We start from the raw sequence: 64297 nt of genomic DNA, 5'->3' as shown, positions 1-64297 counted from the left end.
CATCCTGGCTAAAACCAGGACAATTAGAAATCATCTTACTTTTTGAAAATAGGAATCATGGTGTGTCTGCATTCATTGAATTCTGTTTTGGTCAGCACCTGGACACAGTATGGAGAGGTTTTTTTTAACTCCCTTGCAGTCATGTGGCATATTTCTTTTTTAATTGTCTTGATTGCCTCAATTCAACAAGTATGATCTTAAATGCAAAAATGACTGAGGTATTGAATTTAACATCAGTAGAAAAGCTGGCAATGCTGGTGATCTTGGTGAAATATCAGGACTAAATATTGATCTCTAAAATGATAATATTTTCTTTGAAACAATAACATCTTTACAACTTTTTTTTCAAAAGTTGATCTTTTCAAATTCATGAAGTGCTCAATAAGACTGCAATATTTTAATATTACCTAAGCCTTTGATCTTTCTTTGTGAATGAAAGTGAGAAGTCTACAATATTTCAGACTTGTTTTTTGTTGGTTTTTTTTGTGTTTTGGGGGTTTATGTGTGTATGTGTGTGTGGGTTCATTATAAATACTGTTCCAGTAGAAAGTAATATGACAGTGCTATAACATTTTACACACAAATTGCAAAAGGCCTTTACTTGGTGAGCTCTAAATTGGGCTCAGTTTGAACCCATGGGCTCCAAATCCCATTGCTAAACTTGTAATCCATGTGATTCTCTTCAGTGTATGCTGGCTGGGACTTTTTTCCCACTTTAGTTCTTTTCCTAAATGGCTTATATTTTATTGCAAAAAAATGGTTAGACCAAAGATATATTAAAATCCCATTCTTACTTCACTAGCACAGTTGCAATTACTTCCTTTTTCAAAAGTCATTCTCTGCCAGAATGTTTTCCATTATTTTGTACTTTTTTCAGACTTAGAACTGCTATTTTAAGAGATATCTTGGAATACAAAGAAAAAACCTCACGGAAACCTTCAATGTTGCTCTGATTTTTTCTTTAATTTAATAATGAGCTTGACTGAATTAGAATGCAAAGGCACAACTACCTCATAATTTTTGGACTTTTTTTTAATACACAATAACAGAGGATAGTTTGATCGACATATCAAGCAGCAGTTCCTTTAAAGAGATGCTGTCTCTGTTTTTGTAAAAATAATGCAAGGCCTGAAAGGTTATTGACATTTCAGCAGAAGAAATAGATTTTGAGTTGCTGGCTAGCAACATGTCCTTTAGAATTATTTTTTTTACACTTCATCAAAGACAGTGTAATTAACCTTAGAGCAATGGATAAACCCCACCATCATCAACTGATGAATAACTTTTTCTTGTACTGGCTACCGGTCATACAGTGTTTGTTCAATAACATTTTCCTTCAGGTAAAAACTGTATCAGAACACTTGACTACCACCTCAGATAGAATTCTTCCCCTTCCCCCTCTTTTTGCTTAAGAAAAGTGGCACATGCATTGAAGTTAAAGTATTAACATAGTAAAATGAAAGACAACAAAAATAGCTCTGTGACGTGAGCAAAGTAGCACCAGTGCCAGAGGCCTGTGAGTTTTGTGTAGTAAATGAATAGCGGCAAGTTTTTATTTTTCTAATCAGCTTAAAAACTTGGAAGAGGAGAAGAAAAGGAAAATTCTTTTCTGGTTTAAATATTTGGTGATCTAGTGTATCATCCTTATAAATTAAAAATATGTTTTTCTATGCTGCATGATTTATGTCTGCAAAGATTTACTGATGTCAAAAGGAAAGACATCAATGCATTTCAATGAAGAATGTATAATGAAAGAGTAAACATATTCAAGCAGAAATTGTAACATACTTCTTCACACAGGTTAGTCTACAATGCTGAATCTTTATAGAAACATAAACATAGATTGGTTTAGGTTGTAAGGGACTTAAAATCCTAGAATCATAGAATGGCCTGGGTTGGGAGGGACCTAAAAGATCATCTACTTCCAATGCCCCTGCTGTGGACAGGGACATCTTCCAGTAGACTAGGTTGCTCAGACCTCTAACCTCCATCCAAACGGGCCTTGAACACTCCCAGGGATGGGGCATCTACAACTTCTTTGGGCAACCTGTTCCAGTGCCTCACCAGCCTCATGCTAAATAATTATCTAATTAGATTTTTTTTTTTTAATGGATAGAATATCTCATCTAAACCTACTTCAGTTTGAAACCATTGCCTTTCTCCTGTCACGACTTCCCCTTGTAAAAAGTCCTTCTCCATCTTCCTTGTAGGGTCCCTTCAGGTACTTTAAGTCCACAATTAGGTCACCCTAAAGACTTTTCTTTTCCAGACTGAAAAATCCAATTCTCTTAGCCTTTCCCTCTCCAACTTCCTTGTAGAAAAATAAATTTAATAGTTTTTTTAAAGAAGGTGCTCAAGAGGACTAGCTTGATCTCATAATGACCTTTTGAATTTAGAATACTCTTTTTGCAATTGTGATGTGAGGTAATTCTTTCTTTTAAAATCTTGAAGTGACTTTTGTTGATGGTTTCCTTCACTCTTAATAGGTGTCACTGGTGAGAAAAATTCCTTTACTGGCTTTGATATAAAGCCCAATTCCATTGGGCTATTGCATTTCATTCATTTAATTTTGTTTATTTCTGTCTGTTAACAAAAGCAGAGGCTGAGAACAGTAAAGACAATTACTCTAGGAGATCAATTTTTAATTAGAAAATGCTGGATCATATTTGAAAATGCTGATATTTAGGAGTGCATTTTGCCAGATCAATGAAATGTAAAAAAAAAATTTTTTTTATGTTTTCAATGATAGGAAATAAAAGGAAAAAGAATTGTCTCTGAATGATTTTTCACTCCTTTGAAATATTTGTAGGTAGCTTTTATTAGTCCTTAGATATCCTTTCTTCAACAAACTGGTCTACAAATGCAAACAAGACAGTCTTTATAAAAGTAATAAATACAATGGTCAATGACATAGTCTTGTCCTTCTTCACAATTCATGTCTTTTAAGTAATTAATTATTTATGTTGTACTTGGTATATCTTGCCATTAGTTCACTACACAATCCTTCTGAATTGGTTATATTTACTCTATTTTAATTCTGCTTCCCCTTTTATCCTCCACATTATCATCTCCCCTAACCTGAGTTGTACACAGACTCTGCATCCTAACTTGCAATTAATCTTTTCTTTAAGCAAATAGCTTTTCTGTTCAGCCTCTGCTTTCCACAATTTCAGTAATTACAGTAATTTCTTTTCATGCTGTAGCATATTTTATGACTTCTTGGCAATGATTATTTGAACATGCATGTCTCCTAAGCATTTCTCCCCTCCCTGATCCTTCTTGGACTCTCTGTCCCTGGGCTAAATCACTGCATGGTCACAGCAGTTGCCTCATTAACTCATCTCACTCTGACAGATGCTGTTTTCTTTGTTTTCTTTTTTTTTGGGTCTACTGTGGTTCTTCAGTTCCCATAGAAACCTGCTCAGATGCATAGTCAATTCGACCCAATATTTTAGTTCTCCATTCTCTGGGGACAGAAGTGGTTCCCCCAAGTGGGAAGACTTCCTGTGCCTGGCTCCCCCACCCTCATCACAAGGAAGAAGAATGCCTACCCCATCAACTCGAAAAAGGGTTGAGTATAGAGTAACTAAGGGATCCTTAGGTTCTGTAACACTCATTACAGACCTTCATTTCTTAGACGTAAACTGAATCACCATTCCCATAAACACTAAAATTATGTAGTGATTCCAGGGCTTTTAAGCTTTGACAGCAGCTGCAGAAATAACAGAACATTTCATGCCTTTATAGAGTTTCTTTACAACCACAGTGAATAGAAACTCAGCTTTTCTGAAAACAGGGAGAGAACTTTCTTAAAAATCAATGATTTCAGGTCCTTCTTGCCTATGAGAACTTCCTATATGTCTCAGGTGAGGAGTGTTTGGATATTTCTTAATATACCAAGTATAGAGGCAAGAAGTACAGTGGAACACCAGGATTGCCAGGCAAAGAGATAGATATGTCTCTACCAAATTTATGGTTTGTCAGAATCACAGCCAATTTTATGAAATTAAAAAAAAACATTTAAGAACATGGAAGTATAAATTAAAGCATGAAACTTCTAATAGTTAGTAGTCTCTCTGTCTCAGCTGATGCACCTGCACATTGAACGTCAGCAACTCGGCAACAAATTCCACATACCTCTTTTCACATGACTACACTGCTGAATGTCAGCAGACCTGCATCTCTGAATGCCATTATAACCTTTGATTAGCTATTTTTGAGTTTCTTGAGATTTTAATGCTGTGCAAAATCTGTGCATATGCATGGTGCTATGAAGTAATAATAATTGTTATTTTCCAGGAATTTGTTTTCAACTCTTGTTAAAATGGTATTGAAATAATTAATTGAAAAGGGAAGGAGGAAAGAGTTGTGTCTAGAACAGACTACAAAACATTTTTCATGTGTTTACTGCTCCATCTCTGGATAGATTTTTCTATTCTTCAACACCCTGTGAAATGTGGTCCTGAATACAGAGAAGTAGTAATGCATTGACAGTAAATCTAAGACACAATAAAATAAGTGTTCAATGACTGGACCTTGATAAGGCATGAACTTTGTTTCTATACAGGCACCTGTTCCTTTTTTTGGTCAAGGTCTTTCAAAGGAATTTTCATATGTAGAATACACAATTTCAGTGTACACACGGAAGTCCCAATGAATATAATAATCCTGTAGTTTATCTTGCTGTTTATGTTTTCAAAGATGTATATGTATATATATAGTCTATTAAAAACAAACAAAAATTATATTAATGCCTTGTTTCATTTGACCTAACTGTAGCTGTCAGGTGAAAAGTTGTCTCATGTGTGATCCAGGCTTTGCAATTATAGTTAGCTGTTTTTATAAATCCATTCATCTCCTAAAAAGAGAAAGCAGGTGATGGAAATTCAATGATGGAAAATAGAAAACAGTAGAAAAGATTAGATGCCTAAATTTCTGAAAGAACATCTGCAGATCCTAAAAACTTGCTTATAACAGCTGACTCATTTTCAGAGCATCTGAAAGAGAAAATTTAGATTCTTGGTTTTGTCTCCTTTACAGCATGAGACAAAAGCACTTCAGGGGTTTTATTTGTGTCTTGGATTCTTAATGGCAAAATTATTGAAGAAATATTTGCTACTTAGAATTTGTCAGTCTGTTTTCTTAGTGTAATTTTAAATGGCTCTATTTCTTGTAAATACCAAATAGGGAAAATTATTGAATTGATGAAAACCATCCTACATTAGACCATAGATCTAACAGTAGGATAAATTTGGAGATTTTTCCTCTTTTCAGGTGGTAAATGTTTGTGGTAATGAAGGGGACTGGACAAAGAAACAGAAAGATTTTATGTTCTTGTCCTGGTTTTGGCTGGGATAGACTTGCTTTTCTTCATAATACTTAGGATGTCTTGAATATTTGCTGAAAACTGTTGGTAATACAGAGATGCTTTAGTTTATGCTGAGCAGTAACTTAACTTGGTGTAAGAGACAAGGCCTATTCTGCCTCTCATGCCACTTCACCAACAAGGAGGCTGTGGGTGCATAAGAAGGTGAGAATGGACATGGCTGGGACAGCTGACCTCAGCTGACCCAAGTGATATTCCAAACTGTATGACATCATTCTCTGCATATACAGCTGGGGGAAGAAAAAGGAAGGGGTAGCATTCAGAGTGATGCCATTTGTTTTCCCAAATAAATGTTATGCATGGTGGAGCCCTGCTTTCCTGGGGATGACTGAACACCTGCCTGTCCATGGGAAGTAGGGAGTTCATTCATTGCTTTGCTTTGCTTGAATGCACAACTTTTTCTTTACCCATTAAACTGTCTTTATCTCAACCCATGAGTTTTCTCACTTTTTACACATATGATTCCCTACCTCATCCCACCAGATGGGGAGTGAGTGAGTGGCTGTGTGGTGCTTAATTACCAGCTGGGTTTAAACCATGACAGTTCTTCAGTACTTTTGTCGATTATTTTGTTGTTTTGTTTTTATTTTTGTTTTGGTTTTTTTTTTCCTTACTGATTTGTAGAGAGGTTCATTTTCTTTTCTCTTTTGACAGGATCATGTGACCAACCAGCTCACTGCCTTTCTAGCTTAGGTCTTTCCTTACAATTATTTAACATCTGTGGAACAAGAGAAAAAAAAATGTTCTCTATTCTTTAATTAAAAAAAAAGTCATGAGGAGTGCACATGTCGAGAAACAGAGGCCTGAATCTTTGTAGAAAATCATAGGGAAAAGATATTTGAGGAAAAAGTAAGAGTGGGATTTTTTTTAGTGGAAAGAAAAGAAGAAAAATTAGGCTAGGTTTTAAGGAGGGGATGAAGACAATAAAAATAATTCAGAGATAGGAAATTGAAATTTAATACATGTGGATGAGCAGATGTCTGTCAGAGCAGAAAGATGCAATAGAAACATATGCATGGAAGTGGAGTAGCCTAAGAGAAATGTCTGGAGGGAAGAAGATATTAGTGGTGTTGGGGCACAGCATGAGTCTGTCAGATGTCACAGCAGGAGAGAAATGAAGGAAAGTGTATTTGTACTTGAGGAGCTGTAAAATGAAATGTGTGAGGTTTTAGAGTTATAAAGAAATCTCTTATACAATGAAATAAGCAAAATTGTTCTATCCTGCTGTATTTTATTAAGGATCATATATATATATACTCTAGTGAGTGCTTTCATCAGTATTGTGATCCTCCCACACTTATTAAAGAAGCAAAGGGATAATACCCTTCCTTGAACAAACAATGTGCAGTAGGGTTGCAAAGAAGCTCAAGACAATCAATAAAAAATAAAAATGGGAGGTTTTTTAGGTGTTTGTAAAAATAATTCTGAATTATAGCCTAGTCTGATAAAACTAATTGAATCACCTGTCCGTCACTTGTCTACCAGTTTAAAATTAAAAGCCAGGGTAGCATTTAGCCCTTTTGTTGTTAGACATCAATGATGTCAGAACATAACAGGACAAAGAGAACATTTCAATCAGATACGCAAAGAGATTATATAGACAATAAAGCTACCTATTGAATCCATTAATCCAGTCCTCATTCTTTTCATGGCAAATACTCCCCGAAGTAGTATAACAACTTGGGCAGAATCTGCATTTATTAGAATTTAGATCAATGTTTTAGATTGTTTGCTAGTGATTTTTGTTGCCATTATATTTGATTGCTTTACTTAAAATTCATAAGTGTTGCCTAAGTGATAAAATGTCTGAGAATTATCAGTGATACGTTTTTTTCTTTCTTCTTACTAGTAATAATTATAGTAGAATACACTTTTCAGCTCTTGTTTAAGAAAATGTCAGTTACACTGGAATTGTTCTTGGATGATCAAATGAAAATAAAATTTCATTCTAATGGGCTAAGATATTCAAATACCTTTTGATGAATGAGGAGTATACTCATGGAAATTACACAATCTAATTAGTTCATGCAGATGCTATATCCAGACTGCATTATATGTACTGGTATGTGACAATTGCATTGCACTACTGCTTTAATTCATGGATAAGAAAAAATATCCTATGTCAATTCAGCATATAATAATATACCATGTACAGGGTGTTTCCATTTTCTGTCAAAAGATGAAAGCTTTTTAGTATACATTTCAGCCAGAAATCAAACAATTCCAGTTAGACACTGATTTTTTAACTCATCTGGACCAAGTGAAATTAAAAACTCAGGCCTTTATATGAAACTTAAATTAATGTTGATTTTTAAAAAAATGTGTGAGTCTAGACCTTAAAACAGTATTATATGACTTCAGGATTATATTACTGAAAGCAAGGTAAAACTAGTTTAGGATAAGAGACAATTTCCACTGAATGAAGTTTATTCTGTATGTTTTGCCATCTCAGACTGTAAAGCTGCTTTCTTAGTAGTAATTATGTACATACAGTCCCCCATCACAAAGGTATTCACTCACTATAAATGCACTCAGATTTTTGCATCCCAGATTTGCTGGCTTTATGTGTTCTTTATTTCTTTTTGAAATTTGAAGGTTGTAAAAGAACATGCAACTTTACTTTAAAGATTTTCAGAGTTCTGGGCCATGGCAGCTTAAATCTAAAAGCTCATATATCCCACAAGTACTCTTGAAAAGGCTCTTTTAAAATGTCCCTTCTGGTGTAGAGTAAAGAAGGCCTCAGAGCTTAAATGTTCCTCCTCCAGCTGTGACTTGAACATACTATACAGATCTCAGATTTTTATTTAATATTTTATTATCTGCATTATCATTTTGAGGGGAAAGAAAACATCAAGGAAGCAGTTTTGGGATAACTATAATATATCCTACTGTGCTATAAGGTGCAAATAGATAACCTCAAGACTGCAATGAAAAACTTGCAAATATCTTTGCAGCTGGAAATTTGAAGCAAAAATAAATGATTACTCGATACAATATTTAAGCTTGTAGTTATGTCCCCTTGTTGCAGGCAGGAGGAAAGGAAAAAGTATGGACTCTCTCCTCATGTTCCAATTGCATGATAATGATGCTGAAGATAGCCTTTAGAGGCATATTAATCATCTGTTGAATTTCTAAATGTTATCTTCCAAACCAACTCTCAGGTTTTTATGTTGGTTTTTTTTGCAACTAGTGTAATGATTTAGAGGTCAGTTCATCTAAGATGTGTCATTTTCATTTGATTTAATGACGTGATACTAAAAAACTTTAACTCTGACTTATTTAAGTGAAAATAATGCTTTCAGTATCATTATTAAAGTTAATCTGTTTACTTACACAGTGATGATTTATTTTTCTCTGAATTCTCTCTTCTCAGCAAGAACGTGGTCATGACAATGTTTACTTCAAACTGATAATATACTACACTATTTGTGCTCCTTCAACTGAGATATAAGTAAAATGCATCACTCACACCCCTGTCTTCTGCCTGAGTTGGCAGTTTTTTAGCTCTCAGCAGAACTTAATGATACCTGCTTCAGCCTCATGGTTGCTAATGAAATGGTCTGACTTCTGCATTTCTTATGTCAAGTCAACTTGATGCAATCCTGATATCCTTCATTCACCGTAACTTCTATATGCAATGTATTTTTTACAAAAACTATATCACAGAAGGCAGCCAGATAAGCTACAGAAGGAAAAATTTGCAAGGAGGGCAAATATATACCTTATTATTAACTACTGTTTTGACAAAGCCTAGTGCTTTTCAGTGAGAAGGAGGGAAATACACTCATTTATCACAAAAGGTTGTCTTCTAATAGTGTTAGTACTTAGAAAGTAAAACTTCCTTTCTGTGTATGTTTAAAGTTTTTGGTTTTATGTATTCCTCTTTTGGTCTTGTTCAGTGATATATAATCTTTAAAAATAAAGCTTGTAACACTAGTAAGTCATGTAAACAAAGTGTCATTATAAGGTCACGTACAAGAATTGCTTTTACAGACAGTAGCTAAGGTCTTGTTGACCTTGCTCAAAATAAAGTCCGAAAATTCTTTTAATTTTAAAAATGTATAGTGCTCTGGAAGAATAGCCACAAAAAAATGTTCATACCATTTCTCCAGTGACATTATCAGCCCTGGAAAAGGGAAAACTTAGAAAAATAAGTTGGAAAGTGAATTACATTGACTAGGGAGATGAATACAACATAACAAAGCTGCATTGAAATTACTGTATTCTATTCCTACTAGAAAGATTTACCTTAGTACAAACTCAGATAAGACATGTGGGAGAGATTTTGCTTGTAATTTAGATAAATAACCCACAAACTGTCAAAATTAAACAAGAAAAAGCTTCTAATAGAAACAAATAATGTGTTGAAAGTATGAAAATTAATGGTTAAAAAAATCACTGATTTTACTTTTTAATAGAAAGGCCATCATTACTGCAAAATCCTTTTGATATTTATGCTTGCAGAAGTACGTATATAGAATATGTTCCCTAATAAATATCTGCAAATATCTGTATATTAATCTGAAACATTAATTACCTTATAAGTCTTTGAGACACAGTTTGGCTCATAGTAAGATTTGGAGCAGTACAAAATTGTATGTTCTGAATAAATACTATCATGATAATTAACACATGAATATCCAGGTTCAGTAAACAATTACTTTTTAGTATGGTGGTTCTAAGCATACTGCACCATAGAATATACAATGGTTTTGTCTTGAGAGTTATAATCATGGCTAGTTTCTTGTAATGAAGCTATATAGCAATTAGTATACTTATGTGATAAAAATGTATTCATTAAGTATGCAGAGACTAGAATGCTGATGGAAAAATATTTTAAAACTTCCATCAAATTTTAACAAATTATAAATCATATTTAAATTCAGTATTAAATTATTAATTATTAAATGATTCATGAAGTTACCACACAGCTGCCCACTCCCCCTGCAGTGTGATAGGGAAGAGAATCAAAAGAATAAAAAGTGAGAAAACTCATGGGATGAGGTAAAGATTAATAGTGAAAGCAAAAGCCACACATGCAAGTAAAGCAAAACCAGATTTAATTCACCACTTTCCATGGGCAGGAAGATGTTTGGCCATCTCAAGGAGAGCAGGGCTCTATAATGTGCAATGGTTACCTGGGAAGACAAATTATTTTAATTCAGTGTTTCTGCCAGGATGTAATTGGTTACTCTTCTGACCAATCTACTTGTTTTTGTCATTTCCAAGAGATTAACTACCAAACACAAAAATTTCTTGTCTTCTGATGTGCACAGCACTGTCAAGGTCTTAGGCTGCCATTCTTGACCTATATGAGGAATGGTGAACTGTACATGAGACATACTTGTGCTCACTTTTAATTTGTACTATAATAATGTGAAGTAAATACTATTATTAGCATTATTCTTGCAGATCTTGTGAAAAAAAATGAGTTATTCTTCATATGGTGATCAAAAATACAATTATTTTCCCTGATTTTTTAAAGTCTGATATTTTGATAACTCAGTTTAAAGTCTGGAATGATAGAAAACAAACCCCTCACCTAATTTCATAACATCAGAGGTGATTTTTCGTCTTCTGAAGTTCTTGTTAATTGCCAGGTTTAAATATGTAAAACCCTAATGGGAAAAAATAATGGTATCAACATTATAGCTATTGAAGCTAAAACTGAATCCTAAGATCTAACTATTTGTTGACTTCTGAGGAAATCTTTATTGAATTGGAGTAAATTAAAGACAATATTTAAGGAATTCTGACACACAAATGTGATGTTTTCAGTTAAATTAAATATGCAGTGTCTGTGGGTGCTCTCAATCCCCTCATCCAAATCATCAATAAAGATATTAAATAGGTCTGGCCCCAATAAGATATTAAATAGGACTGGCCCCAATATTGACACCACTAGTGACCATCTGCCAACTGGCACCATTCACCACCACTCTCCGGGTGGATATGGCACCATTCTCCACCACTCTCCGGGCCCAGCCATACAGCCAGTTTTTAAAATAGCAGAGACCACACCTGTCCAAGCTGTGAGCTGCCAGTTTTTCCAGGGGAATGCTGTGGATGAAAGTATTAAAGGCCTTACTGGAGTCCAGATAGACAACATCCACAGACTTTCCCTCATCCACTAGGTGGGTCACCTGGTCGTAAAAGGAAATGAAGTTGGTAAAGTGGGACCTGCCTTTCCTAAACCCAAGCTGGCTGGGCCTGATTCCCTGGTTGTCCAGTACATGCCATGTAATCTCACTCAGGATAGTCTGTTCCATAACATTCCTGGGCACAGAGTTCAGGCTGAAAGACCTGTAGCAGTCCAAACCCTCCCTGATCCTTGTTACTTCCTGTAACTGATCCTTTTCTGTCAGAAATCCTTATTGGACATCACAATTAAAAATGCTTAATTGTTATGGCACTGTTCTGCTTGAAATGTTTTTGGTGCTCTCAAAGTTCTAGTTGTAGCCTAATTTCACCTCAGGGGAGGTAGTTTATCCTTACATTAACCTTGAATGCAGTACAAGAAAAGAGACTTCTGAGTAGTGTTAAGCATAAAATGTTAAGGTGTTTTCTCTTTGTTTGAAACACTCTTAGGAGGTGCTAAAATAAATGGTATAACACAAAAAGAGCATGCAATGAATGTTGTAGATTTTCCCATACAATAAATGGTACAAGAACCCTTTAGGCTAAAGCCTGAATGATTCTGCTCTTAGAACTGAACTTGCACGTGACAAAATACTGTGGTGTTAGCTGATGGGGCTACACAAGCAAAATTTTGTACTGATAGCAAATTTACGCTAAATATTATGTTTAACAAGTATTGTTGAAATGAGAGTAACTGACGTGAACAATTTAGGATCTTGCAGGGAGTTTAGGTTTTAACTGTGGTTAATAGATACTACTCAAAGAGATACAGTAGGAAATAGAGCTACTCAGTCAGAGCTGGTTTATTACATTACATCATATTTATTACATTATTGAAAGAAAAAGCAAAACCAATCTGGCCAATGATATGGCAATCCTAGCAAGCAAATAAGAAAATGACCAGGGAGCAGAAGTTGAAATATTCTTCAGTATGACTGTAAATGAATAATTGATGCCTCATTTTTCTAGTGTTTGGGGTGGGTTTTTTCTTCTCCTTAATAGAAATAAACAGCAGATTTAATAGGGAGGCTTTAAGAATGGATATGCAGAGGAAGATTTGTTTCATTTTTCCATGATATTTAGAGCACATATTTTATAAGCTATGATGAAAAAGAACAGTAACAGTACAAGAGTGATTTTTGATAAAGTTATCTCTAGATGAAAACTAATGTCAGTAATTGCTGAAATTCAGTATAGAAACCTCAACTCTGATATCAGGAACAAAAAAAGTGTTAGTTGGAGAACCCTATGACAGCAATATGATAATTTACAATATTTTTCAGGAATAAAGGGAGTTATAGGAGAATATAATGGAATGGAAAAGCCCTAAAAGTTGAAATTCAGCTTAAACTGAAATTCATACAGCAGCATTGCATCCTGCTCATATCAGTTCAGAATAACATTAGGGATAGAAAAGAGAATATTTCAGTGTTAGAACCTGAAATATGAAAAGCACTCTAAGAATAAAAGCTGTTGAGACATGGACTGATGGCAGAAATGTTTTTGTAGGGGCAGTGTATGCAAAGATTTTCGAGCATGGTTTCACAATGATCTGATAAAACTGGAATTTTCTAGTGTTGAGAACTGCCATGATTAATAATCTTATTAAATAGCGATTTTAAGTACATTTCAGCATGTAGTCTAAACACTGACATTGTCTATTTCAATCTTAAGTGCTTCATGCAAACTTACTTAAAAATTCAAGACTGTATCTCAGAGATAATTTTTCAAAAGCAAATGAAATAATTTGCAGAAAATTATTTTGGAATTTGCAGAAAATTATTTTAAAACATAAATTTGTTATCTACTTCAAGATAGTGATATTTTTTGGCTGTGTTGAAAGACTGATATTTAACATTAGGATTTGGTAAAGGGATCAACATCTTCACAGGATTTAGCCATAGTATGTAATTTTATTATATTTTTATCTATCTGCCTTATTTATCTAATGTCTAGGCACTGTCACTCTTAATATTATCTTTCCTGAAAGATTATTTACTCCTGCCACCCAACCCCTGCTTTAGATTGAAACATAAATGAACCATGTACTTCTCTTTAGTTTCAAGTTCACCAGTCAAACTTGAGATAAACAGATTGCAAATAAAAGTAAATAAATTTTATTGTAATGTTCTGTGTAGTGATCAAAAGACATGATGACATATATATACAGATGTGCTGCTTTCCATGCCACCACAGTCGTGTAATTTTTTGGTCTATTAGAGAGGTCACTAATAATTAACGCATGACAGATTTTAAAACTCTATGTAAAATGCAATCTAGAAAATTATGGGTTTTGACCTAATAATGTTAGATGCTGCTCTGTTATTTTGAATGTTTTTGTTTAGCAAATGTACATAAATGAACAATTTAAAAATACATTGAAATATTTTGCACATTATGGTTTACTTCATCTGTAAATTGAAATGTCAGAAATGTTTCCATTCCACATTTTCAAAAGTCACAAGTGATTTATTTTAGCTCTTATTTAAAAAGCTGAAAATAAACAATATATATTTTTGAGAGGTATGAGGATGCAACAAAATGCCTGTTTAAGCTCTATCAGCAGTTTCATGGATTTGGCAGATCTTTATACCCTTCTGTGTTTTTCCTGCTTTATTTTATATCTTTGTTGATATCAGTGGAATATATTATGAAAAACTGCAGAATGCTGCTTATTAATGATGATTAAGATTATCAATTACAAAATAGTTTGGGTTGGAAAGAATATTAAAGATCATCTAACTCCAACCCCTCTGCTGTGGACAGGGATTCAGGTTGCTCAAAGCCCCATCCAACCTGACTTTGAACAGTTCCAGGGATTAGGCATTCACAACTTCTCTGGGCAATCAGTTTCAGTGTCTCACCACCCTCACAGTGAAGAATTTCTTCTACATATCCGATCTAAACCTAGTCCCTTTTAATTTGGAGCCATTCATCCTTGTTCTATCACTACATGCACTGGTAAACAGTTCTTCCTATTTCTTGTAGGCCCCTTGCTGGAGACCCCAAAGCTGGACACAGTACTCCTGGTGGAGTCCCACGAGTGCAGAGTAGGGGGTATAATTGCCTCCCTTGACCTGCTGGCCAAGCTTCTTTTGATGTAACCAGGATGTGATTGGTTTTCAAGTCTTTCATCCAGCCTCTCATCCATCCACCAGCACCTCCAATTCCTTCTTTGCATGACTGCTCCCAATTAATTCATCCCCAGCCTGTATTGATACTGGGGGTTGTCCTGATTCATGTGCAGCACCTTTCACCCCTTGACCTGCTGGCCAAGCTTCTTTTGATGTAACCAGGATGTGATTGGTTTTCAAGTCTTTCATCCAGCCTCTCATCCATCCACCAGCACCTCCAATTCCTTCTTTGCATGACTGCTCCCAATTAATTCATCCCCAGCCTGTATTGATACTGGGGGTTGTCCTGATTCATGTGCAGCACCTTTCACCTGGCCTTGTTAAACCTCATGAGGTTTCCATGGTCCTACTTCTTGAGCTTGTCCGCCCTGGATTGGATGACATTCTTCAGATGTGACATCTACACCACTCGCCTTGGTGTCATCTGCAAGCTTTCTGAAGGTGCACTTCATCTCTTTGTCTATGTCATCAGTGAAGATACTAAAGAACACTGGTCCAAACACAGACTCCTGAAGGACACCACTCATCACTGATGTCTGTATTCCTTCTTTGCATGACTGCTCCCAATTAATTCATCCCCAGCCTGTATTGATACTGGGGGTTGTCCTGATTCATGTGCAGCACCTTTCACCTGGCCTTGTTAAACCTCATGAGGTTTCCATGGTCCTACTTCTTGAGCTTGTCCAGATCGCCCTGGATGACATTCTTCAGATGTGACATCTACACCACTCGCCTTGGTGTCATCTGCAAGCTTTCTGAAGGTGCACTTCATCTCTTTGTCTATGTCATCAGTGAAGATACTAAAGAACACTGGTCCAAACACAGACTCCTGAAGGACACCACTCATCACTGATGTCTGTTGGGACTCTGAGTCATTGACATTAATGTTTCTTAAGTATCTGTACCAAGTTAGTATTTGCAGTTCATACATGGAACCTTTTGTTTCTTTGCTGCACTTTTATTTTGTCAGCCAAATCATCAGAAGCAGCTCAGAAAGGGGATAGTTCAGAGCTAGCAGTAGAGAGCTATTGCTTCTAGGGCTCCATTGCTGGCCTTCATTCTAACCAACAAGATGTCTACATTTAAGGAAATACTGGTTTGTCAAGGGGAGACTGGTGACAAATTGATTAGTTCTAAAAATGATCCAAATCAGGTTTCCTATCTAGAAGAGAAGGAGGAAAGGCAAAAAGGATTGGAAGTGGATCTGTTTGACTTTCAGTCATGTTCAGCCATTAAGGCTGAGGAAGACCATCTGCATCCAGAAGAGAGTTGGGAAGGGATCCCTAGAGCAGTCATTGGTTAGTCTTGTACCTTTATTCATTAGGTTTGCAGGTAATACTGGGTAGTTTTTGGTTTGGATCAGAGACAGTGGTGTTATGTATGTTGAACATCTTTTGTAATTATCTCTGTCTCAGGCTGTTTTAAGCTGCTGCCTTATTTGTTTTATTTTTTATACATAACTTATTTTTTCCTGCATACATTTCCTATCTTGTCTTCCAGCTTCTTTTGTTGTCAGTTCTCCCTCTCCTCTCCCTGAGAGACTTCCTGCTAGTCTAGGATCTGTAGACCAGTATGCACCAAACATGTCATCAACTGAATGAGTGCAACAGTCATCTCAATCCCGGAATAATATTCTGATGGATCATAAATAGCCATATAGGCAGAAAAAGTGTAATTTGCATTGATTTGTCATATAGTGAGTAGTTAAATTAAGTGTATAATAAGTGAGCAAGAAATGTTTTAGCAGAAAATGCAGCTGACAGGAGGAGGTGAAATAATCTTCGGAAGGAAGTGCTAATTTTTTACACACTTATCTCTATTTTTCCATCATCTGCAACTGTAGGATCCAATTTATAGCTGACATTACTGCTTGCCATCCCAGTTTCACTATAAAAATAAGTGATTTATATTTTTTTGACTGCTATATTTGATCAATATTGAATGCAAATGTTTCTTGGACCCTTAGAAATGTGAAACACCCACAAATTTTTCTACACTGTTACACAAGGGCTTCTTTTTCATTTTAAAGTACAGATGTAGCATATTGCTTTTACGTACATGAATTGTTTAATTTAGTTTAATCTCAGGAAGAAATTGTTAGATATAAAGAAAATAGACATAGTAATTTATGATTGTAGATTAAATAGACAAACCCCACAAAATGTGCAGTTGAAGATACAGTAAATAAAAAACTAGAGGGCTAAAAATATAAGTTCTGATTTTTCTGATTGTTATGTGAGTATGTAGTGAGTTGAACCTGGCCAGTGGCTAAACACACATCTCACCTTTTGATCGCTCCCCTCTCCCTTGGATTGGGGAGAAAATCAAAGGAAAGTGATAAATCTCATGGATTGAGATAATGACAGTTTAATAAAGAAAGAAAAAGACATGTTCGCAAGCAAAACAAAATAAGGAATTTATTCACTAATTCCTATCATCAGGGAGATATCCAGCCACTTCCTGGGAAGCAAGGACTCTGCACCTGTAAATGTTTCTTGAGTAAACTGTAGAGTTGTGAATGTCCTTCCTTCCTCCTCCATTCCCTGAGCTTTTTGTTGCTGAGCACAATGTCTTATGGTTTGGAACATCCCTTTAGCCAGCTTGGATCATCTGTGCTGGCTGTGTCCCCTCCTGAACCTTTGTGCCCAAGTCTGCTTGCTGTGGGCTAAAGAGTGGGAAGACAGAAAGCCTTGATGCTGTGCAAGGACTGTTGAGCCAAAACCCTGGTGTGTTATCAATAGTTTTAGCCACAAATGCAATGCACAGCACTATATGGGCTGCTATGAAGAAACTTAACTCCCAGCTAGACCCAGTATAGACTAGGCTGTGTTGTCAAAATGCTGCACCTATACACTTACTCTGAAGTCAGGGTCCATGAAGATAAAACTAGGAAGACTGTGTTTAAAGGTAGTGTGGAAAACCATAAATCGTTTACTCCTTTCAAGTAAACTATTCAGTAATTTTATGTAAATTTGTTTTGAATGTATTAATCATACCCTTGGTGTGTGTTTTGCAATTTGGGATTAGATTTTGTAAACAACAGTGTCATTTACTACATACCTTTATAATGCATTTTTCAATGCATATTATGTTCTTGTGTGACCTTGCTAGGTATGTTATTATTTGCCTACCAACTAACATACAAATTGCTCAGGAAACTATTTGTGTTTTGAGATTAAAGCATTTGTCTTATGTTCTTGGTTTCCAATTATTATTTTTTACTTGTTCTCTATTCCTATTGTATGAGAAGCAGCATTTTGACTTCCTTTCTCAAAGACCATGGCTGCTTAGCTAATACTGTAATGAAGGGAACAAAAAAGAGCAAGCCCCTTAATAAATTCTTGTGCTAACATTCCCTAGTCTGAAATTGTCTATTTTACAATCATCTTCTGAAAGTGGTCTAGTAGACATCAGTATTATTTCAGTGAAGCAGGATGGCATATTAGAGAGATACTTTCTAGTTTTAATGTAATCTGTAGAATCTTTGAACCATCTTACCTAAGAAAAATTCTATTCTTTTTAGTCATTGATAATTAGCCATAACTAGCTTTTGTTATGCTTATTTACTTTTTTTCATATTTTACTTCCATTAAAGGCCCTCCCACTGAAAATAATCAGTTTCTACAAGCAATAGCTTTCAATAACATATCATTCTTCCTCTTTTCTCTTCATGTTTAACAAGTTCCCAGCACTTTACGGACTGGACTACATAAACTGTTTATAACTTGTCCTGATTGGGCAGGAACAGATAGCTGGTGATGGGAATTTTCAATATTGACTCTGTTGCTGAAGAAAACATTTAATTTAAACAGACTTATCATCTCCAGATAATCTTTTCAAAATGCTTAATTTCAGTTGTTTCTTTCTTGAATACTTAGTATTTTTATCACATGACATTTTAGTTTGCTATATACATTAAAAATAACTGACTATATATCAGAGTGCTATATATCTGGTACGTGGCAGCAAATAATATTAATCAGTTTAGAGAAACTTTAAGCAATTCTTAGGACTGAAATAAGGACATAATAGGCAGCATTGCAAAAAGATGTTGATGATTGGTGTTTTTTTCACTATATATTTTTCACCATTCTCTCTATGACTCCAAGTATGAACTATGATAACAATACAGTTTTTTAAGCTGGATTCTTTTTCTTTCTGTTTATATGTGCATACAAATACATATATATGCCTATTTATACAGATACACACTAATATATTTCTAAGTAAATATATATTTAAAAGACTGATAGTTTGAATTTTTTTGACAAATTATTGTATATGTATATTATAAAGAGTAATTTTGGGAAAAGCACAAAATTGTTCTGAAGAGAGAAAAATGAGAATTATATTTTTTCATTATATTTTTAAAAAGTATTTTAGAGTTAGTGAGTTGTTAGAGACACTATCTACTTGCTGTAAATATTTAAGTTCAAGCAGGATCTCGTTAAAAGATCAAAACCACATTTACACTTGAAATATGGTTTGGACACCTGAGAGTACCATACTCACTACTGACAGCTTTGGTTTAACCATCTTTGGATATTCATGGCAGTTTTCTGTAGTAGTAGTAGGACTGAACATTAGTCAGTAATAATTTAGGAAGTAATCGTATGGTGGTTAAGTTACACTTTGGGAGAGATTTAATTTTATATGAAGGAGGAACAAAGTTGAAAAATCAAAGCAGGATGATGTCTTGTAGCCACTGTAACCTACTGTTTCACAGGGGATGTATACTCAGATAGGGCAGATGGGAACATTTCTAGAAACATCTGTTGTCCATCATTCTTCTGCACAGCAACCCAGATGCTGTTGACAACTTGTATGTAAATCGTGCTGACAATTTGTTCAATGTCTTTCCTGCTGTGACTGAGGTTGTTCTGGTCATACCATCTATCAGATATAGAATACATTGTGGTCCTGCGAGAGTGGCTCCAACTGTTTTGTTGGCCGATGAACAATGGTAGTCGTTAAATCAGTGAAAAAGTTTCTCTACCTAGAATTTATCTCTATCTTTCAGAACAAAATTTTTACGTTTTTTCCCTGATTCTGTGTGAAAACGAAAATTAGGGTTTGAATGTTATGTAGACGAGAGAAATGCTAAATTGTTTTCTATGGTAGTTCTTAGCCTTTTTCCTTTATTTTTTTTTAGTGACATTGTCAGATATTTCTCTGACCTTGTGTTTTAGAATTGCTTTCATCTCAAGCATGTGACATAAAGTGGGAAATTATGCATGTATTACTGTATAAATGTCAGGCTTTTTAGTTTGCAAATGCTGCTATAAAGTCTTTACATTCATGGGAAGGTGATTTATACCCCATATCAGCATTGAATCTACATCTTTCTGATTTTGTACCCTAAATGAAACAAAAATATTTTGATACGTGTTAAGGGCAGGGGAGGAAAAGTGTGTCTAATATTTCTTTAATTCATAAGTTCTCCAAATGAGCTAAACCACTGGATTTTAATAGCAAAATATAGAACTGTTATACACGGTTTAAAAGTCTCCTCTAATGTGAGTAAAAAAAATAAAAAAATTGTGTAGAATGGTATCCCACTTAAGGACACGGAAATATATGTACAGAAATATTGTGAGATGGGTAATGCCTAGTTCCTTTGTGGCAATTAAGAAAGCCTTGCAGATTAGTTATGTTTCATTTTAGTATACCAGGCATTAACGGGTTGGTGGTGGGATTCTCATGGCCAAATGTCAATGAATACAAGTTTCATAGGATGGTCAAAAGAATCAGAGAAAGACATTATCTCTGAGTGCTTCCTGAGAAGTACTGAATATACTCCTAAATTTATGTAACCCTTAATATATAAGTATTCCAAATAGCATGTAGAATTAGAAGACCAAAAAACATGATATAACTGCACACAGCATCTGTACATTATTAACATACCTAATAATCTGAGTTCCTCAGTTCATGTGAATACATTTGTTGTCATTCTGTGCCATTACCTAGGTGAGTAATGCAATGAATGAAGTCCATTCTATATAATTAAATTCAACTTATGTAAATTAAAATATACTTAGACTAATGTAAATTTACAATGCTTCCTACTTAATGATATTAAAAAGCAAAAAAAGAAAGATATTCAGAAGGCCAGGCAAAATAATCCAATGGCAGCATAGTCCCTAAAACTTCACCCATCATCCTTAAAGAATATATGGGACTAACATATGTTTTAGAAATAAACCCTGTGCTTATTTACAAACTTTTTAAATTTGTTAAACAATTAAAAATTGATTGGTTTTATTCCATATTTCTCTAGTTTTATTTCCTCATATTTTTTCTGTTGCTAAAAATGCTTTTATTATGATCAACAGCAGTTGTATTGTTTACAAATACATTTTAATCTGTTCTTAAATAATTTTAATAAGAAAGGTAGAAAATAATGGTAGTTATTCTTAAGTGCCACTATATCATTGCTTTCTAATGTGATTCTAATGGATTTAAAATATCACTAAAATTATTTATTTTACTAATCAGCAATCCATAATGATTTGGAGTCCAGCTTGCAAGCAAGTTAGAGGTGAAAAATCGAGCACCTCATACATTGTGACAGGTCTTTTTCATAAATTTATCCCTTTAATTGAGTATTTCATCACACTGAATTATAATATCTATGTGTAACAAGATACACAACATGAATAACTCTTGAGATAGAAGATTAATGCAGCATTATGGTTCTACATCTGACTGATCTATGATATATGCATTATCAGGAAACAGGTACGAAGTCTGCAAACTTTTCTGAAATAAAGAAACCATGATTTCCTATGCTTCCAGCTGCAATCAGATTTAACATTTAAATTGCAATAGTAATAATAATATTTAAATTACAAAGGAAATTGAAAATGAACTGCATGGAGTAGTGGAACCCTAGTTCATTAGAGCTATGTAAATCATATAATGTATTTAATTTTTGTTAAATGGTGGAGAATCCCATGCAATAAAAACATTATTCCATTGAAGAAGGTACGAAGTGCAGTAGGCATATAACACATCAGGCAGTGTCATGATTTTATAAAATTATGTCCAGTAATATACCTGAAAAAAAAGTATGTTAGCTATGTCTGGGAAGAGTCAAAAAACCAACAAAGCAAAAAACAACCCAACAAAGCAAAACATAACAAACAAACAAAAAAAAAACCCTAAAAAAACCCAAACCAGAGACAAAATAAAAAAGATGAGTTTATTTGTGTGTGCTTCTATTTCATGAAAAGTGTTGGAAAGATTTCCTTTAAATTTTTGTCTTTCTGTTCCAAAAAATTAAGTTGGGTAATTTTTTTTTCTGTTGTCACTAATCTGACTTCTTCAAATGACAGGGCTAAAGTATTTTCACAGCCTTTTTAAGAAACAAGTACCTTATGTGTGTATATGGCATTTGCATGGCAACGTTTTGGTAGCAGTGGGGCTACTGGGGTGGCTTCTCTGAGAAGCTGCCAGAAACTTCCCTATGTCCAGTGGAGGCAATGCCAGGTGGCTTCAAGATGGACTTGCCACTGGTCAAGGCAAACTCCATCACCAACAGTTGTAGCACCTCTGGGATAACATATTTAAGAAGGGAACAAAGTTACTGCACAGAAACAACTGGCAGCCAGAGAAGAGGCAAGTGAGACTATGTGAGAAACAACTCTGCGGGCAAGAATATGTTGAAAGACTGAAGCATGAAACAAAGAGCTCTCTCAAATGTTTCTTCTGACACTTTTATATTCTGATGGAAAGATGCCCAACCAATACCAAGAGCTGCACACACAGCAGCTATAGACTAAGTTGTAAATATAGCATTGTGATATTTATATTCAGACTTTTGCCAACATTTAACTATGGCCATTAACCATCACTTGCCAAGGTGAATGGCTCTGGTACAGGCACATCCTGCAGTAGAGGTTCATGATGAGCAAGGTGAAGTTCTAAGGCCAGGGAAACTACAGTAGAGCACTGAGATCCATGTGGAGCCAGCAGCTTGCCCTGGAGTGGTGACTTAGCATAGGAGGAGGCAACAGTGGCAGTGGCTGCTTCCTTATAAGGGGAGGAAATAGGGAGTGCGAGTGATCAGGAGTGTGGCGAACAGAGTGGGCAGACAAGGGTATTGTGAGCAGTTTGTGCAAAAGTTTGCACAACACTGCAGAGACAAGAAAGACATGCAGGGAGGGCTCCTCTCTGATCATCTGGGAGCATCTAACAGAAGAAGCGAACAGACCCAGAAGTTGGTGAAGAAGGGCACAAAGAGATCATTTCAACCTTAATCTTACTAGTATACACTCCCTCAGGTACCATTTTAATAGGCTGCAGAGTTCATTCCCCTGTAGGTGCTGGAGTCACTGCAGCAGCCATGTCAGAGGCCTTCATCCACATCTTCTGAAGGTCGATGTAGCTCTCCAGAACTCAGGTTGCCTGGAGTGCCTGATGCTTCTCTGTGAGGCTAAGGCTGACAATAATTTCTTTTGCAGAAAGTATGCTGTTGTTGCTGAACTGTGTGGTCAGGTGAAGGAGCTATAGAAGGAGGTGAACCAGCTGCACAGCATTCATGAGAATTAGCAAGGGATTGATGGGTTATTCTTAGAAATGCTACAGTCTCAGGAGTCTCAAATCTCCATTGAAAAGGAGACAGGTGGACTCAGAACCCTATCAAGTAGTTAGCCAAGGGTCTGTTTGAACATGCAGGCTGAAAGCTGGTCACTGCCCATATTACAGAATCACAGAATCACAGAATATTCAAAGTTGGAAGGGACCCATTCAAGTCTCAACTTTTGGCTCTGCACAGAACATCCCCAAGAATCTCACCATGTGTTTGAGAGCATTGTCCAAACACTTCTTGAACTCTGTCAAGTTTGGTGCTGTGACCACTGCCCTGGGGAGCTGTTCCAGTGCCCAACCACCCTCTGGGTGAAGACCCTTTTCCTAATATCTAGGCTAAACCTCCCCTGACACAACTTTGGGCAATTCCCTCATGTCCTGTCACTGGTCACCAGAGAGAAGTGATCAGTGCCTTCCCCCCATCACGTCCCCTCATGAGGATGTTGTATACAGTGATGATGCCTCCCCTCAATTTTCTCTTCTCCAGGTTGAACAAGTCAAGTAACCTCAGACACTACTCTCATGTCTTCATCTCAAGGCCCTTCACCATCTTCCTTGTCCTCCTTTGGATACTCTCTAATAGCTTAATATCTTTCTTATATTGTGATGCCCAAAACTGCACACAGGACTCAAGGTGAGGCTGCACCAGCACAGAGTAGAGTGGGACAATCACCTCCCTGAAACAGCTGGTGGTGCTTTCCCTGATGCACTCTAGGGCACAGTTGTCCCTCCTGGTTGCCAGGGCACACTGCTGACTCATATTCAATTTGCCATTGACCAGGACCCCATGGCCCTCTCTGTGACACTACATTCCAGTATCTTGTTTGAAATAATGTATTAGTGCTCTAGATTAGAGATTATGTCTTGGCCTTGCAAAAATCTATGCAGTTAATAAGACACACTCAAAAATAATAATAAAAACTTTTGATTCCATGGAGGTATTTGTATCTAAATGCTTACAAGCTAAGTATAAAAATGGATTAAACCTTGGTTTTGTTCTTATATTTCCTTTCTCAAACAGATTAGCTAATTCTCATCATTTTTTTTTGCCACACACATTTTTCTCCCGTCCCGCTTTACAGAAATGCTAGACAAAATACTAATGCATAAAACTTTTTTATGCAAAATCATTTAGCTCCTTTAACAGATTATATTAATAGAGAGACTTGTAATTTCTTTTTGAGCTTTTAGGCTCAGGGTCCTTTACTAAACTCCTAACTTTTTCTATTAAAAATTATTTTACATGGAATTTATACAGAAGTCAAGGTAATTTTTATAATCTGAAGTGTTAATTTTGTGTACTTTGAGGGTACTAATGTTAGTTCATGATTCATTTCTTCAATATAGTCACTGTCAAGGGTCTTTGTAAGAGTGTGAAACATTGCTTCCCTTTTTAAAATTCTTATTTCTTTTGCTCCATCCCTTTATAGCTCTCACTTTAATCTCTGAATGCCCTTTAGATATTTTATTATATGTATGGCACAGTAAAAATAAACTAGACTGTAAAGGAAAAAAAACCAAATGAAACAATGTGTACTTATGGAAGACTGATGAAATATGGTTACTTTTATTTTTCAAACTTATATTTTACAGCTGATCTACGCCAAAGCTTTAGAGTATATTCCACGCTTGATTTTGGTATGTTAATTCATTTTGATAATTTTTTCTCTATATAGTCCTTTAAATTTCATAATATCATTACTATAATACCATTTAGTATTTAAAGAATTGGTCTTGCAGCTAAATTTGAAATCAGAGTGCTTCTTATTCTGCACAGCATTTATGTCTGGACCTGAATATGATAGGTTTGAATCTGTTTTCTACTTTAGACTAGCTCCATTACATCCAGATTACTTCATATTTCTGCTATGACATTACATTCTTTGCTGTAATGGTGCTCATTACTTGAAACAATTTATACAAGTTTCTTTTTCAGTAACACTGTTTTTAATTTCAGTAATGCATTTTTTCCCTAGATATGAATGCCAAGTCTTTATTTCAGTTTGTTTTATTGTCCCTGTGAAGGAAATAAAAGCTTTTGGGAAATCATTACAAGTAGCCAGACATTAGTTATAACTGGATGAACAACAGCAGGGTTTCCATCACTTGTTCTCTTCCCAGGATATTTTGAAGAATTTTGGGGGAACAGGAATATATTGAGTGAACCCTCCCACAAATCAAGCCACAAAGTCAATAGCTGTCTTGATAAAAATAACTTTTTGATTTTTCCATATTTTACATTGGAAAGCATAATTGTTATTTTTAAGAAGACTAAGGTAGAAGCATCCCATTTGTGTAATATTCTCTGGAAGTTAAGCAGAGTATCCAGAAATTGGATATTATAAACTTAGAGATAATTGAACTTAGACTATTTGTTCTAAGTTTAGAATTGTTTAAAATTAACTTTTGGTGGGAAAACTCTATCATCTGAAATCTTTGGTAGTTTTCTAAAGCTAAAAGAATTAAGATATCAATGTCTGCCTTCTACCTTTCAGTTCCCATTACAGCTTTTGAACCCATGAACAGCTACAACCAAATTTCACAAAGATTCACAAAGAACCCATTATGGGTTCCTTTGGAGGATAGCTTTTAATGGAAGATTATGCTCTGAGTACACCTCAGGTAAGTGTTTTGGCCAATCCAAGTGAAGGATGTGTGCTATTAATGTGAAATTACTGTCTTCTTTGCTTTATAAAAGGAACCTTAGAAAGGAAAGCATGTAGGATGTGCTATGTGGAAATCTGTTCAACAAAAAGCCTTGTAGCTGTGTACTCAGTAGTCAGTCAGCCATTTTGCTTCAGGAGGAAAGAGGTTCTTACACATTCACTCAGGATGGATAAAGTCATCAAGGAGACTCTTGCACCATATGACACTCTGTTACCATTTTCTACGAAGTCATATTGCAAAAGTTTGACTTCATTCTTGGTAACCTGGAGCTACTAGAGCTCCTGATCTCTAATAAAATAAGAGGCTTTATGTAACTGGGAAATGTTTCTCAACATTTTATTTTTAGATTCGCACACTAAATAAGAAGAATTTGAGGGATTGCATTTTTTGGTGCTTTTATATTGTTCTCCATGAGTCTTGTTTTTAAATGCCTTCTTTTTTCTGTTTTATTATTTTAACTTTTAGTATTTTTTTTCCTTCAACACATATTCTATCACATTATTTCTTCACAGAAAAGTTAGAGCTGCATTTGAGACTGGACAAAATGTTAAAATCTTTTCTTACTATTATGAATAAAACATGGACAAAGGAAATTATTTAAAAATTAATAACCTAAGCTATCTTGTAGTACAAATATTCAACATCTGTAAGGATGCTATATAACTCTCCTTTATTACACATTACCACTGACATCTCTATGCTGTGCACTACAGTGTGCATTGTAACAGCTTATTATATAGTCAGGAAAGTACTTACTCCTTTTCCATCTTATAAACAACTTCTATATATCTAATTTAAATGCAGTAACCATTACAGAAATGTTGTATATATCTTATTAATATTGCAATAACCATTAGAAAGATTATATATACCTTATTAATATATCAATAATTGTTAAACTATTTTAATATTAAGGAAAGTGCACAAAGATGCCATTGTAATATATGGTCCTAACATTTTACACACATAATATAGTTATTTTAATGCAAAAAGAAAAAGAAAATACTGGTCAATAAATACAGGAGACATACATTTTTATGTAATATGAAGAACAGTTCAAAAGAATTCCTACTGTGCAGAAGGTAAAAGCTATAGAAATATGCCTGTTATGCTTAGGTAAATATACCTTACATCTAGATTGCTTAATCAGTGAGAAAATTTCCGAAAATCATAGAATTGATCAGATTGGAAAAAACTTTTAAGATCATAAAGTTCAACTGTTAACCCAACACTGACTAGACCACCACCAAACCATGTGTCTAAGTTCCATGTCTATATGTCTTTTAAATACCTACAGGGATGATGGCTCCACCACTGCCCTAGGCAGCCTGTTCCAGTGTTTGACATCCCTTTCAGTGAGGAAATTTTACCTAATATCAAATCTAAACCTCCTCTGATGCAACTTGAGCAAGAGTTCTTTTGTCCTGTACACTGGTTTTGGCTCACTTAGACTTTATTTTTTTTGCAGGACTAGTACGGGTATATGTTTTGGATTTGTGCTGAACACAGGGTTGATTATATAGAGATGCTTCTGTTGTTGTTAAGCAGTGCTTACACAAAGCCAAGGTATTTTCTGCTTTTCATACTGCTACACTGGCAAGGAAGTTGGGAGTGTATAGGGAGCTTGGGAGGAGACACAGCCAGGACAGGTGACCCAAACTGACCAAAGGGATATCCCATACGACACCATGCTCCATATATAAAGTGGGGAGAAGGAGAAAAGGGAAGATGTTTGGAGTAATGGCATTTGTCTTCCCAAGTAACCATTATGCATGATGAGGCCTTGCTCTCCTGGAAATGGCTGAACACCTGCCTGCCCATGCGAAACAATGGATGAATTCTTTATTTTGTTTTGCTTGCATTTCTGGCTTTTGCTTTCCCTATTCAATTGTCTTTATCTGAACCCATGAGTTTTCTAGCTTTTACCCTTCCAGTTCTCCCTCTGATCCTGCTAGTGAGCAAGAGGCTGCACAGTATTTGGTTGTTGACTGAGGTTAAACCACTTGCTACCTGTGAAAAAAAGCCCACCCTCCACCTCTCTACAACATCCTTTTAGGTAGTTGTAAAGAACAATATAGTTTTTCCTGCAGCTCCCTTTCTCCAGGCTGAACAACCCCAGCTCCTCGGTCACTCCCGATAAGATTTGTGCTCTAGAGCCTTCATCATCTTCATTGCACTTTTCTGGACATGCTCCAGCACCTCAATGTCTTTCTTGTACTGAGGGGCCCAAAGCTGAACACAGGACTCAAGGTGCAGCCTCACCAGTGCTTAGGACAGGGGGACAACCACTGCCCTTGTTCTGATGGCCACACTGTTGCTGATACAAGCCAGAATGCCCTTGCCCACCTTGGTCACTTGGACACACTACCAGCTCATGTTCAACTGGATGTCAACCAGCAGTCCCAGGTCCTTTTCTGACAGGGAGCTTTCCAGACACTCTTCCCCCAGCCTGTAGTGTTTCACAGGGTTGTTGTGACCCCAGAGCAGGACCTGGCACTTGGCCTTATCGAATCTCATACAATCGGCCTCAGTCCATCTTGCCAGTCTGTCCAGATCCCTCTGCAGAGTCTTCCTATTCTTCAGTAGATCAACATTTGCCCTGACCCCTGCCAACTTGGAATCATCTGCAAACTGACTGAGGGTGGCCTGGATTTCATTGTCTATGTCATTGCTAAAGATATTAAAAGAGCATCAGTCTCAAGACAGTGCCCTGAGGGATACCACTCATCACTGGCCTCCACCTGGACATAGAGCCAGTGCCCACAACTCTCTGGCTGCATCCCTCCACACAGCTCCTTATATACCAAGTAGTTTGTCCTTCAAATCCATGTGTCTCCAATTTGGAGATAAGGATGTTGTGTGGGACTGTGTTAAAGGTCTTACAGAAGTCTCGGTAGGTTATACCAGTTGGTCTTTCCTTGTCGACTGTTTCAGTCACTCCATCATAGAGGTCCACTGGATCAATCAGGCATATTTTGCCCTTGGTGGAGCAATACTGTTTGTTTGAATCACCTCCTTGTCCTCCATGTGCCATAGCATAGCCTCTAGGAGAATCTGTTCCATGTTCTTCCTAGGCACAGAGATGAGGCTGACAGGTTGGTAGTTCCCAGGGTTCTCCTTTCTGCTCTTTTTAAAAACAGATGCAATATTTCCCTTTTTCCAATCACCTGGGAATTTTCCTGTCCACCATGACTATTCAAGTATCATGGAGACCAGCTTAGCAACTACATCAGCCAGTTCCCTCAGGACTCTGGGATGAATCTCATCAAGTCCATAGACTTATGCATGTCTGGGTTCCTCAGGTGATTGCAAACCTGATCCTACAGTGGGAGAGACTTTGCTTCCATAGTGTCTGCCTTCACGTCCATCCACTGAAGAGGTATGGGAAGAGAGGTTGTCAATGAAGATTGAGGCAAAAAAGTTGTTGAGTACCTCAGTCTTCTCCTTGCCTGTTGTCTTCGACCTTCATTTTCTTGCTGACATACCTGTTGAAGCCTTTATTATTATTCTTTGTGTCTCTTGTCAAGTTGAGCTCTAGCTGTGCCTTATACTTCCTGACCCCATCTTTACACAACTGGGCAGCATCCCTATAGTTTTCCCAGCATATCTGTTCCTGCTTCCACTGCCTGTGTTTTTACTTAATGCTCTTTAGTTTGTCTAACAGGTCTTGCCTCAACCATGCCAGTCTCTTGCTTTCCTTTCCTGATTTCCTACACCTAGAGATCAAAAGTTCTTGCACCCTATAGAAAACATCCCTAAATATCTGCCATATCTGTTCTTCTCCCTTGCCCCTGAGGGCAGTTTCCCTGGGAGTCCCACTGAGTAACTCCTTGAACAGCTGGAATTTTGCTTTCCTAAAATTCAGGGTCCTGACTTTGCCTGATATATAACCCACAGGTCTGTGAACTCCACCAGTGCATGATTACTGCAGCTCAAGCTGCCTCCAATCTTGATGTCACTGATCAGAGCTCACTTGCATAGATGGCCATCAGGTCCAGTATCATATCCACTCTTGTAGGGACATCTACTACGTTGCCTAACAAGTTATCTTCGACATACTTCAGGAATCTACTGGATTGCCTGTAACTTATCGTGCTATTTCTCCAGCAGATGTTGAGGTGATTGAAGTTGCTCAGCAGGACAAGAGCCTCGGACCATGATGCCTTCAGCAGCTGGAGTAAGAAGGACTCATCAATAGGCTCCCTTTGATAAGGCAGCCAGTAGTAGACACCAACCACAAGGTTCTCTTTGTTGCCTCAGTCTCTAGTTCTTACCCGTAAGCTTTAAACCTGCTCATGGCTGTTCTTCAAAGACATCTCTTTGCACTCGGTTCATTTCTTGAGGTAGAGGACAACACCTCCACCATTTCTTCCTCATCTGTCCCTCCTGAACAGCCTGTAGCCATTGATATCTACACTGTAGTCATTGAATTCATCCCATCATGTTTCAATTATGGTAACTAGGTCATAGCTTTCTAGTTGCAGGTGGTTTCCAACTTCTCCTGTTTGTTGCCAATGCTGCATGCAAAAGTGTAGAAGCACTTCAGCTGGGCTGTTGGCCATGGCACCTTCTTAGAGCAATGCACCTTATTTCCTTTGAGGTATTTCACCAGTGTTTCCCTGTTGGTTCCTATTATATCAGGAGCCCCTGGCCCATTTGTGTAAGGTGTTGTGTACTCTATTGTACCTAGAATGATTCAGAGCAATAGGCTGAGGGCCCTCACTAGCACCTTGTCCCTCTAACCTTGGGATGTCTCTTCCCACTTTGAGGAAGATGATTCCCATAACTGGATATCTAGTACACAAAAATATTGCACAGACATGAAGGAACTAGTAATAACCTGACTTCATAAAGTGTAAAGACTTATTTTTAGGACTTTTCTAGATTTTAATAATAAAAGAAAACAGGAAAGGAAACATGGAATGTGAAAACTGGAATACTGGAATGGAATAGATTATTTCAATTGGAAGGAACCTACAATGATCATCTAGTCCAACTGCCTGACGACTTCAGCATTGACCATAAGCTAAAGCATGTTATTAAGGGCAGTGTCTAAATGCCTCTTATACACTGACAAGCTTGGGGCATCAATCACCTCTCTAGAAAGAATGTTCCAGTGTTTGAGCACTCTCACAGAAAAGAAATATTTCCTAATGTCCAGTCTAAACCTCCCCTGGAGCATCTTTGAACAATTCCCACATGCCCTACCAATGGATCAGGGAGAAGAGATCAGCACCTCCTTTTCTCTTCATTTCCCCTCCTCACAAAACTGTAAAGAACAATGTCAGGCCACAGCCTCCTTTTCTCCAAATTAGGTCAGCCCAAAGTTTCCAGCAGAGAGAAGCATTCTAACCACAAATTTTGCCACAGATTTTGTTGATTGGTGGCAATTGCTATGGATAATGTGCCATATTTTACCAGTTTGGGTACCCCTCCAGTTCTACTTAGCCAGGAGCCAAGGTAACAGGCAATCTTTCTGAAGCAGTACCTTTGGCTATGGACAGTCTTTCCTTTAGAAAACAACTACTGAGAAGACATTGGCACCTGCTCAGATATCATGTAACTAGCATAACTTTAGCAGCTGCTGTACATCCAGGACCTGTTGTACAGGCAAGTTTTGTACATGGACTGTCAATTCAATGAATCTTCCTCATGTAAATTTTTGGAACATGCATTGAAGAGATGGTAAGTGGAGAACTATATCTCACACAGAGGAAGAGTAAGTAATATTTTCTACTGACTTCACAATTCATGCTTCTACAGCTTGACAGAATATAAAGATGTATTGAAAAATGCTTACAAGTAATTGAGAATTACCCAATAGTACTGGGGAGATGGAGTCAGTGAGTTTTTAATCTAAAATATGAATTTTGCAATAATACTAAGGAAACTAATCTTCCCACTCATATATACTAATATTCTGACACTGGCAAACTATGTGAAATATATTTTTGGCAGACAAGGGATAGTAGAGATTCTATGAATGGCTAGTTGCAGAAACTGCCTTAGAAGATAATAAATGAGTCTAATTTTTAAGAGATACTGAGGTGATCCTAAGTAAGGTACAAGCTTAGCCTACTTTTTCTCTCACATTTTACTTAGAATGCTTTGTGCTAGCTAATCAACTGATATTAATCATTCAGGTACCATGAAATACATACAAGCCCTAGGGGCAGTACTGTTACATTTATCTTATTGTGACAGAACTGGTGCAGAACTGCCTTAAGATATCTGTATTCCTACAGTGTGTATAGTGTCACTTGGAGCTACCCCATGAACATGTGGCAGACTAATCAATTCTGTGAGCTTGCTCCTTCTCTACTAGCTGATGCAGGGATTGTAGAAAGGAGGTAGAAAGAGAGGAGAAATTATGACTTTAACTCTAAAGTAAATGTCTCTGGAACTGTGGAAAAAAACCAGAGAAATCTCATTTGTCCTGGGACTGTCATATTTCTACACTCTTATAAATGAAAAATTAAGGTCTTTCTTTCTTTCTTTCTTTCTTTCTTTCTTTCTTTCTTTCTTTCTTTCTTTCTTTCTTTCTTTCTTTCTTTCTTTCTTTCTTTCTTTCTTTCTTTCTTTCTTTCTTTCTTTCTTTCTTTCTTTCTTTCTTTCTTTCTTTCTTTCTTTCTTTCTTTCTTTCTTTCTTTCTTTCTTTCTTTCTTTCTTTCTTTCTTTCTTTCTTTCTTTCTTTCTTTCTTTCTTTCTTTCTTTCTTTCTTTCTTTCTTTCTTTCTTTCTTTCTTTCTTTCTTTCTTTCTTTCTTTCTTTCTTTCTTTCTTTCTTTCTTTCTTTCTTTCTTTCTTTCTTTCTTTCTTTCTTTCTTTCTTTCTTTCTTTCTTTCTTTCTTTCTTTCTTTCTTTCTTTCTTTCTTTCTTTCTTTCTTTCTTTCTTTCTTTCTTTCTTTCTTTCTTTCTTTCTTTCTTTCTTTCTTTCTTTCTTTCTTTCTTTCTTTCTTTCTTTCTTTCTTTCTTTCTTTCTTTCTTTCTTTCTTTCTTTCTTTCTTTCTTTCTTTCTTTCTTTCTTTCTTTCTTTCTTTCTTTCTTTCTTTCTTTCTTTCTTTCTTTCTTTCCCTCTTTCTCTCTTTCTTCAGACTGTTCCCATAATTAATTGTTAACTTTTCATTTTCCCACTTTTTGTGAAGAAAGGTGTTTGAGAGGGGTTCTGTTTGCTCAGTAAGGTTGATAGTAAAAGGTTTTCACTACCTGGACAATCCATTTAGTATGTAAATGCATTTTATGTTGACAGTCTTTTCCTCCCTATATATTAAAAGGGACAAAGTATATGGAAACCAATCCTGAACTACAGTGTGTCAAAATGGACAACCTCATTTGAAATAATGCATGTGAAAATGCGGTTTTTAGTGGTGTATTGGTATTTGGCATGTTTGACTGTGTGCTCCATTTCATTATCATTCACAATAACAACATGCAAGTATATGCATTTCCCAGGCTTCTGGCAGATGAAAAACTGCAGCTTTGTTCATATCAATTCTGGGTCAAAATTATTCTGTTTAGATCCTGCCAAAATATTATTTGATGTGTTGTGATTTCATGGGCTTTGTAGTACAATTTGTTGTTTCTGAATGTGTCTGTGACACACATTTTAATACATTTGCAACCTTTTTCAATTCTCAATACCATTGGAAAATTGAGGATGGATTAATCTGGAGTTTGATTTTAACATTGTTTGCCCTTCTAAATGGGCCTGAAAAATCCTATGGCAAGTACTTACAGTACTCTACTTTGTTCTGTAGCACTCATTTATTTATCTGTTTGTTCATCAGAAAAATATGCACTTATTACAGTGAATTATGAGTCAACAGAATTATGATAAATCTTAAGACTAACACTGACTACTAAATCAAACCTATGCATCTTCAAATTTTTTTTTAAGCTCTAGAAATTGCTTTGTACAGTAATAGAAAAACCTTAGTGAAGAAGAAAATTCAGGCCCTAGTTCACAAGAATGAAACTTGAGTAGAAAAAATTCAAAGAAACTGAATTCTGACATACAGTAATTTAAGGGTAAGCAAAATCACATTTTAATCCACAGGATATCATTTCAAGGAATAGCCTGATAAAGACATACTCTGGCACACAGCTTCAAGCAATTAAAGACTTGGAAACTAAAGTCTCAAAATGCTAAAAAGATTGCATATATTTAATAGGGAAATTAAAAGTCATTCTCACTCAAATAATGTGTATCAATCTGATGAAAATTCAGAACTGTTTTGGCTGTTCTAATTGTGCATATTGTTAATACTAATATAAATGCTTTGAGGAAATATTTAGATGTTGCTGATTTCAAACTACTGAATTTAAATGAAAAACTGAAGATTCTTTGCAATGCAATAATCTCATGGCTGTTCTTGGATCTACAGTGTTTAGGAAGGAGTGCTGTGCTTTAGTGAAGACCTGCAGTCAGTGGAGTGAAAAAGAAAAGGTATTAGACCAGAAAAAGTAGCCTCTAAAGGAATTGTGCCATCAACACAGAAAGTATAAATATATATTGAAGTGTATCTGAATTTGTCTTATACATATTTCTATACAAATATATATACAAAGATATATTATGGATGCATACATATACAAGAAAAGCTTAAAAAATAAAGTATAGCTGTTTATTTTGCAATGCATAAAATAAATTGCATCCAAATAGCTAACATGTGCTACTTTCCTACACATCAAAAGGAGAGTTCTTCTTATCAGACTTACAAAGGGTAATAACTGTTTTCTAATTCTTGATGCAGACACATTAACCATCCAAAAACTTCTCCAAATTCTTCTGGCGTACCTTGGACTAATGGTCCAAGTCTAATCCTGTCTGCCACCTTCCATGCTGTAATTCTAGTTCACCTGGTGGTCTTCATGTTTTAATATTTTCTGCAAAACTTTGCCCTATCTACACTTACAGAGAAAAATAAAATGCTCAAAAACATACTCATGACTCATTTTGAGATTCTGCATCTTGAGAAGCCAGTTTCTCCTCCAAGTGAATCACATTCTGACTATTACACATATCTCAAACATTTATTGGATATTTGTGCATTGCATTACATCTTATGTTGAGCTACTATATCCGCTCCTGTGTTCATCTTTATCTTAATAGGACTGTTCTCAGACACAAGATTACTATTATTAAAGATTCCCTCCAACAAAAGCAAAGCATGTTTGCTGTTCTGCTTCCTTTCTTTCCAATAGCTCTATTGATCCTTTGATCTTTTTCTGATCCAATTAGGAAAAATAAAGTTCTGGTGGATTACTGGTATTAATTTACTCTTTTGGTCAGTTCCTCAACAAGTGCCAGAGTTGTCATGTAGGAGGTGGCACAATGTTGCAGAATTTCAGCAAATGCACAAGAGAAATTTGTGAAGAGAAAACCCCTTGGTTTTGGTGTCAGGAAGTTACTAAATGGACTCATTTGTATTGTTTAGCCATAACCCTGTTTGCTAGGTGATAATTTCAATACGTAAATAAGTAAATCTTTGTGGTGTGGTTCAGGCTTGTTGTTTGTTTTATCTGTGAGATTAAAAGGCTCTCATAAATACCCCTTTGATTTCATCAGACAGAAGAAACCCACCCACCAACTAATTCAGTAGTTGCCTTTCTGTTTTGATAACATAATGAAGACATTTATATTGAGATTGTCATGGAAATCGGGAAGAAAACTACCCAACGCCTATGTAGTATTAAGAAGCAGCATTCTTTTATTGAAGCCCTTGATGCACTGGAGATCATTCCAACTATAGTGCATTCCAACTATCCAAACTTATTGCTATTTATACATTTCAGCAAACAGAGGAACTAGTGTTTATTGGTTAAAACGTACCTAATTCTTATTGATTCGTATTCTGGTTTTTATTGGTTTTGTGATTTCTTGCTTCTTATGCCAATTAGTTCCCCCAAATCATTACCATAATGATGGTAAATGATAAATAAACCTCCAGTGGTTGTTTTTGATTCAGTCCTTTTGATGAACTTTTGCTCTTGGCCACAGTTCCTTCTTGATATGTTCCTTATGTGTATTGCTGGGCCCGCTTGAATTTAATGATCAGTCTGTCCTTCATGTACCACAGCAGGCCTAATCCAAGGATGCATGTATCTGAATTGTTTCTAATGAATGTTGAAATGACCTTGGTTATTTTTGCATCTGGTTATGACATCTTTCCCATATTCATTATCACTGTCTTTCTCCTGAAAGACTAGCATCTTCACAAACTCATTTGGACTCATTTTACTCATTTTACACCAAAAAAGCAGCATTTTCACCTCCAGCTGTGCAATGATATTGCACCATAATACACTTCAAATTATGACATCTATGTCAAAAAATCCCAAAACAAAACAACACAACAGCAAAAACCCAAACCAACCAAAGATCAAAATTAATTTTCATTGTTTTTCAGAATTCTGATTTCCATTTATGTTTGGCCAGCTTACCCATAGTGAGACTGCAAGAAGAAATGTTGAGGGAGGAGTCTGCAGTGAAGGAGAATGAGTAGTAGAAGCTAGAAGAGTATACCCATGGGGTTCCAAATCTTGGGTAATCTTGGGTAGTAAAAATGTTAAAATAAAAGCTGTGGCAAAGTGTTTAAGAGAATACCCTGATTGCCTGTGGGATCTGGAGCTGTGTGCTTTAATGCACTTTAAGAATCTCTTGGTCCAGTTATTAATTTGTAGCTCTACCTTTCTGCATTCAAAGAGATATAACAAAGAATGTATCAAAAATATGTCTTCATCACCAATCATATAGAACTGCCTGATGTAGTTGTCTAGTGCAAAATTAAATTGTATTAATTAGCTCCTATTTATCTAATTATGCTGGTAGCAGTAACTAAATCCAAATTGTTGGGTTTTAAACAGAGGTGACTGTAAATGAAGAGGAAGTAGAAAAGGTAGCTAATGAAATTTTAAGCAGTCCCAGCAAAGTATTGATACTGATTATTCACATGGCTTTGGTTTGGCACAATATTCATCACTTTAAAACAGCTATTTTTTCATATTTAATAGATATTTTTTAAAGTCGTTAAGTTTACATTTGGACAATTTTGAAGATACTGCTTGTATGCCTGGTCAGTTAAGAGGTAGGCACTTTCCAAAGGTAAACAGGAAAGCTGATAAAGTTAGCAACAGAAACACTGGACAGCAAGCTAAGAAAATTGCTAGGGCAAGTCAGGATTATCTCTAGGACCCTTGAATATGATGTTGTCAGATGAAAATGAGCTAAAACAATTCTGAGACCTAATCCCTAAAGTAATACTAAAGAAACTTGCAAGTTATCATTTCTTTTTCTTCAATCTATGCAAAATGCATGCATGAGCTGGCACATGAACACTAACTTGCTACATCTAAAGGGAGTGCCATCACCATATTACAGTTGTCCATTACCTCTAGCCTTAAAGAAGTTATTGCAGCTCTATCCCTCTCTACTGAATGGTTGCTCAAAACTGGAAAAGCAGAATGATGCAAAAAGTAGGGCTGGAGAGACACCTCTCACCCTCACCCTGGCAAAACAGTAACAAAGTTAACATGAATCCCACACAATGACAGATGTGTATGTGAGGCCTCAGGTCACCAGTGTTCCTTGTCCATCAGCTCATGTGTTCAATCACATGTTAAACAAAACCTCTCACAGCAGTATTAATGTTTTGGAAAAAATATGCATGGAGGAAACATTTTATATAAACGTTTTATATTTTCCTCTATGCTAGTATTATATTTTAGTAGATTCCATGTGTCTTTGATCACGTGTTCAATTCTTTGCCAAAATTTATGAAATGACCAAAAGAAATGGAAAGCAGCATGTAGACAGTCAAACCTCGCATGACAGCATGCACCGCAGTGAGTTTTGACTTTCATAGAGAACTCCTCCCTCAGAAGATGATGCCATTCATTTTATAGTGCAAACCCTCACACATTTCCAGGGGGAAAAAAGAACTGAGAAAAATGTGTGAGATAACTAATTAGCATGAAAGTAAGGAGCAGTTCATAGGGTATAACATCTGCAGAAATAAGGTGTGAAACACTTTTTCAGACAGGTTAAAGGAAGCAACAATCAGTGCTTTTCAAAGAAAACTGGCTCTTTTCCCCCTACCACTTAGAATTTTACCAACAAAGGGTATATGAAGAAAAGACCCTCAAGCATTTATCTGAAAAAACCATGTCAAAATTTGATTCTTTCCCATTAAAATCCTAAATAACTTAATTGAAATGTACCTACTCTCTTTCACAATTTGCATGGAGGAAAATGAGATCAGTTTCACTGCTATAAATGTTATGAAGGCAGAAGCTGTACTGACTGAATCAGGTGGTTTATTGCCATGTTTTAGAAAGCATTTTATGAAAGATGAGATGTTATACAAAATTACATTTTTTCTCGGCCTGAAAAATACATGTTCCATAGCCTGCAACAGCTGATCTAGCTTCCTTGGAGAAATTATACGGCCTTCCTTTAAGACTGCAAATGCCGTAACAAAGGATGTCTCACATTTAATGAGAAAACGGTTAAGCCTTCAGGAAAGCTTTGAACACCATTGCATCTTCATACTTTGCTATTTAAAAAACAATACAGGTCATTTACACATGAACTAAATCTTCTCAATGGTTTTCCAAGGAGTCTGTGAATAGTCATAGCCTCAGTCATCAGGCATAGGATTTGGCTGACCAAGAATGTCTCTCAACCTAGAAGAGATGCTAAACAGAGCCACAATTTTTTTGCTATACTGACAGTTCATGTAAAATATATTGAAAGGTTCTTAAGAGAATTTTACTGAGAGATGCAGCATGGGGAGGGACATGAGGTTTTTTATTAATGAAAATAATATTATTTTAATATGAACTAAAAGAAAGAGCATTCCTACAGATATGTAAAACCACTGAACAAACATCTGAATTTTGTGCTTTTTCTGATTCTTCCTAGCATTTTATGGTTTTATTGATAATGCTACCACAGGACATCTAGTCTTTATTCTTTAAATAAGTCTTAAAATAATACAGTTGAAACAGCAATTATTACAGCAATATAATCTTCCGTGAGGAATCAGTTAATGCCATCATTATGTGATTGAGCCTAAAACGCTAAAGTGAAAGCTGGCAGCGTTTTTCATAAAATGCCTCTGCTTGAAATGTCAGTCCGGTTGAAAAAAAACAATGTTCAGTGGGAGGGAGTTGGAGGGAGTGGTGGTGAGGCAGATGAAAGACCAATAAATCAAAATAGGAGCATTTGAAGCCCATTTAAAAAAATGTCTTTTGATTTCCAAATATAGAGCATTAGATTAGACTGTGATTTTACTTATTTTCTTTGCTTGGTTTAATCAATTGGCACATCAATCATACTGAAAAAGAGTAGAGATGTTTCACCATGTACTGATTTGTTATCCTAAAGCAAAACTCACTAAATTAATAAAAAGTACAATAACGGTGCTTGGATGAGCGAATATAAACACATTTTTTTTTCTCTATGTAACTCACTTTTTTTCTCACATGAAACAGTGCTGAAGTAAAATGTCATAATTGGGAACTTGTTCACTTGGAGATGAGGATTAATTTTCACTGGTTAATTTTGTATTTATAAAACTATTTTGCCTAGAGAAGAGATTTCAAGTGTTCTAATACATAGTTCCTGAGCCATTTCCCATACGTCTCTTCGTGAGATAATAGTATGTATGTCTTGTGTAGTCACAAATCTACACAACAGGTTTCTTGAGCTATTCCATCTTTGTGAAATTGATACCTTTAATGATGTGTTGAAATGTGGACTCTCTCTTCAATAGTGAGCTGATCAGAGCTCTACCAGAGCGGGATTAGTTTTCTGAGACTAATAAGTCAAAAAATCGCTATACTGATTCTGGTTGATTTTATGAATCAGGGAAGGGTCACAGACTCTGGACTTCTATTGTCTTTTCCCTAGTCTTGTTTTACTCCTTATCCACCTTGGATAGATGACATTAAAATAAATTAATGGTGCTTATCTTCAGAACTACACCAGGATATAGTCATAGAAACTAATAAAGCTTATTTTCAAACTCAGTGTCCCTCATGCCCAGAACATAAATTAATTTATGCCCATGTCTGCTGAAGAAGAGTTAAAAAATCTACAGTCCACTGTTTATCTTTTTAAAACTCTGTGACTGTTCTTTTGTATTGAAAAACAAATGAAGGAATGGTAGACTTTCAGAATGAACAAACAAGTTGATTTTTACCTTGTACATACTTGTCTCTCAGAAGAGATTTATTTTAATAGAAGGTTTTATTTGTTCATATGTTTTTATCTTTGCATGTTCTACTCCCTTGATTGTGCATGGAAAAACCCACAATAGTCATGAAAGAGATGAAATGCTTAGAAGTCATAGACTAGATGCTCCTGATTAACTCAAATTGGATGCTGCTGAAATTGCATGAAAGTTGTCTCATGATTTAGGGCTCTACTTTATTTAACATCATCAATGGAATATCAAGGCACCAAGCAGGACAAGGGTCTAAAGATATTCAGTCAGACTGTGAATAACTATTTTGTGCTTATCAGAACTGAACTGAAACTTTCAACTGTTTGCTGTACATCCACTGGAAGAAATAAAACCAAACTGATCATGGAAGAAAACATCAGCCATTTTTTGCAAGTAATACAGCAATATTTTATTGCTACATTATTTTAATACTTTGCCCTGTAATAACATTGCACACATTCAAAAAAATAAATCAATAAAAGTCATTGTTCAGCTTGCACTACGTTATAAATAATAATGAATTTTTGTTCAACCTACAGTGGCAGCATGAATTGATGTTAATTCATTTCACAGCATTTGGGTGCTAGGCAAAAACTAGACTGTTCTCCTCTCCTGTCTGACATTTTCCTTTTAAACATGAATTGCTTTTTCCTTAATATCTTATGTAAGATAATTGTTTGTGCATTAAATGGCTTAGAAATATATAAATAGCTGACAGTGAGTTATTTTCAATGGGCTTAAACTGACTTTAGCTGCACATATAAATGTTGATTACTGTTGCTTTTACTTACATTAATTAAACTAATGGATGCAATCACAGAAATATTTTGTTTTCATTGAAATGGTCAGAGACGACGAATAGGTAGAAAGTCAAAACTTAACTGTTCAGATTCTTGTGGTTTGTTTTGTTTTTTCTTACAAAAAAAAACTTTGAGAAAGGTTTCATCTGTTCTTCCTTTCACAGATCTTGAAACTTACTCTTGAATCTAGTTTTAAGCACCTTCAATAAGGCTTACTGCCATTAATTTTAATAGTATTAAAGCATTCTTGAGAAATAGATGGGCTTTGCTTGTTTCATAACACGCTGTGCTTGATGCTGAAAGAACTAACATCCTTCTGTAATGATGCATAATCAATCAGGTTATAGCTCAGGAACTACAAAGATTTAAATTTAGAAAGCAGATATGCTGAGGGCTGTTTGCTTGCTGTCTTAGCTAAAAAACACCCTTTCAGTTTGCAAGCATGTTTTACATCTGCAAAAATTTTGTGCCCTGAGTCAAATATAGAAGACTATAGTACTTTATGAGAGCAATTTTGCATTAGATATTTGATGCTGTTCCAAAAGTTCTTATGAATAGAGGGAAGGCCTGTGGTATTGGTCAAAATGTGCCTGTGAATAAAATGGTAATAAGTTGTAGTCTTATTTGAGGTTTTCTTAATGTGCTATCAGAAAGAAATAAATACAGCAAAAATGCTAAATGTACTTCTAAGAATACTTACAATTTATTATTCAACCATGTTTTTCGTCTATGACCTGGAATTCTAGGGAAATATCTCTGCCAATAGCAAGACTTTCCTTTTTAAATGGTTTATATTTGAAGGTTTGGGTATTTTATTTTATCTTGCTATATGACAGAAAAGAAAACTGAAGTTTTATTAATATTAATAGAAGACTCTAGGTTTTAGGAAGCAATAACTAGTAAACCCTTGTTTAGGGGAAGCAAAGTAAAAAACCAATTTTTCCTTATATTTGAAATAAACTCCAATTTTTAAGAATGTTAAAACTTAGACCAGTCACATTTGCAAATTTTACCTATGACATGGTTCCTTATATGTTAGGATACAGGAAAATTTGAACTTCTAAGAAATTAATCTGCTTACCTTTATTACATGCATCATACCGAAAAATTATATTAGTTAGCATAATTAAGGTTGTAAAGGCAACTCAAGAAATGCTGTGATAAATGTTGTGCTTGTTTATTTTTAGCACGTTATGCTATGTAGTTTTAATCATGTGGTGTTTTTTTCAGAATTTTCCTTTACTGAAAGAAAGCTGGTCCACACTTCATAAGTAACTATTGTCCTTGTCCAGTGGGTGGCTATACATTTAATTCTTTTTATTCAGCTTAGAGGGGGCTATTAAGTATTAAAGGGGTTTTTTTTTGGCATTTCTATGGTGCTTGCCACTATAGAAGACAATTAGTATAATAATTAACATAGTCATAAAAATTCTCATGGCCTAAAACACTTATCTGTCTTTTACAAATAAAATGGAATAACTGAGGAATAACTACCAAAGTAAGAAAATATTTTCTAGCAGAGTTATGTAGTTGTGAATTCTTGCTCTTAAGGATTGATGGTTTTTGTTGGAATATTTTTACTGCAAATTACAATATCTGTATGAAATGAGGCAAACATCTACACAAAATAGTCATTATACAATAGCCTCAAACCATTCCTAAAACAAATCTACCCAGTGTGAAACTGAAGAAAATAGAGGAATATAAACTAAGATAGGGGAGTGAAGGTCCTATCATAATACTTGGAGTATATGGAAATTTGCAGTAAGGAAGAAGTTTTCTTTCTCTCTCTCTCAACAGTGCATTAGTATGGAAGAAGGCCAGACTGAGCTATTAACTACAAAGGACCTTTTTTTTTACAAGAACTGTTTTGCAGATGATACAATTAAAGGTCAGAAGACAACCAACATGATTTTCTTTGTTTTCTGTCTTCCAGTCTCATTTTCACCAAGGCTGTTCGGGTCACTGTTTTGAGATGCTGATGCAGGAAGGTTTATATATCTTTGGTGTAATTGTGCATAGTAGTTGTCTAAAGTTTCTGTGCTTTCAGCTAGAAAGGTTACTGTGACGTTTCTAAAAACATGTCTTGTTAATAGGAGTGAAATATGTTTGTTTCCTTTGCCATGCATATCTATTGTGCACTTGTATATATATGCTTATCTAGAACATGCATACATACATGTACATATGTATGGAATACTGGTGTTAGTAATACTATTTTCTTTAGGCTATATTTTGCCTAGAATGCATTGATAAAGAGTAGCAAGCAAAGCACTGCATCTCAAACATGAATAATTTGGAGGAGAGAGAGATGAACAGTTTCCTTCCAATGATGGTTTTCATCAGCCTCTGAGTTATGAACAAATGTTACCAACTTCTGTTATTAAATAAAGTGTTGAATATGACAGCTAAATTAACTATACTGTCCTTTGCTATGCCTGATGGACTTTCATTCAGCGTGAAATGTTTTAAATGGCAATTTAAATATAGCCACATTAAGCCTAGTGATTGTTAGCTGTTATGCTAGCAATGTCTTGAAAATGTACCCGCTAAATTTTCTTTAAATAAGTTCATATTTCAGCTCCACTTATATTAAAGTGCAGCTGTAGTGAAGGGAAGTTTAGCTGAGTACAGGTAAAGCGGAGTTTTTCTATCAATGTCCTCTAACATTTTCACAGACTTCTTTACTGGATACTGTTTAAATATTTTTTTGGAATTTTTCCCATGATGATTCAGCAGCGGCTGGACATATATAGAAGGAATGACAAGGATTGTTGATCCATTAATACTCAGAATTATATGGTGGGATTGGATTTTGGGGGCAGGGGGAATGTCATAAAAATCAGAATCACTGTATCAGAAATCCAAAGGTCTATGGAGTCTGTCTTTGATGATGGCCAGCTGTGGGTGGTTAGGAAGAGTGAAAGCATAAAGCATGCAGTGATACTTCCACATAGAAGTTACTTCTATGATCACTGGCAATGTCGTCCTTTCATGGAGGAGCTTTTGAAACACTTCCTTCAACAATGTTATAGTCCATTTAAGCAGTTATCATCTGCAAAATCTTGCAGCAAGGAACTTCACAGCCTTAAGTATACTTTGTATCTGAAAATGACTCATTTCTCTTCTTTCTGAACCTAAGATTTGTTGGTTATTTAGAAGATACCTGTTTCCGTTGTTGAAAAACACAGTGAATAGTGTATCCTCCATATCATTGATGCTTTCATAGACATCTCTCTATATCCTATCAGCTGGAGAATCCTAACCTAACTTATTGTTCCTTATAAAGAAAATATTTTCCAACTTAGATAATTCCTTATCCTCTTCTTTGTCTTTGCTAGATGGAGAACATCTTGTCTTGGAGAGAGCATGCTTATGACAGAAATAAAACCTTCACTATAAGGACATAACAGTTATTAGCAAAACAATTTTTTTTAGTTCTTTTCCTAATATAATTCTTAATATATGACTTCCTTTATTTGCTCAATACTGAGCTAAGCTTTTCCCACAATTAATTAGTGTAACTATAAAGTCTTATTTGTGAATAACTATGTCACATCACTCCATCACTGCACATTCTTTTGAATGGCTTTTTTATTTACTGGTCCAAATAACAATCTCAAATAAGGTCTCTTACCCCATTATTCATCTCCTTTTCCAGATCAAAAGGCTCAATCATGAAGAATTCCAATTTTGGCCTTCCTCTACTAGGGTTATTGAATATTTACTCCAATTGATTTTGTGTATTTTGCAGAGAAGACTTTCCAGCTTATTTTCTGACATACCTTGATAAGCACCTTTTGGAAAGCTAAGCAGACTATGAAATCTGAAGTTTCCTCCTCTATATGTAAAAATTGTGACTGTTTTGATACATTGCATGTAAATGAAGCCCCTGTAAGTGATCAAACCTGATTTCTATGCTATCCAGAAACCAGCAAAAATTGCTTCTGTAATTTTTTGCAATTATGAAATTTATGTGGGCTGACACATATTAGAGATTTGCATTATGATTAAGATATTCCTTATGTACCTTTGTTAAATATACCAGTTCCTATGTGAATTACAGTTTGCCAACAATGTCATGACTTCCAAAACTTTTCACACATTAATGATTAATTAATTTCTTGTACTTGCTCTACTTTTTATGATTGTAGAGCTGCAAGTCATTACTTTGTCATCCTATAGCCTGTTTGGAACATAAAAGATACTTTCTAGATTAAAACTGTTGACTTTCCTCTAAGCTTTTAGTGAATAGAATAAATTAGAAATTGTTCTGCTTCCCTCAAAAAGTTTTGCTGGAAGTTTCCACATACAGTACCTGAACATGGCTGCAAATGTATTTTGAAGATATTTTCCTTCCAACACTTAATCAATAATCAAAATATTGTTGTGCAAACAGTAATGGAAATGTCCTGCATTATTTTGCCAAGTATAAGTACAAAATATATATGATTTCTGGTTTGTAGTCAAAAATCAAAGAAGGAGTATTTCATATTTCTTTGCAAACAGATTTTTATTTTTCATTGTTAATTGGGGTTAACATCAATGTAAAGACAATTTATTTTGTTTGACTTTTTTTGTGGGGGAAGAATAGAGAAACTTGCACTTGGAAAAAAATGTTAGTTTAAAAACTGTCATTTTGATTTCATGGTTGACTATATTCCTTTAAAATAAAAACAAAAATAGCTGTAGTGAAGAGAAAACAAACGGATTTTGAAAAATTATGTATGGCTTATTGTATTTATGAATTCCCATGTTATTATTTCTAGATTTTACACATTCTGCCATGTAGAAAGTGACTTTCCAGCCAGTTTAACCATATTAGAATAGAGTTTGGATAAGTCTCTACAAAACTGGAGAGACAATAGAGAAGTCCAGGACATTTTGTTGGAAAAAAAATTGTATTCACATGTCTCCTTATATTTGCTATTATGCCCTTATATTCACTATTTACATGATTGTTTTGGACATAATAGTTAACAGTGTTAAGAATAAGTGAAATTGTTTTAGCTTGGCCATCTATCTGCCCATCTTGCTGTGAACACATTACTGCTGGGTGATTTCTGTGCTGTTCAAGTGAGCTTGAAAATGATATTACAGATTTTGAAGGCTTCTGATAACTTTGTCAGATCTCTAGCTAACTCATTTGACAAAAAGTAAGAAAGTCTAAACCCTATTGTTGATATTCTTATATCAGATATATGCTACTAACTTACTTCCTAAAAGTTTGACTGATTTTTCTTTTGAGTAGTTTGTGATTGGCCAGAAGAAAGCATTTACTTTTTCACAAATGCTGGATCAACATAGGGAAACTGTCAGAAATTTTATTGTGATAGAATAAGGACAAAACAATCTGAAGCAACTTAGATCAATGATTGGATTTAACTGTTTCCATCATTCATAATTAGCACAGCACCTGGCACTGTATCCCTAAACAAATGTTTTTGTAGTTAATCCAATAGGAAAAAATCATAAGAACACGTTCGAAGGAAAATATTGTAGCAAAACTGGCTCTTTCTTCCAACTCTGGGTGATAGTTAGCATAAGAAGAATTTAAAAAAACCTTATAGGAACATCTGATTCAAAGGCAAGAGTCACACTGTACAATGAGTGAGAGGAATTAAGGGTAAACTCTTGACAGACTATAACTTAATTGATAAATAGTTTGGTCTGGGAATAGTATTACATATGACTGAAGAACAAATGGTGGAAATGGGATATCTTGTAACAGTGAATGAGTGAAAAACATCTGCATATACATGGCTGGCAGCTGGTGGATATTGACTTGATCATGTGCAATGTGAGGATTTTGTTGATTTATATGCTTGTTTCATTCTGTTTTATGTTTTAGTCTGCTTAGACAGTTCCTACCATCAACCTCCTCCCTGAAGACCCTGTGAAATATTGCTATTTTCATTTTTGTTGCTAGCATAAAATCTTGTACACACCTGTTTCCATAAAATCCCTTAAAACTTCTTTTTTTTTTTTTTTTTTTTTTTGGCAATAGTCTCTAACAACTCACTGTTTCCTGGGTGTCCAGCAGCTGAAATAGTTTCACTATGCTTCTGGATTTATAAACATTCATAAGATCTGTCTTGTAATTTGTAAGTTCCATCTGGAATCAAATATCAAAGTATTTTCTCTTTCTTTTCTGTGGTCCTGTGGCATTTTTGTCTTAAGAACATATAGAAAATTCCTTCAGACTAAATAATATCACATCTGGTTCACTACATGTTGTTAGGTTTTGTTAAGTTTCATACAAGTTCATGTGCCTTGGCTTAGCAGGTACTACTTGGGAAGCAGGTATCGTGTTTTACATTTTCACCACCTTGTATTGCCTAGGTGTTTCACTTTCCAATTCCTCACTATTCCAAGGGTCTAAGTACACTTGATTCCCTTCTTCTCCCTTTTGATGACATATGGAATCATATCTTTTCCTATATGGCCTTACATTTAACTAAGCTGTTATGACTCATTCATGGTGTGTAAGAGCGTAGGAGAGCATTGGGAACTACTCCATGGCTACATCTAATATAAAGGACTGGACTCAGCTGCTTAAATGAAACTGGTCCTAAAACAAATTAGACATGATAATGACTTCCAGAACACTTTTTAAAATCATTTGCCTGCACAGGTGACTGCATATTCCCATGCCCAATTTCATTAGGCTGAAGGATTGTACAGCAAAATAGTACATATTGATATGGTGAAATTCCATTTGCAGAGTAGCATCTATAGTGCTGAAGCATTTTTTCTTTTTCCTAAAATGTACTAGGAAATAAATCTCTAAGGATATGGTAAAGGGTAAAAAAAATTTACATTTATACTATTTATATAATAATGTTAGTAGTATGTTCATATATTATTATATACTTTCACAATGTATACTAATATTTTATTTCATAAAGCATACAGGATTAAATTTTAAACATTAGATTCAGATTCTGCTGAACAGTTATAAAATAACTTCTTTAAACATAGTGATAGACAAATATTCCCATGTAGTTATTTTCTTGGAAACAAGTACTGCAATGCAAATCAAAATAATAGGGTCTTATTTGACATTTGCTGATATGTTTGAAGAGTGAAGGAGCTGAGTGTATTTGTTTTCTTCCTTTCTGGAAACAAAACTGAGATTTTACTGAGTTATATGTAAAAGTACTGGCTGGACCTGTTTAACCAAAATCTTGTTTTTAACAAAGAGGTAAAACCCAGCTGGTTTACAGCATATTTTATCTTCTGTCCAAGTAACATACTCAGTTAAACACATAGGCCATCACGGATCTCAATGTTGCTGCAGACAGAGAATAGTTTTGGAAGAGTATCTTTTGGCTGTTTATGTATTTAATGGATGAATATTCTTTTTTTCTTCCTATTACATGCTGTTGAAGGACTAAGAGATTTGGATGAAAGAAAAAATTAGGTCCCTTTCACTAGATAATCATAAAGAAGACCAACTGTTTGTATCACCTGTAATACTACTACAAACCTTTGTAATGCTGATTATGTAAGAAGTTTCTTAATATTCTCAGAATCATTTTCTATTAAGAAATATAAAAAATCCTTAGTTAATGAAAGTATTATTGAGTGAAATGAAGAAAAATCCATAATATTCAGTTTCCTAATAGAGCAAATAGTTTAACTTGATATCAAGTCAATAAAAATTTGGTCTCCATTGCACCAAAATAGCTTGCATAATGTTACTGTGTTCAGCTTGCAGCTTCATTGGGTTTAATCAGTCCATTAAGGAGAAGAAATATCTGACCAAATGAGAATGCGGCGTTCCATTTTCAAAGGACTAATATATTTTCAATATCTCTTGTTTTTATGTCAGTAAGTAGTCAAGAGAGACAGAGGAAGGATTATCCTTCAGATGTGTTTCTCCCACAGCAAATAAGTAAATACAGACCTTATGACATCCTGCTTTCGTTCTGAATTTATTTAATCTCAGAAATGTTTCAAAATTGCAGTGCTTGTTTACTACAAAATTTGTGTAATCTAAAGATTGAAAGAAAATAAGAGGAAAGAGACACCTTAAAATGTTTTTGGATACCTACTTTGTTTTGTGGCAAGTATAATTTCAGTTACAGTTGGATAGTTGCTCAGGTTTCTTTTTACTAGTCTTGTCCAACACATCAGAAAATTCAGCAAATTGAGTGGGGGGCATGCTAGTTTTACCAACACTTTTTCAGTCTTCAGCCTGACAGCTTTAAATAAAATTAGGTTACCCTCAGTTGGTTGCAATACAACACATAGTGGTCTGTCATCAAATGATTGTCTTCAGTAAAACAGAGCTTAAAATTATTGTTTAAACATCTTTTTACACTTTCTCCACTGTAGTTACAGATCACCTCTGATGATGTAATTATGATTCAAAAGGCGAGATACATAGAACAAATAAACTCAGATTTTGAAACTAATTTTATGTGTTTGGATAGATTAATTGTACTAGCATGTTTATAGAATACGGCAATTCAAGTTGAGACAAAGTTGTTATTCATCTTTCTAGACTAAAATATGATTAATTCAGTTTTTTTAAAAAAATCTCTTAAACATTAAACTGTAGGAAGTAGCACTTTTGAGCAAACAAGTAAGTCTATAACTTGATCCTCTCCCAGTGAGTGCAAGCACTTCAGTCTCTGTTGTATGTATGGAGAATACTGCAATACAGACTTACTAGCTGTGATGTCATCAGAGAAATTCCATGTTTTCTTCAAGCCTGAAATTCATGGCCAGAACAGGCAGGCAAGAATCAACATAGTTGTAAAAACTGGTTTATTTCTTAAAAATAAATACAAAAATATAAATATAAAACATTGGCAGATAGAATTTGATGAAATGAAGTTGCACAAACTTTTTTTTTTTTTTAAACCAGCTGCATATTACACTTATTAACACCACATGTACATTTTGTTTTATTTTAATGTACAGAACAGGACATACTGGATTTTTTCTTCTTTGCCATCTGAAAAGCTGCACTTGCAGGGATAGGACATGTACCTAACAGAAGCGGCTTGTACATGAGGTTGCTTAAGGGATTATCACCCTGTTCAAATTTCTGAAGGTAAGATATTGTTTATTTTACTTACTAAAATGGACAACACTGAATTTCCATAGCTTTGGCTCTTGGAAGTTGATTAAATAAAATGCTGTATATATTCCAAGTGGCATCCTACTAGAAAGAATGAATGACATTAATGGACAAGTTTAAAACAAATTTTAAAAGGAAACCGTTGTGCTGAGTGGTTTCCTGAATGTTAAATACGGTTGAGTGCAGAAGGTGTCTGTAAAATTACTTCCACTCAAAGGAAAAAAATGTAGCCTACTGTAGGTTAAGAAGTGTCTTTGTCACTTTCTCCTCCACCATACATCTCAGCTAGCTTATTAAACCGAGGGCCCCATTCTCGGAGGTAATCATAGTTTTGGTCTCCTTCAGTAGTACCCGACTCTAAGGAGCTCAAAGATTCAGCTATTGAATCATTTCCTTCATAGGCATAGGTTGCGAGCGAGTCATACGGCGGTGCAGAAGGATCAGTATCATGCTCTTTTAGCCTTTGGTTAATGAAATCTCGGACATCCGTGTTGTCTGGTGCTGAAGGAGTCCTCCGTGGTACAAATAACGTTTCAGGGATAATGTCTCGTCGAAGCTTCTTATCTTCAATAGCTGCAGGATTCCTCAGTGTGCCGATATCAAAAGCTTGGGTGTCTTCCTCTCCGCCGCCTTCATCATTATAACTCACAATGTTGTCTCTGATGTCCTCTTTAGAGAGGATCAAAGGCTCCTTCTTTCGTTGCCTTTTCAGAGCAGCAAATAGCACCACTATAACTTAAAGAGAGAAACAAAGAATGGGTAAAGATCTCTATTTAACAATTTCTTAGCAGCAAAGGTAAGGTACAAGAACTACGTTTCGGTTACATTTCAGCGACTCATTTCTGTCAGATAACTAGATAAAAACCTCTATCTGTATTATGGTAGCACAATTAAGTGCTATTTTGCTATTTCAAAAAGTGCTATTTTGCACACACTTTGTGAGCTCTGCTTTACAGGACCATGAGCTTGTCTGCATGCCCCTTCTGTAACTGTAATGAGTTTTAAAATAGCCAGGGCTAGTCTACAGATATTTTTCCTTTTTCAAGCTGGAAGTATATTGTTCAAAACTGGGGTTTAGTTAATTTTAGATCATTAACTGATATTCTGAAAACCACAAAATGAATGATTTACAAATTTATTATCTTTTTTGTGTTATGGCACAGAAACCTTTGGATAGACAGTGCTTTAATATGTTAAAATACTGTTTACTGCCATATTCTGTGGGAAATATATACTGCATGTTGACTTTAGATAGTTTTTTACATAAACAAGAGACATTCCCTCAAAAAAATTTAAAACGAAAGACATGAAAGCGATTTTTGATGATGCCATTCCTCCTCTCTGATCTTTCTTTTTTTTTTGGACAACTTAACGAAAGAACATAAATGAGCTTCTGGTTGCACACTGATAGTTTTAACATCTGGAACTTGAATTCTTATTTACAATGTCCAATTCCCAGACAAACAACTTTTGTCTTTGGCTTTTTTTCCCCTTTCTATTTTAAGTTTAGGTTAAATTCTTCTCGCAAAATCTATGGTCATTAATTTTACCAGAATGCATAGTTTTGCAAAATGAGTCAGGCCTGAAATATTTTTTATTGGAGGTGGGGGGGATGATGCATTTCTTTTCTTACCTAGCAGGATAATGATGCAGAGGAGAATGGCAACCAGTGCCCCTGTGCTGAGGCCAGCAGGGAGGAGCAAGGCCTCAGCATTGCAGGACTGCATGTTCCCGTGGCTGTCGCAGGCACACACCCGAATGGTCAGTGTGCCCGTGCTGCTCTGGATCGGGTAGTCGTTGTCTGATATCACCACTGGTAGAAGGTAGGTACTTATTTCATGCCGACTAAAGCCATTCCTTCGTGTCAAAATTCTGGCAGTGTTATCTAGATTGATTAAAATATACTGTTGTAGCTGATATGAACATAAAATGTATCATTTATAGTACATGCAAACTATCGTATTTTACATCACCGGTAGCACTTTGAAATAGTTCCCGATATCATGGTGATATCTATCTTTTCCTAACAACATTCCCATTTGATCAGAAAGCTATTTATAATTTTTTAGGTACATCTGGCCTACTCCTCTGTGCCTCTGTACCACTTTTGCGTGTGATTTGAAAAGAGGATTTCTCAAAGCTTAAAATGTTTTATAGATTAATGCATGCAGTGCGTGACACAGTTACAGTTCAGGGCTGAAGCCCTAAAATGCAGCAGCCAACTGAGAAAAAATAACCTTCCACTTCATGCAGTTCAACAAGCACTCTGTTCTGAAAGATTCTTTCTATGGATCATCTATGACAACACCCACAGGAATGCTATCTGTAAACTCAGTATGAGATTTGCTACACCAAAACACTTTCAACACTCTGTAGAGCAATGAATTATGCACCTTAGCACATGGAGTAGATTCATTTTATTGTTTTTTATAAAAATTGTCTTAGGAATTCAGGAGATGTGAAAGTAGGTATTCCTGCACATTTTTGAGAGGTGAACTTACTAAACTATATTTGTAGGAGAGAAATCTTAGTCATATGCAGCATACTTCAGCATCAAAAGCTGTTCACTGAGTGGCCAGAAGGAAGGAGAAGAGAGGCATGAATAATAAAGGAAGAGAAGGAGTAACAGAGAGATACTATTTTTTCTATTGTTAGGGCCACAACAGTATAATGTCAGCCAACACCAGAGTTGTTAACTCTACAGTCCAAAGGAGAGAAAATGCAGGTTTAGTCTCCACTAAAAGGAAAATTTAATTTTCATTGTATTCCTGGATTGCTTGAGGGAAGTGGTTAGCTATCTTGACAGGCAACTTCAGACTGAATTAAACTAACGCATGTGCAAAATGAAAGAAAATAAGTACAGATAATGAAAAAATAGCAACATCTATACCTCTCTGCACTCAGGACCTAGTCACCAGGATATAATCTTTGTTTAAAATATTAAATTTTGTAATTTTTCATACACTTCAACATGTGAAAGAAAGTTTTCCCTTATTGCATCCCTTTGTTGGTTTTCTGTATTTGTAGACTGTTTGTTTTCACTCAACATCAAAACTTACATGTCTGATGGATCTTTAAATACCTCTCCTGCTGGGGATTTTATAAGGTACCCAAAATATTTGATTTAAAATCTTCATTTTCCCTACTGTTAGAATGATTTTCCTGCTGGTTCTGCAACATATTACTTCCTGAAATCTTCATCAGGAATAAAGGATTATCCCCATTGCATTTATGCCTTTAACACATTTGAAGACTGATACCATGTGCCCCCTCATTTATTTCTTCTGTAATCTAGAGTCCTCTCAATTAGTCACAGTGATAATGAAGGCCAAAATGAATAGTCTCCCTTTCTCAACAGAAGCTTCTGAAAATTTTTTCTGATAAAGAAAGATTGACAAAGGATCAAAAGAAAAGCTAAAGTAGCTACAGTCTCAGAAGCATTATTTTCATTAATGGTCAGAAAGAAGCAGAACAGAAGACCCGGAGATTCAGAACTGTGTGACAGAAGGCTAAAGTGAAAAATCTCGACTTGTCAGCTGAAGGCATTTTGGAAAGCTTTTTTTTCTCCTTCAGTCAAGCATTTCATCTGCGTCTTTCACCCCAAGCCAATGATTTTACTGATTTTCTTTATAATTTTTTGGGTTGATTTTTTTCACATTTTTGCCTGCCTTATATAGATCAAAATGTAGAAGACCTAAACCTCAAATATTCAGGTTAGGTATTCTTGCTAACAGCAACCTTCACAACTTCTCTACATATTGATAAACATCAAAAGCAAATATATCTCAGGAATGCAGCCAAACAGCAAAGATACAACTCCTTCCTTGGAACAGGCATGAATTTTACCTTCATTATCCTGAACAGTGAAGTTAGGGTTAACAGCAGCTAAACTGAAGAAAAATTTTTGTCCACCAAGAGGATCATCTTTGTCTACTGCACTTATGGTTTGAATAAGCTGCAGGGAAAAAAAAGCAAGCAAACAACAAAACCCCAAATACACTTAGGTTTTTGATACAGCTGTCTGATCAAAGACTAAAAGCATTAAGAAAATTTAATGTTCAAACATATTGACTTCATCTACAGAATGTATTAACTGAACCAATGTTAAGTGTATTATATAAGTTTTTTCTACAAGAACATCCATGTCTTTCATGCGATAGTATATGTACACCTTTATATTTCTAAGTACATAGTGGACAAAACTTGCCAAAATTAGTTCTAGCTGTAGCCTAGGTAGTTTTTATACTTCATCTCTGATTCATCATTTCAAATTCCAATCAACATCTAAGACAGTTATCCAGTGGAAGTTTTTTTATTTTCATTATTAAAATGGTATGTAACCAAACAGATCTTTCTGATAGGAAGCTAAAGTCTCAAATTAAATTTCAAAATGAAAATGTTTGTTTCTAAACATGATTCTTCTATTCACTGGAATAGCAAAACACATCAATGATTTCTGAGATGAAAAATGCCAGTAAGATTATATATGTATTTCAGCTCTTATAAAATATTTCAGCACACTCTACAGATGCACCTGGTGTCACAATTTTCAGAGTAAGCTGTACTATGTCAGTTCAATATTTGGATTGAGTGCTTTTTGCAATGCCTACAAAAAAATTGTGTATCTATCAGGTAAGTGAATATGTGAGGGTTTTTTATTTGCAGAGGTTTCTATACCTAAGGGTTTTGTCACCCTAATAATACATTTTTTTTGATATATTTATTTCTTCATTTCAGACTGGGGCTTTTTTATACCATGGTATTATAAAAACAGAACTTACGGCTGGATTTTTATGCACACATACTTGAATGTTCAGTTGTGTTCTGAAGTTTAACTTTCAAAAATCAGTTAATCTTTAGTTTAGATAATTCTTATTCTTCATTTCTCACCTATAATTTTAATTGCACTGTTTATTCAACCATGGAATTTCATCTCATTTTTGACACTACTAATTCCCTGTGGCTTACTTGTTAAACCCTGTTTGTTTTTCCTCTTCCAGTTCTTCCAAATACAGACATTGGTCTTCATATCACAGCTTTTGTCAGGTCTGATCATCTTTAACATTAACAATTGCAATGCACTCTTATTTGCCTAAACAAATGCATGACTAACTCCCTTCTCTCTTGTCCATCCAGAAAACAACAATAAATTTCTTCATGAGGCAAGGATTGTATTTCTTTTAATATAGCAGCTTCCTTGCCTTCTTAACCAGAGTTTTGTCTTTCTCTAAATCTGTTTTCTTATATAATCCTCCACTAACTTTCAAAAGTAACAAATCACTAATGAGTAATTAGCACATGAATCTTCAGAGATACTTGCAAAATTAAGTCAAGAACACACTAGTCCATTTTACTTCACAACTAGAGACCATGAATACAGTCAGTTGTTGGTGTTAAGCTGATGAAAATCAACTGATTTGCTGTCTTCATACTTATAATTTAAAAAGAGTATGTAGAATTGAAAGTATTATACTGCATGGTTTGCAAACTATTTCCTGATACTATTGATTACTATATTGATATTATATATCCTACTTTACACATTATTTCAGACATTATTTTTTCCTCTTAGACCTGTCAGCCATGGAAAACCCCTTTTACACTCACAGTAAGTTTCTGCTCCTTGCTAGCAATGCCTCAAAACAGTAACTATAGGGAAGCCAAAGAGGTTATTCTGTGTAACACTTAGAAGATTCAGGATCAAAAACTAGTTGTATGAGTTGTTGGCCACTAAAAACTGACAAAACAGTAGAAGCAAGTTTGCTGCATTGTCTGCTTATTCCAACAAAATTCATCTTTCTGCTTGGTAGGTCCTCTTTGAGTATTAGTTCTATCCACTGTTTAAGTAAATGGCTATTTTTTTTCTAAAATACACTATTATGTAAATTCAGTACAAAGAACAGAAAATATAATGCACTTAAGGAACTAAAGTAAATATGAATCAAGGGAACTGGAAAAGAAAGAAAAAAATTCAAGTAAATTAAACACAAACTGTCATATATCAAAAGATATGAGGGAAATGCAATAAACAAAGACAAAATAACACTTCAAGATTGAAGGATATAAAAATGTTCTATAAAATTATCTAAAAAACAAGAAGGGAAAATTGAATGCTCTAAAATGAAACCACAAGGAATTTAGTTTTGAATTGATATACATTTTAGCTATTTTTGGAAAGACACCTGGAAAATATTACAAGGAAATTGCTGGAAATATAGACATACCAAAAGACATGTTTAAGCAAGGTTAGGGTGAGAAAACCATCCTGATAAAGACTTTTACATGAGTCAAATAAGTTAATAATAATAAGAACAACATAAAAAGCATCGGTTCAAGAAACCTAGTGTGTTTATATAATCTATGTTGAATTAAGATATCTGAAAAAGGAAAGAAAAAGAAAAATTATTCATATTTTACAATGTCTTTGAATGACAATCCATTATTAGCTGTTCTTATTTATATAACAACAGCACATGTGAAAAGGCGTGTGGACAAGTGGGTATATATAGATTTCATGAAATGAAGGCTAATAATAACAGCAAGATTGTAACAAGCAAGTTTGGGGATCCAAACAGATGGAAATACATCTTTCCTCATTACTTTTGTGGCTTTGAAAGCTGCAGAGAGCCATGCTGTTTACCTATACCTCTGGTTCAGGGAGATAGTCCTTTGGAGAAAGAATACAATCTTTGAAAGGCTCAGAATGTCACTGGGCACCCTTGACGGTACAGGTCTGTTAACACAAGGCTTATGTGATCTCGTATATGTGCCTTAGTACTTTTAAATCTTAGGAATATAAGCCCCCAGACAAACATGGGGGTTGGCCATACATGGCAATGACCAGAGTAGGAGAAGATGGTGAATGGCTAAAGGGAAATGAAGGAAAACCAAGCAGTTTCCCATTTAGACACCACAATATACTTGTGTCAGATGCAGGTGCCCCAGTGCTGGCGGTAGTGGTCTGCAGGGGTGGCCCCTGAGTGGCCAAGACTGCCTCGTGATGGACACAGCTGGTTCCAGTGGCCCCACCACAGGGCATGGCTGGGCCCCTCAGCCACAGGCACGCAGGCGAGAGCCCTGGGGAAAGCCTGAGTAAGGGAGGGCAAAATGCTGCCTGGCAGACAAGGCTAACTGAGTGGAACCATGAGAGAAACAGCCCTGTGAGACCCAAAGAGGAGAGTGGGAGGAGGGACCCTGGCAGGGATGCCCCTGTGGCCAGGGAGAGACTCCAGTGGGGCAGGTGTTTCCCTGCAGACCTGGAGGGGACACCAGGCAGCACAGATTTTTCCTGAAGGACTGAAGTACATGGGGGATGCTCACACTGGAGCAGGGAAAAGTGTGAGGAGGAAAGGAATGTCAGAGAAGTGCAGTAGAAGACTCAGTAGTGAAGGGGTGAAGGTGAATCTGGGAAAAAGGGGAGATGAAATGTTTTAGTACTTTCGTGTCTGTTTCTCACTCTTGTACCCTTTTTTTAACCTACAGTATATTAAATCAATATTCTCCAAGTTGAGTCTGTATTATCAGTGGTGATAATTAGTAAATCTGTCTTTATCTCAAACCATTCTCTTTTTTATCTTTTCTCCCCCTGTACTATTGAGGAGGGAGGGAGTGGCTGGGTGGCCACTTGATGCTGGTCAAGGTCAACTCCTGCCTTCTTTTCTTTTAGCAGGTCATTTAGAAAGAGAGAAGGGCCTCTCATCTGACCATTACTATAGAGAAAATGAATATATAGAAAAAAATTACACTCAGTTTCCATGTAAACTCTCTCTAAAGCAGGACTGACTTCTGCTTTCTGCAGAAGTCTTTTACTTCTGTCCTTTACATTAGAGGATCTTTGGAGGCTGACTGTTGAGCTGCCAGACGTGTGACAGCTGGGAGCTGACAAAACCAGTGGGATTCCATCTGTCCAGATGCCCAGCTCCTGGCTCTTCTCACCTGGGGGTGGAGGACAGCTGAACTTGTTTTTGTCCAGGGCTGCAGCAGTCTGAGTATTTCTCTGCTTTTTTCACCTGAACTTCTACAGAGTCAGCCTTGTACAACTCACATGAATGCCTGTGTCCCCTCTATGCCATCAGATCAAGACTGTCCTCATTTTTTGGGGGTCGAAAGAACAACACCACCAAAATAGTATTCTGCCACAGGTGCTGCTTGTGCGTAGCTTGAGCTTTTTGAGAAAGGTTATTCACATTGTTTCTAAGGTCATGGTATGATTTGGTGCCAGCAGTAATAGCAAGCAGGAAAACAATCACAGGCCCTCTGAGTCTTTCCAACTACAAAAATCATGGTTCTCTCTTGTTATATATTTGCATATGTGTATACATGTACATATATGCACATGAAAAGGTCTTACATACAGTGTGTGTGTCCATATATGCCTATTTTTATTTAGGCTTCTGCATAAATTAAGTAAATGGAAAACTATAATATTCATTAAAATGTTTGTCAGTAGTAGATAGGAAATATTTAAATGAATACCACAGAATTTGTGATTGATAAATTATCATTAGTTTCAGGACCTAATGGAAAATATAAATTTGATCATGGATCAAATGTAATAACAGAAACCTGAAAGGGAAGAAAAATAGCATAAATGTGGGAGGAATCAAGCTTAGAGAATCATGTTCAGTATGGATTGATTAGATTCAGTCTCTCAGGACAGATTGAATTTGAAAATAACAAGTCTTATTTATGATCTACCAGTAAACAAGAAGAATATAATTACATTCAAATAGATTACTCATGTTGTCCTGCATTGCATTTTTTCCTGTTCCTATGAATTGTTTTCTTTAAGCAATCATTTGCAACTCAGATTTCTTAAAAAATGCTTATATTTATGACCCTTTTAGTAAATTTGGCAGGTTTTTTCCTGATAAAGACACTGCTGAGATCTATAGCAATTTAAAAAAACATTTGTGAATGCATACACTTATTTAGATCTCATTTATTAGTCATAAATTATTAGTGTTATTTTATCCAGCTTTTTAACTGACAGCCTATTCTGAATGCAAACAGAAAAACAATGTAATGTAGAAATAACTTTTATATTTATTATAAAATCATACTGAACTCAATATTCTAGACAGCTCAGAAAATAGTTCCTCAAAATACATCTACATGGAAATATATGTGTTATATTAACCTTTCCTGTACCCTCTATAGATAGTAACCTGCACAGAACAGATTCTAAAACTTCAGTTAAGTAAAATCTGTGGAGTATTGTATTTAGAATTATATTTTTTTTTACCTGGGATTTTTTTTGGTGAAACTGGAAGAGGAAAATTCAATGTTCTTCTTTTCCATATCTCTCATTGAAAATTATTAAAATATTTTTTTAGCATTTATAGAAGACACTGCAACTGATAAAAAGTCTACATTTTTAGCCAGTTATTTCTCTTTATCTAACAGCTTAAATTCTCTTACAACTGTCATAGCAGTTAAATGCCCTAGCTTATTACCTTTAGATATTTCATGCATTGTAAATTTGGGCCTTAAATAATATGTTCTAATTTCCAGCTGATGTCACTTTGGCAATCTGAATGTGAAATCTGTAATACAATCTGCACGCTATACCTGTAGGACTCAAACACTTAAGCTGGCACTGCTCCCACATTCTATTCAAAGGTGCTGAAATGATTGCACTGAGGTACTACTGATACCATTTTGAAGACTTTATTATTGGCTGACTGTGCTCTGGGACATGTGCTGTAATGGGTAAACATTTTTTAACAGCTTTAATAAGCAGCTCTCTATCAGGAATTAGATATTAAGCAGTGTAATTATTTCACTTAAACTGAAGTACACATTGTGTAGTCTCTAAGAGGTAAACCAAAATACCATGTTACGTGTTTAAAAATACATGCTTGATATTTACTTTTCAGCAGTTTTTGATGCGATAATAAAAGATAAATCTAGCAATTAAGCGTGACGTAGTTGTTTGTAATCACCATCAGCATGGACTGAAATATATCTGAATTTTTCTATTTGAGAGTTATTGAAAATACAGATCAAACATCTTAGTCATTATACATAATATTTTACTTTGTGAAATTAGTGCCAAAATTAATTATGACCGTGTCTCTTGGACATATCTAGTCAGGATTTAACAGTAGTACAGGGAAACAGTAGTAAAGAGAAGTGGTAATTCACACACTAATGCTCTTGTAGTATATTGATATTTCACTCTAAGCCTCACCTACAGAGATACCTTGCTTTCACTTTTAACAGTTCAAAAGCTATTTTGGATGTGATTTCTCCCAAGCAACAGGCCAGAATGATCTACAGTTGAGTGCTGTAGAAAAACTGGATAGTGTGAAGTGTTTACCAAAGGCATACCTGTCCAGCTCTTGCATTTTCACAGACAAAGGTATCGTAGAATACAGCAAACTGTGGGGCATTGTCATTAACATCCAAAATTCTTACATAGACAGGAACACGAGTAGTATCTTTGGGGTTGTCTGACAGCAGAAGAGACAAGAAAAATGAGATTATTTTCTTATTAAGAGTTTTCTGTTTTCTTCCAAATTTAATGAGTAATACACATGCAAGATTAGGTTTGAATCTCATAAAAATTTAGCATACAAACCATTAATAGGTAAGAAAAATAAGGAAATTATTTGCTTAAAGTAAAAAAAAAAAAGTAATGGTATCTAGGGAACAATTAGGATTTTACATGAAGATAAAGGCTGCAAATGTTAATAATCTATATGAAACATTTGCCCACTACTACAACAACAAATCTGATTATTTGGTGGGCTCGAGGTTTAATAAGGTTTTGATCTTTAATTTCAAAATTATTTGTGATCTGGTTTGTTTTACGGAGACAAGGCATTATTGACTTTGTGCATTGTGCTGGTTCTGGCTGGGATAGAGTTAATTTAGTCAATGACATGCATGCATATTTTGAAATGTTTTCAAGACTGACTTTCCTCTCTTGTGCCTAAAGAAATCACAACAAAACCAATGAAAGTAACCCTTCAAAAAATCTGGTAAAGAATTTTTTAGGATAAGAGTTTTTATGTTTATTTTGCCTTAAAAATAAGAATTTAGATTTTTCAGACCTTAGGTTAAGAAACAAGAATAATAGCCTCTCTCTTGCCTAAATCTTAGTATTACTTAGAGTGCTTTTTCATTAGTATAGGATATTTCAGGAATACAAGTGCCTTGGTTTTCACTTGCCATACCAAGAGTAGAAAATTATGCCCAGATGTAAAAATGTGCAACCATTTCATGGAATTCTGCTGGATGGTAGTGAAATACTGTATCATTTTGCGACATTAATGGAATGGGATAAGTAATAATAGTAAGAGAAAATTCAGAATTACTGATTTTCCCCCTTTTAAAATGCTTCAAATAAACTAGCAAGCATTTAGAAGCAGCTGGAATTATGTTTGCTTGTTATTAATAATACTTTTGCTAAAGGGTGTGATGTGGATCTAGTTGACATCCTGAGTTGTTTAAAATGCCATGTTTAGGACAAAATTTTTCATAGACTTTTGCATGTTTGTACTAACTTTCCAAATAAGTTCTAATCTTAACACTGCTTTCCCATTGTGTTGAGCATCACAGGTAATATTTTTAAAGATTTAAAGACTTAAATCTCCCACTTCAATTAATTCTTCAATACTAATGTACCTCTTTGGAGAATGCTAGCTGCTCTGAATAGGTCCAGAATATAAATTTTCACTAAGGTTCTGCCAAGAAAATAAGTTTAGCAATATGATCATACAAGGATGCCAAGTTTTTCCATTATATAAATCTGAAAAGCATTTGTACAACATTGGACAGTACTCTGAGTAAGCTCAGGACAATGCATCACAAACACACAAAAAAAAGGTTTTTTGAAAAAGCACAGTTTTGGGTTTTTTTCTTTACAGTGTTTAATTGACTGGACACAATGCCCCACTTAGTTTTCTGCAGTGTAGGTCTTGCCAGCCACGTTTCACTGCTGATCCGTATTTTTTGTCTCTTTCTTTTTTTTAACTGCAATAGAATTAACCCTAAAAAAAAGGTGACTTTGAAGGTAAGTGATTCTCAGTAGCTGACCTCAAAGATCAGATCTTTGTCCCTTAGAAAAATTCCTGTCCATTGATTAAGGCTAATCTCAGTAATGTAGCAGGTTTAGGAGGATCTCTGCTTTTCTCTTTGCAGTCTTAACATGAAACTATCTACAGAGAGACGATTTAAATAGTTCAAGAAATCCTACAGCTTAGGGATCAAATTGAATAGAACTTGTAAGATCTATTGATTCCAAAAGATGTAGGTGTAGATACCACAGGAGGAGATAATGAAAATATTTCTAAGGAAATGAAGAAAACAATAGAGACAAAACATAATTGCCATCCTAAACACTGCTATTTTAACAGAATAATTATTTTATTGTCCTCAAAGAAAAGGAACTATACAGAATTTGTCCAGCATTATTAACTGGTTAACATTTCAGAACTAATTTGGATGTTAAAGGTCAGTGGTGGAAGTAGGTGAGGAAAAAAGCAATGAGGTGACAGCTATTGTTACCTCCCCTCAATTTACTTTTCCAGAACATCTAATAGAAGGAGGCAGGGCCTAAGGAAGGGTGGGGTTTTTCCTCATGAAGTCATAGCTGTAACTTCACAGGCTAAGAAAAACTAAAGGAAAAAGAAAAAAAATCAAATTGGCTTACTGATCTCAGCTGCTATAACACTAAGATTGTGCCATTGTGATATCTCACGGTCAAGTGGTTTAGAAGTATAGATGGATCCATTTCCAGAATGAATGTTAAATATCCTGTCAAGATCAGTGTGACGATCCAGAGAAAACCTAAACATGATAAAGAAATAAACAGTATTGTCAAAATTATAGAAAATGTTGTTTCACAACAAATCAATATTGGGTTTACGTTCTATATGTTACATCATAAAGGTTAATTTTGAAAAGACATATTTAGTTTCTATAAACACTTCTGGAAATTCTCAAGGTTAGCTCCATTGAATGAGGAATGAAAATCGGAAGAATTTAAATAATATGATACAATAGTGTAATATTTGATAATCAGAGCCACTAGAGACATATATGGGAATCATAAAAATAAGTCAGAATTTCAATATAATAATTTAAGAAGTACTTTAATCCTGAATGGAAAATTGTCTTTGATATATTGTTTCTTCAGACTGAGACTGACAGCTAATTTATGAGCTTTTCAAAAATATTGTTATAAGCTCAGCTTCTACACTTTAGGATATATTAATTCATTAGAGATCAAGTTTAAAAAATCATTATAAAAATAAGTTCACATGCAGAAATTGCACTTTCATGAACAGTTGTTAAAGGACCTTCTATGTTATACTTGCTATAGTTCTGCAGGCAAAATGTCTACTAACCTGATACAGTGGTGAGAAAATTGCTCTTTACTGTATTTTTTCCTAATATTTAATACTCCCTTCAACTTAGGACTGAACCTTTGATGTGGAATTAAATGTAGGATTTTGTCAAATACAGAATTTATCTGACTGTGGCAGAATTGGGCCAAATTTTTAAAAATGTCTGCTAGTACACTTGTATAGTGCAATAGAAACAATTGTTCACATTTCTATGAAATTTTATGAGTGATCTAAACAGTTCATCAAGTCTATCTGCTTTTACTTATAGTAGTTAACTAAATTGAACCAAATGAATAAATGCTGTGGTATGAAAATAATGTCTATGTGGTTTTGGAGGCTTTTCTTTGCTCACTTCACCACACACAATAGCAGTAAATATGTAAAACAAACAAATAACCCCCCAATAAACAAGTCGATACCAAAATGAACACAAAGGCAAAAGAAAAGGAAATTAGAACAGCCAAAGAAGACTTCAGAAAGTGCAATAAAGACTTGCTCAAATTTACTTACATTTTACTACTACCTGAGTAAAATAACTTAGTTAGAATTAAGCAAAAACATGCTATATTTTAGAGAAATTATATTTAAGACTATTTGGCTTATATGATAAGCATTTCATTTTACTTTGCCCACGGTATTAGAAGAATTAAAGACTATCACTTATTTCATCAGTATTCTACCTTACAGTTTTTCATTAGACAACAATCACTTCTTTGGCTAACAAGATCTATCCTATATTGTTTCATTAAAACATGAGATAAATGCATATTTTTACCCCATCATATTACTTCAAAAGGCCTGCAAATGGTACCAAAACTATTATGTTCAGAAAATACCTTCATATCCATTGAACAGAAATAGACATTAGTGCAGCAGGAAGCTCTTGGCACTCAATTTACAGGAATTCT

General features: G+C 35.2%; 1 protein-coding gene across 1 annotated transcript; it reads right to left on the bottom strand.

Moving 5' to 3' along the window:
• Positions 1–50022: 50022 nt before the first annotated feature.
• LOC103808341 (cadherin-10) lies at positions 50023–62829 on the bottom strand (the record flags this gene model as incomplete). Its single annotated transcript, XM_009081120.1, has 5 exons — positions 50023–50769; positions 51668–51919; positions 53881–53989; positions 60367–60488; positions 62693–62829. Coding segments are annotated over 5 exons (1114 nt in total), but the record flags the coding sequence as incomplete, so codon positions are not given.
• Positions 62830–64297: the final 1468 nt, after the last annotated feature.

This window comes from Acanthisitta chloris, unplaced genomic scaffold (genome assembly GCF_000695815.1).
Source record: "Acanthisitta chloris isolate BGI_N310 unplaced genomic scaffold, ASM69581v1 scaffold4108, whole genome shotgun sequence".
Classification (NCBI taxonomy): Eukaryota; Metazoa; Chordata; class Aves; order Passeriformes; family Acanthisittidae; genus Acanthisitta; species Acanthisitta chloris.
The sequence above is the reverse complement of the archived record's forward strand: the minus strand, read 5'-3'. Positions and strand labels throughout refer to the sequence as shown.